This window comes from Daucus carota, chromosome 7 (assembly GCF_001625215.2).
Source record: "Daucus carota subsp. sativus chromosome 7, DH1 v3.0, whole genome shotgun sequence".
In the NCBI taxonomy this organism is placed as follows: domain Eukaryota; kingdom Viridiplantae; phylum Streptophyta; class Magnoliopsida; order Apiales; family Apiaceae; genus Daucus; species Daucus carota.
Window position 1 is genome coordinate 3,435,893 of NC_030387.2, and position 70,554 is coordinate 3,506,446.

Here is a 70,554-nt window from a genome sequence, read left to right on the forward strand (position 1 = left end):
ACGAATACATAAATGCATAAGCGAATTCATTTGCATATTTTCAGTAAATTATTGTCGAATGATATTCAGATAAATTTATTACGGGATCAAAAAATTTGACTTGTTATTTTTTGAAGTTTGTTTTTAAGTCATCAATAGTGCTTAGCGAATAAAATGAATGGTTACAAATTCGAAAACATATTGAAAATGTAATAGGAATAGGAAACTGATTTATAGATAATCAAAATACATGTAGATATAATAAAGAAGAGTGCCTTGTTATGATTCAAACTGACCGGATATGCAAAAATAAAATATTTAATGTATTATAAGATACTTATATCTATTGTTATTAACTAATTCTATTCTGATAACTTTTGTCGAATAGCAAAACTTTGATTAAACCATTTAAGCCAGTGGGATTTAAAGCATTGTCAAGAAAAGATATCATTAAAACATCACGTATATATGTCGTAAAACATAACTTAAACGTAACTCTGATTTTAACTCATTGAAATGGAATAGCTTATAATAGTCTGTAATGAGATTTATCTGAATCGAAGAATCTGGCATTAGAAATATTTTGAATTTAATTATGAATCAGAAGATAAAGATGATAAGAGCTTGATTTTGGAATTGATTTTTCTTGACTTGTTAAGCCGATCTGGATTAAAAAATCTAGATTTTAGTTGCATGAATAAAATATTCTAAAAAAGTCATATTGGAATACACACACTATTTAGAGTTAACAAATATTGTGCATATACTTTTTTTAATGAGTTTACTCTTGTTCATTTTCATGCATTTGATTTATAAAACCTTTATTAAATCCTCTATATCTTATAGTTACATGGACATTCAATTTAAGTTTTGGAATATTTAATAAAAATAAAATTTACTTTTAATATGTTTGTCAAGTTCTATCATGATTTTATGGATTGCAAATAATTCATTCCAATATTTTATAATATAAAACACGGTTGAAATTTCGATTTTTGTTTTATGGGAAGCATATCAACATTCAATTGAAACACAAACGTAAATTATAATTAATTAAAAAACATGTTGATAACATGACATAATGAGACAAAAATTGTATTCTATAACGACTGGATATGCCCCCGCACTAAGAATTAATTGTTAGTGCAAATGGGTGGTGTATATTTGGGATGATCAATGCATCCGCAAATATTTTTACGACAAATTTTGTGACCGAATTGACATTGAATCTTGCAATCACAGTCTGAAATACATTTTTCGGGTGTTAAAACTTTTGTCAATGGTGTTGCTGCTACTTTTGCAGTGGGCGAGAAGCAAACGCATTTCCCATCGAGGCAAGTTGGAAGACCGATCTCGCACTTACTTGCGCAATCAGTGTTAGTAGTGCATGCTTGTACAGAAATAGTAGAAATGACAATGAGAGACAAAATTGTAAATGTAACTGCAATCTGCTTCATGTTTAATTGACTATATGAGTGCAAAATTGTTCTAAATGACTACTTATTTCAGAATGAAGATGAACATAGGTGGTTCACCTATATATACACACACACATACACACGCTATATGAGCGTATTGAATTCAGATTTTAACTAATCAACAATAAATTATAGAATTTAATTTGTAGATTATTTCTTCGAAGAAAGATTTTTGTAGATTATGATTGATTTTGATTGACATTTAAACACAATCCTTTAAGATTTTTCAATTTGGAAAGATATAAAATCTAATAACGGTGAACAGATTGTTGTGGGCCACGGTACTCCAAACCACCTATATTTTATTTCATCAAACTAAACAAACAATATTTTCTAGTTCACATAGATTTATATACAATGTGTTACATCTTATGAATTTTGTCTTTAGCTAAATATCATTGTTTAATTAAATTTTTTCTCAATCTCCAGAAAAATTTATCTTTGGAATATCATATTAAATTTAATTTCTCGTTTTTTATTTAATAATCTAATTGATCAAATTTTATTATCATGATTATATTTATGTTAGAAATATTATATTTTCGGAAAAACATCCCAAATACTTATATTTATAAACTTATTTTAAAAATAATTAAACTTAATATTAATATTCAAAATTTTTGTTTTCTAAATTGTATTTCTTTAAATACGGTATACAACCTCTACAACCTAACATGCGACTTCGCTTCAAAATTTGAAAAAATAAATTTATATTATGTAATATATTTTTATTTACCACCAAAATCAACTTAAAATCATTTTTATTTAAAATATGATAAGAAAATATTCTTTTAAGCTGTAGAAGCTGTAACCCGAATTTTTGAAAATTAATATATATACATATACTGCTACTAGATCCCGTTAAACGGGAGGTTTGAACCCGTCCAAATCGTTGACGAGCACACTCAAAGCACGGCCCGGACTGTGCATGCTAAACCGTGCGCTTTTCAAAAAAATGTTTTATCATGTGTGTGACATTTTTTTTATCTGTGATATTTTTGACATTATCACTTCAAATTAGGATAAAAAGACCAAACGCTTTTTGTTAATCATTGAAAATAACATACCTCTTTTTCTTGGTTATAATAATAAACTATTAAATTTGAGAACTGTGAAGTAGATTAGTTGTGATTGTTTTCCATGTATAAAAACATATTTGTAATCAAGGATTTTGAATAATATATCGAAGCAGTAGTGCTAAAGTAAGATACTAAAACAATTTACAACATTTTTTATCACGCACTAAATTTGATACGAACATAAATTTGATTATAAAATTCAATCATTTAAGGCAACAACTAATGGCCAAGAGTGATTGGATTGAGCTCAATTCGACTGGTGACTTATTTTCGATTGATCAAATTTAGCTATTGTTTTTGTGACGTTAATTTTACCTATATTTTTTGTAATGTTAGTATCTTAAATGATAATGATATATACAAGATAATATTAGTTCCGTGAAAGTCATTCTCGATATATACAAGATAATGATATTTATAGTATATGGTAAAATTGTGTAGCAACCCCGCCTTTTCTTTATTAGGCTTTAAAATAAATAATTACGATGTATGAATGCATGTTATGAGATCTTAACTCTCTTGACAAGATTGGATATAGAATAAGTCTCATGATTATCTACAACACTGGAGCATGAGTTTAAAATAAATTCAGGCAATATGAATATCTAAATGCAAGTAAAAGTTGAGTACTTTTACGACACGAATACATAAATGCATAAGCGAATTCATTTGCATATTTTCAGTAAATTATTGTAGAATGATATTCAGATAAATTTATGATGGGATCAAAAAATTTGACTTGTTTTTTTTTTGAAGTTTGTTTTTAAGTCATCAATAGTGCTTAGCGAATAAATTGAATGGTTACAAATTCGAAAACATATTGAAAATGTAATAGGAATAGGAAACTGATTTATAGATAATCAAAATACATGTAGATATAATAAATAAGAGTGCCTTGTTATGATTCAAACTGACCGGATATGCAAAAATAAAATATTTAATGTATTATAAGATACTTATATCTATTGTTATTAACTAATTCTATTTTGATAACTTTTGTCGAAGAGCAAAACTTTGACTAAACCATTTAAGCGAGTGGGATTTAAAGCATTGTCAAGAAAAGATATCATTAAAACATCACGTATATATGTCGTAAAACATAACTTAAACGTAACTCTGATTTTAACTCATTGAAATGGAATAGCTTATAATAGTCTGTAATGAGATTTATCTGAATCGAAGAATCTGGCATTAGAAATATTTTGAATTTAATTATGAATCAGAAGATAAAGATGATAAGAGCTTGATTTTGGAATTGATTTTTCTTGACTTGTTAAGCCGATCTGGATTAAAAAATCTAGATTTTAGTTGCATGAATAAAATATTCTAAAAAAGTCATATTGGAATACACACACTATTTAGAGTTAACAAATATTGTGCATATACTTTTTTTAATGAGTTTACTCTTGTTCATTTTCATGCATTTGATTTATAAAACCTTTATTAAATCCTCTATATCTTATAGTTACATGGACATTCAATTTAAGTTTTGGAATATTTAATAAAAATAAAATTTACTTTTAATATGTTTGTCAAGTTCTATCATGATTTTATGGATTGCAAATAATTCATTCCAATATTTTATAATATAAAACACGGTTGAAATTTCGATTTTTGTTTTATGGGAAGCATATCAACATTCAATTGAAACACAAACGTAAATTATAATTAATTAAAATACATGTTGATAACATGACATAATGAGACAAAAATTGTATTCTATAACGACTGGATATGCCCCCGCACTAAGAATTAATTGTTAGTGCAAATGGGTGGTGTATATTTGGGATGATCAATGCATCCGCAAATATTTTTACGACAAATTTTGTGACCGAATTGACATTGAATCTTGCAATCACAGTCTGAAATACATTTTTCGGGTGTTAAAACTTTTGTCAATGGTGTTGCTGCTACTTTTGCAGTGGGCGAGAAGCAAACGCATTTCCCATCGAGGCAAGTTGGAAGACCGATCTCGCACTTACTTGCGCAATCAGTGTTAGTAGAGCATGCTTGTACAGAAATAATAGAAATGACAATGAGAGACAAAATTGTAAATGTAACTGCAATCTGCTTCATGTTTAATTGACTATATGAGTGCAAAATTGTTCTAAATGACTACTTATTTCAGAATGAAGATGAACATAGGTGGTTCACCTATATATACACACACACATACACACACTATATGAGCGTATTGAATTCAGATTTTAACTAATCAACAATAAATTATAGAATTTAATTTGTAGATTATTTCTTCGAAGAAAGATTTTTGTAGATTATGATTGATTTTGATTGACATTTAAACACAATCCTTTAAGATTTTTCAATTTGGAAAGATATAAAATCTAATAACGGTGAACAGATTGTTGTGGGCCACGGTACTCCAAACCACCAATATTTTATTTCATCAAACTAAACAAACAATATTTTCTAGTTCACATAGATTTATATACAATGTGTTACATCTTATGAATTTTGTCTTTAGCTAAATATCATTGTTTAATTAAATTTTTTCTCAATCTCCAGAAAAATTTATCTTTGGAATATCATATTAAATTTAATTTCTCGTTTTTTATTTAATAATCTAATTGATCAAATTTTATTATCATGATTATATTTATGTTAGAAATATTATATTTTCGGAAAAACATCCCAAATACTTATATTTATAAACTTATTTTAAAAATAATTAAACTTAATATTAATATTCAAAATTTTTGTTTTCTAAATTGTATTTCTTTAAATACGGTATACAACCTCTACAACCTAACATGCGACTTCGCTTCAAAATTTGAAAAAATAAATTTATATTATGTAATATATTTTTATTTACCACCAAAATCAACTTAAAATCATTTTTATTTAAAATATGATAAGAAAATATTCTTTTAAGCTGTAGAAGCTGTAACCCGAATTTTTGAAAATTAATATATATACATATACTGCTACTAGATCCCGTTAAACGGGAGGTTTGAACCCGTCCAAATCGTTGACGAGCACACTCAAAGCACGGCCCGGACTGTGCATGCTAAACCGTGCGCTTTTCAAAAAAATGTTTTATCATGTGTGTGACATTTTTTTTATCTGTGATATTTTTGACATTATCACTTCAAATTAGGATAAAAAGACCAAACGCTTTATGTTCATCATTGAAAATTACATACCTCTTTTTCTTGGTTATAATAATAAACTATTAAATTTGAGAACTGTGAAGTAGATTAGTTGTGATTGTTTTCCATGTATAAAAACATATTTGTAATCAAGGATTTTGAATAATATATCGAAGCAGTAGTGCTAAAGTAAGATACTAAAACAATTTACAACATTTTTTATCACGCACTAAATTTGATACGAACATAAATTTGATTATAAAATTCAATCATTTAAGGCAACAACTAATGGCCAAGAGTGATTGGATTGAGCTCAATTCGACTGGTGACTTATTTTCGATTGATCAAATTTAGCTATTGTTTTTGTGACGTTAATTTTACCTATATTTTTTGTAATGTTAGTATCTTAAATGATAATGATATATACAAGATAATATTAGTTCCGTGAAAGTCATTCTCGATATATACAAGATAATGATATTTATAGTATATGGTAAAATTGTGTAGCAACCCCGCCTTTTCTTTATTAGGCTTTAAAATAAATAATTACGATGTATGAATGCTCTTGACAAGATTGGATATAGAATAAGTCTCATGATTATCTACAACACTGGAGCATGAGTTTAAAATAAATTCAGGCAATATGAATATCTAAATGCAAGTAAAAGTTGAGTACTTTTACGACACGAATACATAAATGCATAAGCGAATTCATTTGCATATTTTCAGTAAATTATTGTAGAATGATATTCAGATAAATTTATGATGGGATCAAAAAATTTGACTTGTTTTTTTTTTGAAGTTTGTTTTTAAGTCATCAATAGTGCTTAGCGAATAAATTGAATGGTTACAAATTCGAAAACATATTGAAAATGTAATAGGAATAGGAAACTGATTTATAGATAATCAAAATACATGTAGATATAATAAATAAGAGTGCCTTGTTATGATTCAAACTGACCGGATATGCAAAAATAAAATATTTAATGTATTATAAGATACTTATATCTATTGTTATTAACTAATTCTATTCTGATAACTTTTGTCGAAGAGCAAAACTTTGACTAAACCATTTAAGCGAGTGGGATTTAAAGCATTGTCAAGAAAAGATATCATTAAAACATCACGTATATATGTCGTAAAACATAACTTAAACGTAACTCTGATTTTAACTCATTGGAATGGAATAGCTTATAATAGTCTGTAATGAGATTTATCTGAATCCAAGAATCTGGCATTAGAAATATTTTGAATTTAATTATGAATCAGAAGATAAAGATGATAAGAGCTTGATTTTGGAATTGATTTTTCTTGACTTGTTAAGCCGATCTGGATTAAAAAATCTAGATTTTAGTTGCATGAATAAAATATTCTAAAAAAGTCATATTGGAATACACACACTATTTAGAGTTAACAAATATTGTGCATATACTTTTTTTAATGAGTTTACTCTTGTTCATTTTCATGCATTTGATTTATAAAACCTTTATTAAATCCTCTATATCTTATATATATATATATATATATATATATATTAAAGCACATGTAAACCAAGAATACAGCGAACGTAGCCGCCTCCCTCCTCTCTTCCCTCTTCATTAGGGTTTGTTATTTTTCAAGTAAATCGAGGGGCTTCCACTGGTTTTCTCCGGTGGAAAGCCCCAACCCTTTCATTATCTATCTTTTACTCTCGTTAATTTCTTTTAATAAAACCCAATCTTTTGGGTGTTTGTGTGTCTCTCCTCTTGGAGTGCGTGGTTTGTCTCTCATTTTGGAGTGTTTTTTATATTTTTCTTTAGTCATGATTGGGTTTATTTCATGTTGGATCTGTTGAAAACGAGTTTCTTGATATTTTTGGTGATCTACAAAAACTGTATCGAATCTGAGACGGTGGTGATTATTGCAAGAGCTCAACTTTCACAATCAAAGATTGTTCATCATTCACGGGTTTACACTTTCGGCATGTCTATAGCTGGTATCCGGCATGTAGATAGCTGGGGTGCCTTCGGCAAGTCTATAGCTGGTATCCGGCATGTAGATAGTTGTGGTGCCACTTCTCCAATCTCGATTTATGCGATTGGTGTTTCTGAACATTGGGCTAACAATAGTTTTTATGTGATATGGTCAATTGCGATGTTACTGTTTCCAGAGATTTTGGTGCAATTTGGATCGCTTCATCTAATTGTTTTTAGCATGTTATTTGTTTTACCACCTGGTTGTATCGACAGTTGGGGGTTTGTCCCGACTGTATTATATTCAAGTTAATGAAATTTTCTTGCATTTGTTAAAAAAAAAAATCCTCTATATCTTATAGTTACATGGACATTCAATTTAAGTTTTGGAATATTTAATAAAAATAAAATTTACTTTTAATATGTTTGTCAAGTTCTATCATGATTTTATGGATTGCAAATAATTCATTCCAATATTTTATAATATAAAACACGGTTGAAATTTCGATTTTAGTTTTATGGGAAGCATATCAAACATTCAATTGAAACACAAACGTAAATTATAATTAATTAAAATACATGTTTTTTTTTTGAATAAAATTAAAATACATGTTGATAACATAACATAATGAGACAAAAATTGTATTCTATAACGACTGGATATGCCCCCGCACTAAGAATTAATTGTTAGTGCAAATGGGTGGTGTATATTTGGGATGATCAATGCATCCGCAAATATTATTACGACAAATTTTGTGACCGAATTGACATTGAATCTTGCAATCACAGTCTGAAATACATTTTTCGGGTGTTAAAACTTTTGTCAATGGTGTTGCTGCTACTTTTGCAGTGGGCGAGAAGCAAACGCATTTCCCATCGAGGCAAGTTGGAAGACCGATCTCGCACATACTTGCGCAATCAGTGTTAGTAGTGCATGTTTGTACAGAAATAGTAGAAATGAGAATGAGAGACAAAATTGTAAATGTAACTGCAATCTGCTTCATGTTTAATTGACTATATGAGTGCAAAATTGTTGTAAATGACTACTCATTTCAGAATGAAGATGAACATAGGTGGTTCACCTATACACACACACACGCTATATGAGCGTATTGAATTCAGATTTTTACTAATTAACAATAAATTTTAGAATTTAATTTGTAGATTATTTCTTCGAAGAAAGATTTTTGTAGATTATGATTGATTTTGATTGACATTTAAACACAATCCTTTAAGATTTTTAAATTTGGAAAGATATAAAATCTAATAACGGTGAACAGATTGTTGTGGGCCAGGGTACTCCAAACAACCTATATTTTATTTCATCAAACTAAACAAATAATATTTTCTAGTTCACATAGATTTATATACAATGTGTTACATCTTATGAATTTTGTCTTTAGCTAAATATCATTGTTTAATTAAATTTTTTCTCAATCTCCAGAAAAATTTATCTTTGGAATATTATATTAAATTTAATTCCTAGTTTAAAATTTAATAATCTGATTGATCAAATTTTATTATCATGATTATATTTATGTAGAAATATTATATTTTCGGAAAAACATCCCAAATACTTATATTTATAAACTTATTTTAAAAATAATTAAACTTAATATTAATTTTCAAAATTTTTGTTTTCTAAATTGTATTTCTTTAAATACGGTATACAACCTCTACAACCTAACATGCAACTTCGCTTCAAATTTTGAAAAAATAAATTTATGTTATGTAATATATTTTTATTTATCACCAAAATCAACTTAAAATCATTTTTCTTTAAAATATGATAAGAAAATATTCTTTTAAGTTGTAGAAGCTGTAACCCGAATTTTTGAAAATTAATATATATACATATATTGCTAGTAGATCCTGTTAAACGGGAGGTTTGAACCCGTCCAAATCGTTGACGAGCACACTCAAAGCACGGCCCGGACTGTGCATGCTAAATCGTGCGCTTTTCAAAAAAATGTTTTATCACGTGTGTGACAATTTTTTTTTATCTGTGATATTTTTGACATTATCACTTCAAATTAGGATAAAAAGACCAAACGCTTTATGTTCATCATTGAAAATTACATACCTCTTTTTCTTGGTTATAATAATAAACTATTAAATTTGAGAACTGTGAAGTAGATTAGTTGTGATTGTTTTTCATGTATAAAAATATATTTGTAATCAAGGATTTTGAATAATATACCGAAGCAGTAGTGCTAAAGTAAGATACTAAAACAATTTACAACATTTTTTATCACACACTAAATTTGATACGAACATAAATATGATTATAAAATTCAATCATTTAAGGCAACAGCTAATGGCCAAGAGTGATTGGATTGAGCTCAATTCGACTGGTGACTTATTTTCGATTGATCAAATTTAGCTATTATTTTTGTGACGTTAATTTTACCTATATTTTTTGTAATGTTAGTATCTTAAATGATAATGATATATACAAGATAATATTAGTTCCGTGAAAGTCATTCTCAATATATACAAGATAATGATATTTATAGTATATTGTAAAATTTTGTAGTAACCCCGCCTTTTCTTTATTAGTCTTTAAAATAAATAATCAACAAAATATTTACCATGTATGAATGCATGTTATGAGATCTTAACTCTCTTGACAAGATTGGATATAGAATAAGCCTCATGATTATCTACAACACTGGAGCATGAGTTTAAAATAAATACAGGCAATATGAATATCTAAATGCAAGTAAAAGTTGAGTACTTTTACGACACGAATACATAAATGCATAAGCGAATTCATTTGCATATTTTCAGTAAATTATTGTAGAATGATATTCAGATAAATTTATGACGGGATCAAAAAATTTGACTTGTTATTTTTTGAAGTTTGTTTTTAAGTCATCAATAGTGCTTAGCGAATAAATTGAATGGTTACAAATTCGAAAACATATTGAAAATGTAATAGGAATAGGAAACTGATTTATAGATAATCAAAATACATGTAGATATAATAAAAAAGAGTGCCTTGTTATGATTCAAACTGACCTGACATGCAAATATAAAATATTTAATGTATTATAAGATACTTATATCTATTGTTATTAACTAATTCTATTCTGATAACTTTTGTCGAAGAGCAAAACTTTGACTAAACCATTTAAGCGAGTGGGATTAAAAGCATTGTCAAGATAAGATATCATTAAAACATCACGTATATATGTGGTAAAACATTACTTAAACGTAACTCTGATTTTAACTCATTGAAATGGAATAGCTTATAATAGTCTGTAATGAGATTTATCTGAATCCAAGACTCTGGCATTAGAAATATTTTGAATTTAATTATGAATCAGAAGATAAAGATGATAGGAGCTTGATTTTGGAATTGATTTTTCTTGACTTGTGAAGCCGATCTGGATTAAAAAAACTAGATTTTAGTTGCATGAATAAAATATTCTAAAAAAGTCATATTGGAATACACACACTATTTAGAGTTAATAAATATGGTGCATATACTTTTTTTAATGAGTTTACTCTTGTTCATTTTCATGCATTTGATTTATAAAACCTTTATTAAATCCTCTATATCTTATAGTTACATGTACATTCAATTTAAGTTTTGGAATATTTAATAAAAATAAAATTTACTTTTAATATGTTTGTCAAGTTCTATCATTATTTTATGGATTACAAATAATTCATTCCAATATTTTATAATATAAAACACGGTTGAAATTTCGATTTTAGTTTTATGGGAAGCATATCAAACATTCAATTGAAACACAAACGTAAATTATAATTAATTAAAATACATGTTGATAACATGACATAATGAGACAAAAATTGTATTCTATAATGACTGGATATGCCCCCGCACTAAGAATTAACTGTTAGTGCAAATGGGTGGTGTATATTTGGGATGATCAATGCATCCGCAAATATTTTTATGACAAATTTTGTGACCGAATTGACATTGAATCTTGCAATCACAGTCTGAAATACATTCTTCGGGTGTCAAAACTTGTGTCAATGGTGTTGTTTCTACTTCTGCAGTGGGCGGGAAGCAAACACATTTCCCATTGAGGCATGCTGGAAGACCGATCTGGCACATACTTGCGCAATCAGTGTTATTAGTGCATGCTTGTACAGAAATAGTAGAAATGAGAACGAGGGACAAAATTGTAAATGTGAGTGTAATCTCCTTCATGTTTAACTGATATGAGTGCAAAATGGTTGTAAATGTGCTAACTGGTAAGGTTTTTTGCTTATTGCACAATGAAGATAAACATAGCTGGTTCACATATATATACACACACCCTATATGAGCGTATTGAATTCAGATTTTAACTAATCAACAATAAATTATAGATTTTTGTAGATTATTTCTTCAAAAAAAAGATTTTTGTAGATTATGATTGATCTTGGTTAACATTTAAACACGGTCCTTTAAGATTTTTAAATTTGGAAAGATATAAAATCTAATAATGATGAAGAGATTATTGTGGGTGAGGGTACTCCAAACCACCTATATTTTATTTAATCAAACTAAACAAATAATATTTAACTGGCTCGCATAAATTTATATGCAATGTGTTACATCTTTTCAATTTTGTACTTTAGCTAAATATCGTTGTCTAATTAATTTCTCAATCTCCAGAAAAATGTATCTTTTGAATATCATATTAAATTTAATTTCTTGTTTTGTTTTTAATAATTTAATTGATCAAATTATATTGTCATAATTATATTTATCTTATAAATATTATATTTTCGGCAACACAGCCTAAATACTTATATTTATAAACTTTTTTAAAAATAATTAAACTTAAAATTGATATTCAAAATTTTTGTTTTCTAAATTTTATTTTTTTTAAATATGGTAAACAACCTCTAAAACCTAGCATGCAACTTCACTTCAAATTTTGAAAAAGTTGATTTATGTCATATAATATAATTTTATTTGCAACCACAATCAACTTCAAATCATTTTTCTTTAAAATATGAAAACAAAATTTTCTTTTAAGTTGTAGAAGTTGGACCGTATTTTTAAAAATTAATCTATATACACATATTGCTACTAGAGCCCGTTAAAAGGAAGGTTTGAACCCCTCCAAATCGGTGACGAGCACAGTCAAAGCAATCGACACGAATTGTGAAGAATAAAGTGAGCTGGTTTAAAATCTAACTAATTAAGGTTCTATTTTCTATCATCTCATGTGCCGATTTGAATCCCGTATAAATCTAAGAAAAAAAATACCAGGAGCATTTATCTAACTAACATCGTCATCTCTTACGAACTAAGTTTCATCGAAAAATGTACAGTAACTTCTTTTTAGCTAATTAAATGTCAAGTAACTTGTGTAAGAACAAAAGAATCTCAAATATAAAGATAACATCAATTTTACTAACAGATCAACACATTAATTTTAATCTTGATTTTAGGAGTGACTAGCTATTATTGTATAGCATCTCCATAACAACATTCTAATTAAGAGGATGAACGATGTATCGACAAAAATGCTCGTAGCGAATATGGGCATTAAATCAACACCTAATGTGCTAATCACTAGTTCTATTGCATAGTTGAGGTGTCACATACCTTTTCGATGATATTGTTACTGATTCTTTTGGTTCAAGACGATTACAAACTCATTTGCCATCCATGCAAGAACCACGTCCTGACAAACAACTATGAACACAATCACTCTACGCAGGCATGATTGTGGTGCTATATAAGTAGACATTATGAGAATGAGGGACAAAACTGTAGTGGTGATTGTAAGCTGCTGCCAGCTTCTTCTACATATTTAGTACTCCCCCATCGCAATTTAATTGCTCTTTTAGAAAAGAGTTTGTCCCAAAATAATTGAATTTTTCTTCATATTTCCTCATTAATAACATTTGTTATTAATAATTTTTCATAAGAGGACAGTATTGTTATTAATGCAGAAAGTATTTGACATTGTATATCTAAGGTTGCTATCAAATGATTAAACTGTGCACCACCACATGTATTTGGTAAAACATATGAAGGAGTACCTTTTGTCTAAAACTCTTAAGTGCTTCTCTCAAACCCTAAACATAAGATTGTTTGACTGATAATTGCCTCCGGTCCTCAGTAAACTTTTTCAAACCAGTAACACTTCCATCCAAATTATCGATATAGATATGTCCTGGTGAAATCAGATGAATAGCATCAAATATAGAATTAGCAGAGAACTACATAACCCAACCATGAGTGGGATCAAGTATTAGAATATAGCTTAAATTTAGAATTACCATATTCCTAGTGGTTGAGGTAAATGGAACAAAGATAACCTCTTCATATGTAATATATTTAATGAAGTGCCTAGACATTTGAAATTCAGTATATTTTAAATCAGATATATTGCCTTCAAATTAATTTCATTACCACTGTAAATGAAGGAAAAGTATGAGCATCCCTCAAAGAAAAATTAGGGAAATGAAAGCTTTCAAAAAGTTTAAAGTAAACCTAGGGCAAAAATGAGCTGGCATATAATCTATAATCTTACCTGGCCAAGAACTGCCATTGTGATAACTCCGTCTTGTATTCTTTCGACCACATCCTGTCAAGAAAAGCTTTCAAAAAGTTTAAAGTAAACCCCGGGCAAGAAATGAGCTGGCATATAATCTGTAATCTTACCTGGCCAAGAATTGCCATTGTGATAACTCATGTCTTGTATTCTTTCGACCACACCATGTCAAGAGCTTCCACTCTTTTACTTCTTTAGCTGAATAACAGGCCTTTACAGTAAATTCTCCGATCAACTCTGCCCAACATGCTTCTATAAGGTCCATGATTGCATTCGACTTTTCCCGATCTGCTAAGGATGCTAAAATTTCCCAACCTGCATTCCCGATGAAGTGACCACCATAATATCGCATAAGATCAAAGATTCATTCTAGAAGAGAATCTGGAATGACATTGTACTTCTTGACAGCAGTATAAGAATATTCTTTTGTTTTATACCTATATATATCATTAAGATGCTTAAATCTAACCAGAAGTAATTTCTCATGTGATATTTCAATGCATCAAGATGCTTCCTTATTCTGTCTAGAAATTCCTTCCCCTTGGCATCTTGCTTCAGTAATTCTTGAGCATATCTCAATGCCATAGAGGGAAATGCCTGTATTTCAATTGGATACCCATACACACCCTGCAATACATGTATATACTTAGATGAAGTGAATAAAGAATATACTGAAAATGAACACTATAGATCCAAAAATTGTCCATGGATCTCAGATCAATTACTTTTCAGTTGTGTTTTGTGAAAGATCAAGGTCTTTTAGTACTTTATACAACATAGTGCATGCCCAAATTAATTGAAGACTGATTATCCTCAAGTCAAAAAATGTTGAAAGTAGGATTAAGCTAGTTCAGTAAATTTATTTACTCATATAGAGCAGACCTAAAGACAAATAATCTACAAATACCAAATAGCAAGTATATTCAAAAGTTATGAAATCATGGACCCATAATCTAAACCTAGGTGGTTGTTCAAGATACACTTCTTCTTCCAATTCTTCATTTAAGAATTCACTTTTAACATCCATTTGAAATACTTTCAATTTCTTATGTGCAACATAAGCTAAAAACATCCTGATTGCTTCCAATCTTGCTACTGGTGCAAATGTATCATCATAATCGATCCCTTCTTGTTGTGAATAGCCTTTTGCAACAAGTCTGGTCTTGTTTCTAATGATTGTACCATCAGATACAGTTTTGAACCTGAAAAATCATTTGGTACCTACATTTGATCTGTCTTTTGGTCTAGGCACCAGCCTCCATACTTCATTTCTTTCAAACTCATTAAGCTCCTCTTGCATAGCTATTACCCAGTCAGGATCCTTAAATGCATCTTCAACCTTCTTTAGCTCTTCTTTGGATAGAAAATTGTGAAAGAAACATTCATTTTGTGTAGCACTTCTTATTTGCACACCTGATTTAGGATTGCCAATTATAAGATTAGGAGTGTGATCTTTTGTCCATTTTCTGACATGAGGGAGATCACTTCTTGAACTAGATGCCCCCCACATTTGTGGCATCTTCTTGATTATTTTGCTGCACCTGAGCTCCCCCTGTGTTGTTTTTTCCTGATGACTCTTTAGTTGTGTCACGATAGTCAAAAAATTGAGGGAAATTCTGATTGATATCTTGGGTGTTTTTTAATTGATCATGTTGCTCCCCCTGTGTTTGCTGATTGATCATGATGCCCCCCCCATCCAGCTTCAATTAAGGTTCTGTTTTTTCTCTCTACAACCCATTTTGTTGAGGTTTTCCAGGTGTTGAGAATTGTTGAACTATGCCTTTGTATTTAAAAAATTCAGTGATTGCAGAATTTTTGAATTTTGTTCCATTGTCACTTCTTAGAATCTTCTTTCTTAGTTTTACCATCTTCTATCATGTTAACATGACTAAGAAGGATTCCTGAAGTTTCATCTTTCATGTGAAGAAAGTATACCCATGTAAATCTGGAATATTCATCAACAATGACTAGAGTGTACCTTTTCTTTCCAACAAATATGATGTTCACTGGGCCAAACAGACCAAGGTGTAACATATGATAGGGTTCATTGGTTGAAGATTTTGTCTTGCTCGTGAAAGAAGCGCTTTTTTGTTTTGCCATCTGACATGCATCACACGGACCTTCAGGGAGATACATTGCTTTGGGTAGTCCTCTTACTAGATCTTTCTTGTGCCAGTTTCAACTATCTTTAACTGATGCCTTGCTGATCAGACGGGTTGCAGGACCATCAGTATTTGTGTGAAGGGTGGCTTCATAGATGTTACCATGTCTAACAGTTAACATAAATCGATCGACAACATGTCACTGCTAGTAAAACACTACCAAGCTTCTCTACCAAACTCTCTCCACGTACACTCATCCATTTTGTTGCACTTCACTCCAAACACTCTCTCATGATCGCACTTCGTCTCTGATCATCTCATCAGTGTGTCGCTTTGCTTTCGATTGCCAATGTCACTTCAATGCCGCCTCTCCGGCATTCCAAGGCGGAAAGGTCACTTCAATGTCACCGCAACTCTCTCATGATCCTTAAAAAAAGTATTTATAACAAAATAAACGAAGAATAGAAATACTGAAGATGAAATGAAAGAATACTGGTTTGATAATGTATCCGATTACCGTATATTTTGGGCCAAGAGATTTCTCAAACACCATCGCTTGATACCAATATACTTTCACTTGCCAGATGTACCTACTTGTTCCACTCTAGTAAAAAATGTAAAAATGAGAGAGAAAAAATCCAATATATATTGGTACTCTTATTCTCTCAATCCAATTTCTTAATTTCCGTTTTTTCACATGTTAGGGGATTGGCTAGGCATTTGGCAACATTGAAAATTTAGAAAAAAAATATTAGTATTAGGTTAATAATGATAGTTCTTAATAAAATACCGATGCATATTGAAGAGGAGTAGCATGCTATTGGGGCAACATAATACAAATTTGAAAATAAATAAAATATATAATTTAGCCATTGTAAAACCTGGTTATTAGTTTTAATTTGAAAAAAAAAATATTTCAATTGACAAAATAAGTAAAATTAACTAGAGGCAACATAATACAAATTTTAAATTCATAGGTTTATAACTAAGACAAAAAAAAAAGTCACTGATTATCGTTTCTTCTTCTTGCATAATTGAATGGCAAACTCGAACATTTCAGAAACACAGCCTACCAGATAAAAAAATGAAGTATATTATATTTCACCTTCAAGTCTTCTCTACATCTGATGCTCCAAAAAATAACATCATTAAATTTTCAATATGAACTATCTTCTTCGCTGCCTTGAACTTTTGCTCAACATCAATGTTAGAGATCTTTGACAAAAAGTCCATTAGCTTTTCTTTTTTCTCCAATCTTTAAGTCGCAAACTTAGTTGAACTCGCAAACTCAGCTGCCATCACCTTAGTTGAATTTGCAAGCTCAGCCGCTATCATTCTAGAAGCATTATACATCACCTCAGCCATTTGTTCAACATCAAATTTTTTCCTCTTTGAACACCTTTTAGGCTTGCATAATCGAATCATCATTCCTTCTTGAGCAACTTATTCAAAATTAATATTTTCTTCCGTCTCCATTGCACTTTCAACATTATGAACAGTTCCTCTGTCTTTGCCAAAGATGATTGCAAGATCATCAAAAATATGGAAATGGTGTGCTTCTCCATTTCAAAGCCCCAACATGAGACTGCAACCATTAGTTAAAGATACTATATTAATAAAAAATGATGAACATCTGCAAAAATTCAAATTTCACAGGCAATGTACTAAAAACTAGCAATATGAACATGACTCTTGTAAGGATAGATCAATCAACATGCATAAAGAAAACACATAAAAAAAAAGTAGGGTCTCTTTAATTTATTATTCATCAATATTTCCAATTTGACTACTTACTAGCTTTGCAGTGTAATTAGTTCAAGCCTATAAATTAAAATCTAGCAAAAGTACCAAGAAGGCACAAGAGATAAAATCTCAAACAACAAAACACCTAAGTACCCTTTTATCATTACCCAGTCAAAGACAATTTTTAATGTAATCAATGTACATTAATCATCGTAAGAAAATATAATGATTTCAAGTCAAAGGACCATTACAACATTATCACTGTGAGATTACTTATAACACAACAAACATGAAAAATCTCACATTGAGTCTATCCAGCACCATATATATATATATATTTTATACATGTGCTTGTGTTCTTGACATTAGTATCACTATACCTCTGATCAATGAGATGTGATCATCAGTCATTAAAACCCACTAGTCTTAATGTATTATCATTATCTCATAATAATATTACTCGACTAGGGATATTTAGGAATATCAGTATTGTTCTTATAATCTCATTTCTAAGTCACGTACTTAGAGATATAAAATTCATTATATATTACAAGAACATTTATTAATCTAACATTTATATTACAGTAAATAAAGATATAATAAATTATAAGAAATAATCAATAGAACAATGTTATTAATAATCATATGTCTTTAAACAGAAAAACCTAATCTAGTGTTGTCTCTAGGGTACACACTAACAGAATGATCCCAAAAATATAACGATCTTGATCATAGCGATCCCAATATAGTGAGGACTTGGAGCCTTGATAATCTTCCAAGTAATGGAGGCCCATGTGGAATGGCCTAATAAAATGACGAGCCCAGACTTTTTAGTCCAATTCTGATATTGGATTTAGAGCCGATATCCTTTAGCGACTAAGGTGGATGAACCCACCTTGACAATCCATATCTGGATGTAATTCTGCTGAGGCCCATGCCGATTTTGGGCATAACAATATCGTTGATAAGATTATGAAAGAAATGTGTTCAACTATAGGTTCAAAATTGATTTTTGAATGAATAGAGTGATAGAATATTAGAGCAACTCCAATTATGAAAAACCGTAAGCTAAAAAATGAGTTGACATATCAATAAAAAAACATAGATAATCTCATGAAAAAATCACACTCCAACCATATTATCCCTCTAAAATTTTAGCGAAACTCCTACGGATGTTTATATTTGTCGAACCACTAGATCTGAAGCCAATGACACATCATCAATTACCATGTTAAAACAATATATTCTATTAAAAACAACTTAAAATAATAATAATATATTATATTTGAAATATAGCCAATCAATATAGTCAGTACCATCGAAACAAAATGTCTTACAGGTTCAAAAAATTCTACATAATATTTTATATGTCCAATTTAGCCAACCATTATAGCCTAGGAAGCATGGGTGCGGCACCCAGGTGCTGCACTGCGCACCGGGTGCGGCGGTTTGCACCGGGTGCTGCACTGCGCACCGGGTGCTGCGGTTCGCACCGGGTGCGGCTAGGTGTGCACCGGGTGCGCCGCGTGGCGTATCCCACTGCACTTGGGATACACGTGGTGCGGGAAGGGTAGAAACTGTAATTTTTCGGTCAATAAAAATGTTTGACTTTTAATAAAAACATACCTGTTACGTATTGTTCCCAAAATTTACATGGAGCCCTAATTAGAAGATTCCACCGCGATTGAACACAGCGACTGAGGGTATTGTATGCTGACTTTCTGGGAATTCGTTTATGTTTTTGTGGGTATGGTGTACATCATCATGTGTGTATTGTATGTATAAAGATGAGTTTCTGTTTTGACTTCTGAGATGTTGCTGGTCGCTAGCTTATTTGAATGGGTAGGCAAGACTGTGATTTGAGTAGTTGTGATTTAATTGTGTATTTGACTATTTGGTTGGATTTAAATGTTATTCCACTGTTTTGTTAATTAACTATATATCTAAATATATAATATATATTTTTAAAAAAAAAATTTGCCGTATCCCCCCACCCCGAATCCCCATTTATTTTTTTTTCAGAATTCCCGTATCCCCGCACCCGCACTCATGCTTGATAGATTATAGCTAATATTGAAAATGCTCTTAATAATATGTTTATGATAAGTTCTTCATTTATGAACTTGAGATTTCATGAGAACCAACAAATTAACAACATCCTCTGCTATATATTCTAGGTTATCTGTTTTTTTTTGTTATGATGTGGTTAAAGAAACAATGCATTTTTCTTTTATGCTAAATTCTCCCGAAACTATACATGGCTCAGTAGTCTATCATCTATATGCATATGCAGGTCTTCATTCCCCAAACAGCATTGCCCCCTTAATGGCATCAAAGAGACATATTTAAAAACATCCTACTGGACTTGCACTGATATAGGCATGATCGCAAATCACATTACACGGATAAACAGATATAATGATGTGATTTCACTAAACTAATGGACCATACATGTTTTCTGGTCCTAAATGATTATGATGAGCAAATAATGATGATTAGTGTTACAATAACTAACTATCTATAATTATTAATGCGGAGACTAAAAGTAATCCCTTATCCCTCTTTGTGATGTGTCACGGAGATGCTAAAATGTACGCAGATCTTATCTTTACGCTTTTAACCGAATAGTAAATGTGGTGTGCGTGGACAGCATTTGGAGGCAGCTTAAATCTAAGAGTTTCAAGTTTGGTGGAGAAAGCCTTTTTTTCCTGACCTCCTTAGTTGATATTAACTACTTGCAGGTTGCAGAATCTCCTCTGTACATAAGATCTCTATATCTCAATATGTACAATAGCTTATTTGATACAGGCCACACCTTATTCAACATTCGATGCTGCAAGAATATCCTTTATCGAACAAAGTTGCATTGTGTAATTTATTTAGAGTAATTATCTGAAGAGTGGAGTTTTTAAGTGAGCACCACTTCATAAAATATGTAATGGCGGATCCATTGATCTTTGTCGTGGGGTTTAAAGTGCTAATTATTATAATTGATGAATGCGTGGAAAACATAAGCTCCCCACACGCCACTCATTATAACTAATGTGGACTTCACTGTAACCATTAATTTGTTAATCATAGTATTAGTGCGTTAACCATCCATATTAGGAGTTGCTACTTTGCTGGCCAATTGCATGTTCTCTTTTCTGTTAGTAATTTATTAAGCTCCTCAACTATTTTCTTGTTCCTCAGCTGGTACCAAGTGTGCTTTAACTTATTAATTTCCATTTATGTAACTCGACTGATTTTTCACCAACATTCTTTGGCCTTCGATTATAGTACTATAAGCTATAAACCTATATTCGATCTTCTTGAATTAATTTATAATATTTGTACGGAGGTGGTTTTCGTATCAAATAAAAGATTATCTTCACCGTAAGCAAACAAAAAAATCTATCAACTTATCTTTGTTAAACTCGAATATGTACCGGTTAGAAAATGAAAATTTTGAGACATATTATTAATAGGTTTATGATGTAACTTTCAGAAACTAATGATTGAAAATTGTTTCTTACTACCAGAACTTAAACTTCCAGATTTGGATTTAAGATATTTTCTTATTGTAATCTATAAATAAAATGAGTTGAAAAGGCTAGCTTGAAGTGGGTATGTGTGGTTGCTTGAAATATAGTAACTTGAATCCCAAATTAATTTGAAAAGGGAAAGTTGGTGACTCTATATTATCTCACATGCAAGTGTAGTGCATAACTATTAAAGTGTGTGAGTGTGTGATAATATATGATAATATATGATCATGTGCCTCATGCGTTGTCTCGCCATGTCATGATACGACTCGGCCAAGTCGGTTCGAAGGACGACTTGAGCGAATGTCCCTTACATTAGTAGCCTTCTCTTTTCGCTCTCAGCTCTCATACACATGTACTACTATTCTCCGACGACTTGAGATTTCTTCGTCGACTTGAGGTTCCATGATTATCAATTTTAGTTCTATACTATTGTCGTTATTAAATTTAATTATATGTTATTGTCCGGCGACTTGAGGTTCCATGATTATCAATTTTAATTTTATACTATTGTCGTTGTTAAATTTAATTATATATTATTGTCCGGCGACTTGAGGTTCCATGGTTATCAATTTTAGTTCTATACTATTGTCGTTATTAAATTTAGTTCTATATTATTGTGTAAAGCGACAGTAATATGTGCGCTCTTGTTTTTCATCTCTATCATTATGATATCGGATTTTCCATCTCTATCATTAAGATATCGGATTATTTTATATATGACCTTCGTGTTAGTTTCGTTTGATTAGTTTCGTTGATCTATTCTTATATAATACAACAACTCTATACATTGTTGTGATATTCATTGGTTTTTTCAATAACCAGTAATCATGAATAAAAATATAAAAAAATATCATTATACTGTGTCATTTTACTACTAAAATAACATAATGCTTTACTTTATTATAAAATAAATTAATTGCAATACGCATCATCTAAGTTTCGTCAAAAATGATATTGCCATTATTATGAAAAAAATTAAAAATATAAAATCACTAACATTTTTCATAAATTTATCAAATTTTGAATACCGTCCAATTCTAAATGAATTGGTATAATTTCAATTGAATATGATTAAGGCTGTAAAATGATCCGGGTTATCCCGGGTACCCCTCTGCTCAAGTATCGGATCATATTATTTTTAGCTTGTCCAGATTTGGGTCCGGGATCGTTTTATTCGGATATAAACCAATCCCGGGTATTTGAGATTCGGATCTGAACCGAATATGATCCAGTATCGTATTTTTTATTTTTTAACCCGGTAGTTTATGATCCATCGAATATGAGCCGGACATGATCCACTAACATTAAGTATCATTATTATTTCAGTTATTCAAATAATTATCATTTAGTTTAAGTAAACATAATATTATAGAATATAATAATTTTAAATTAAAACTTATAGTTTATATGTTGGTATATATCATTTATTAAATATATATGAAGATAATAAGCATGATCACATTAAATAAATCATATTTTATGAAGATATAAACTTAAATAAGATATTAGAATTTTATAAAATGATGACTATTTACTTGCAAATACGATGGATTTAAAATATAATATGTATATGAGTTTGGATCGAATATGAACTGTGGTTCATATTCGGGTATTCGGGTAGGATCGTATTATGAAAAATTATATGAGCCCAAATCTGAACGGGTATAAATGTGCTCGTATCCGGGATCATATATTATACGAGCTTAATTTTTCCGCCAGATCTTGATCGTTTCAAAACGGATATGAGATATGTATCATATTTTCGAGCCGGATATGAGCCAAGACACCGGATTATCCGTATCAATTTACAGCCCTAATGATGCAGTAGTAAACATAATTTAGAGTATACCACCATAGAGAGAAATAATACTATGGACGTTCCCCAAAATTTCTGACCTTTTGCTCGAATTAATTCGGAACAATAATCCAATTAGTTCACTTCTCTAGTCAAAAATCAAAGAACTATGACCTAAAAACGATTTGTCTAGTGTGTGCCCATGGGCACATGCTAAGCGCGGAAATTTTTGTATTTGAGAGATTTTAATTGGTGTGGTTGGTGTATTTGCAAAGAGGTCCACTATTATCAAGAGAGAGGAGCCAATTAAAATGATTTAAGCACAAAATTTTCCGCGCTTAGCATGTGCCCATGGGCACACCATAGAAAAACCGACCTAAAAAATCTTTAATCTTATCGTTTCCTCACTTTCGGAGTTGTGGAATCTTACTCACCAACCAAATAAATTCCACACTACACTCCCTTTCCAAATTTCAAACACTTCTCGCGTGCCATGCAAATGCGCCATTGAAACGTCCTCTCACCCGCGTCACGCATTCTCCTCCCACGCGCCATCCATATCCACGTGGCACCTCTTTCCACGTGGCTTATCTATAAACACCTCCCTCTCTGTCCATTCATATCTCTAACCGTTTCGCAACAAACTCTGTTTCTACTTGTACATACGGATTTTTGTATCTATGTATCACATGGCGACGCCGTCGTCGGCGGTGATGGCCGGACCGGCGAGTCAACTAGAGTCGTCGCCGATTCGGATATTTTTGTTGTTTCATAAAGCTATTAGGTCGGAGCTTCATGCGCTTCATCAAGCTGCGTTAGCGTTTGCGACAAACCCTAGCAGCGATTTGACGCCGTTGCTGGATCGATATCATTTCCTTCGTTCGGTTTATAAGCATCACTGCAATGCTGAGGATGAGGTGTGTGCAAATTATATAATTCATACATTTACATTTTGATCGTAGAATCAGAATTCCGAAATAGTCAAATTTATTGCAAAAATGAAATTTGGTAGTCATTTTTGACTAACAGGTCGGGAAATACATAATTTCATTGATTATTGAAGATCAATCGGGTTTAATTAGTTTAATAGACTAGTTTAGTCCCACTGGTTTTACTTTTACCACAGTTTATAGTAGAAACATATTGTTCGGTTAGCTTGGTGGATTTTATTAATTTAATTCGATTAAATTGCTTTTTGACCAATAGTAGTTCTTTATATAATCGGTTCTGCACTGCTTACATTTTATATGCTTAATCTTTTTATAGATAGAATGCCATATGTATACTGTATTGTGTTTTATGGAACTATGTGAGTGATAGTGTTCACAAATATGTTTCGTTGTAAAGTAGAGTGTGATTATTTTTCTAGAGTCTAGGCTTGCCTTCGCTGCTAAATATTCGGTTGTAGCATTCTGTGGAAGTTTTGCATGTTTAAGGAAAATCGAGAACGGATTGGATACCAAATTACTGAGTTGTTAGTTGGACTAATGGGGGCTGGTAGAGGATTTAAATGTAGCATAGCTGTTGTATCCTTCATTATGACTTCGATATATGATACGAGGCATTTTACCTGAAGTTCTATTATGGTGGTCACAGAATCTGGGCATTGTCCTCACATGTCCTCATTGTGCTAATTGCTGATTCTTTTTCGACTTTGGGATGCTTTTGTATGTCTGTGCTTGCAATTCTTTGGCCACTTCCACATTTATTTTGTCCAATATATTGAACTGCACCGCTTGGGAAAAACCATACATTTTCTTAAATATGTAATTAACTGGTCAGTTTTGTTATAATGGTAAATTCTTGCTTCTGTAAAAAAAAATCTTGGTAGATGGGAGGGGTAGCTAGTTGGCAACAACTGAATCTTGTGAGGTTAGATCATGAAACCTTCAAGGGTATCTCAAGCTACCAAGCACTTGAGCTAGGAAGTGATGAATGTTTATTATTTTGCTTGACCTAAACGAAATTTTTGTTGACCTAAGCGGACTATCTCATGTCAGTCAAACACCATAAAATACAAAAAATAATCTGTGCTTTGCTTTTGGGATGTCAGGTCATATTGCCAGTACTTGATATTCGTGTGAAAAATGTGGCGAGGACTTACTCCCTTGAGCATGAGGGAGAAAGTGATCTTTTTGATCAGCTTTTTACTCTGCTTAATTCAGATATGCCAAATCTTGAAAGTTGCAGGAGAGAGTTAGCCTCTTGTACTGGAGCTCTACAAACATCAATTAGCAAGCACATGTCCAAGGAGGAGGAGCAGGTACAGTTTATTCAGTGCTTCGTTAACGTGATAATAGCATTGCTAATTTTAGGCCTGTGTCTGAAAGTTTTATAAATATTCCAGATACTATGTATGAAGAATATCATCCCAGGTACAAGGATCGGTAAAATATTCATAGGTTTGGAAATATTATTATAGTGCAGTTATAAATATATTTAAGTAGAGCATGGGTTCTTCAGTTGTCTAAACTACTCATGTCTGTAACTGGATTTTGGAGCAGGGTATGGTGCTAAGTGCTTTTTCTTAGCCTAGGAAGTATTTAAATTTGAAATTACCAGCATCAGACTCTTCACGTGCACATGTATCAAGTTGTGGACATCATTCAATTTGCTGTAGCTTCATCATTTTAAAGCATGCATTGTAAGAGTAAATTTTGGTGTATCTCTACTAATACCATGTTGCTATAAGTCAAATGATTGATCTCATTGTTCAATTACAATAGATATGCTCATATATGTCTTTTTTGTGAAAATTTTTCAAGTGCAGAATGTAAAGAATAGTTATCTGCATAAACTTCTGTAACCTGAGACCTTAATCTATGAACTAAACAAGAAGATCTTATCTAAGATGCATAAAGTTTAAGAGGATTATGTATTAGTCACTATAAAATTTTCGCAACCATGTACTTGCATTTAGATATGCATACTCATATACAATTACTTTCATAGAATGTAAATTGTCTCCAGCAATCTTCTCAAGAATCACGTATCTTAGGAAAGTGGCTATCTAAATTTTTCAGGTATTCCCCTTGCTTATTGAGAAGTTCTCATTTGAAGAGCAGGCTTCACTAGTTTGGCAGTTTTTATGCAGTATTCCTGTGAATATGATGGCAGAGTTTCTTCCTTGGCTTTCATCCTCTATATCCTCTGATGAGTACAGAGACATGTGTGATTGGTTCTGGACAGTAATTCCGAAAGAGGAGCTACTTCAACAGGTGAGGTCATTTCGACGTGAAAGGGATGCAATATAGTTTTATGTCTCATAGCTTGTTACTGACTTCTTTTAAATAATTAAGATCATATTCAGCTGGATGGATAGGAAAAAGATCAACAAGAAGCGCAAAAATCTTGAAGATCATTCTGAGGATCAGAGGTGTCCATATTCTAGGGGTGGCGCATCATTTTGTCCATCTGAAGAAGGGCGCAGTGCTTGTAAATCCTCAAGAACCGGTAAAATGGATTTTTTGGAGTCAGATTTTTGTCAGACAGAGTCCTTTCCAAATCGTCCAGTAGATGAAATATTGCATTGGCACAAGGCAATAAATAGGGAATTGAATGATATAGCTGATGCAGCTAAAAGGATTCAGCTATCTAGAGATTTTTCTGGTCTGTCTAAATTTAATAAGAGGCTGCAGTTCATTGCTGAAGTTTGTATCTTCCACAGGTAGTGTAGCATTTTAGATACACTTCAAAAAAAATTCAATGGTGTTTCATCTGTTAATGCCTTGCTGTAGCTATTGGTAGTTGCTATATTGACCATCCTGTTTCTGAAAATGATTTATATTGGAGAGTGATGCACAATTTTACACTTCTGGATGTAGGAACTTTTACATGTGCATATATTTCATTACGTGAATTTTAGATTTGTACTCAAGTCTTGATGAATTTGCTTTCTGTCCCAAAGTTTCAATCTCTTGTTTTATTAAAAAGAATAGCCAAGAGCAAACTCATCATGAATATTTAAAGTGCAGGAATTTTCTGTAATCTACATTTTGCACTTTAATGCATATCAAACGACTTCAGATATACTTGTCTTCAGCATATACTTGCCGTAATCTCGGTCATAGTTATAGTCACTCACCCCTGAGACTAGAGAAAACACTTGTTCCTGTCGCCAGATATGATCTGTTCTATTGCCAAAACTTGTGAATGCCTCATGTTTTGTGTTTCTGCCTGTTTCTTGTTGTGCTACATATATACGGTATTAATAGCTATTTCTGTCACTAATGCAGCATTGCTGAGGACAAAGTTATATTCCCTGCTCTAGATGCAGAACTTTCTTTTGCAGAGGAGCACGCAGAAGAAGAGAGCGAGTTTGACAAGTTTAGAAGCTTGATTGAAAGCGTAGAAAGAGCTGGAGCCAACTCATCTTCTGCTGAATTTTATTCAAAATTGTGTTCACAGGCTGATCATATCGTAGGCAGTATACAGAAGCATTTTCAGAATGAGGAAGTTAAGGTGATTGTAATGCAACTGCAATCAATTTTGTAGGTTTCTTGGACTTGCACCTTCAGTTTTATTCTCAAATTGCATAATTATGAATATCATGAAGAAACTTAGCATGCACACAAAATGGAACCTAGGCTATGGTTTCTCTAATCTGTTAAATTATTATTATATAACCTCAGACATTATCTTTGTTTTTAAAGTCATCAAAACAAATTTGATTTTGATCCAACGTAGGTCCTTCCACTTGCACGGAAGCATTTTAGTCCTACAAAACAGCGAGAACTTCTTTATCAGAGCTTGTGCGTGATGCCTCTGAGATTACTCGAGTCCGTCTTACCATGGTTGGTAGGATCACTTAGTGAAGAGGAAGCCAGATCTTTTCTATACAATATGCACATGGCAGGTTTGATATCATTCTCCTTATTTTTTTCTAAATTGGTTGTTCTTGTGGTATGTGCTATTCTTCTAAATACAACTGCTCTTCTAATAAAATGTGGTCGCTAATGCAGCTCCAGTTTCGGACATTGCACTGGTTACCCTATTTTCTGGTTGGGCGCGCAAAGGTCGCCCAAATGTTGTTTTTTCATCTGCGAACAAAACTAGTTCTTGTCCAGCTACTATGGCGACTGCAAGTGATAAAGGGTCTGAAAATGTTTGTCCTTGCAAACCATGTACTCCTCTTGAAAGTGTATTTTCGACCTGTATCAGGCAAGTGAAACAAGAGGAAAATAATGGCGTTGATACCTCAGGGGACATAGCTATATCTTTCAGTAATGATCCATGCTGTGTTCCAGGGTTAGGAGTTGATAGGAAGAATCTACTTGTGACAGCAAAATCTCTGCGTTCACCTTCCTTTGGTCCTGCTGCTCCTTCCCTAAATTCTAGCCTTTTTAACTGGGAGACAGATATAAGCTTGACGAATAATGGGCATGTGACACGGCCTATTGATAACATATTTAAATTTCACAAAGCCATCCGCAAAGATTTGGAGTTTCTGGATGTTGAATCAGGAAAGCTTAATGATTGTAATGAGACAATGTTAAGGGAGTTTAATGGTAGGTTCCGTTTATTATGGGGTTTGTACAGAGCTCATAGTAATGCAGAAGATGATGTAATATTCCCTGCACTAGAATCAAGGGAAACCCTTCATAATGTAAGTCACTCTTACACATTGGACCACAAGCATGAGGAAAAACTATTTGAGGACATTTCCTCTAGTCTTTCTGAGCTTTCAGGACTTCATCAAAAGAAAATGACTCCAAATTCTAGTTCTTCTCGTCATAGTGATAATGTGATAAAGTATGGTGAGCTTGTGACAAGAGTTCAGAGCATGTGCAAGTCGATAAAAGTAACTCTAGATCAGCACATTTTACGCGAAGAGCTTGAGCTCTGGCCGCTGTTTGACCAGCATGTTTCTTTGGAGGAGCAGGAAAAACTTGTAGGTAGAATAATTGGCACTACTGGTGCAGAGGTGCTTCAATCAATGTTACCATGGGTAACTTCTGCTCTTACCCAGGTTGAGCAAGATAAAATGATGGATACCTGGAAGCAAGCAACCAAGAATACAATGTTCAGTGAATGGCTTAATGAATGGTGGGAAGGAACTTCAAATTCATCTTCACAGCCATCAACATCTGATGATAGTGTTTTAGAAGGTTCTTTCATATACTGTAGATTTAGTTTCCTTCACTGCTTACACGTGGCTGCTTTTGCATCTTGATTGGTGTAATGCTACTCAATTATTTATTCGCATCATAAGAACATATCTAAATCTTATTATTATTTTTAGATAGTTATTCCCATGAAGCTTTGGACCAAAGTGGTGAGAACTTCAAGCCTGGATGGAGAGAGATATTTCGAATGAATCAAAATGAGCTCGAATCGGAAATTAGAAAGGTCTCTCGGGATCCAACTCTTGATCCAAGGGGAAAGGATTATCTTATTCAAAACCTTATGACAAGGTATGTCTGTCATAAGCTATAGCACCATTAAGTACTTTGTTTATGTCTGTAAGCATAATCATTTTTTTTCTGATATCAGTCGCTGGATAGCAGCTCAACAAAACTTACCTCATGCAAGAAATGTTAAAGACTCGGTAGGTGAATTTCTGCGCGGATGTGCACCGTCATATCGTGATACAGCAAAACAAGTTTTCGGGTGTGAGCATTACAAAAGAAATTGCAAGCTTCGAGCTGCTTGCTGTGGCAAGTTATTTACATGCAGGTTCTGCCATGATAAAGTCAGTGACCACTCTATGGATAGGTGATTTCTTGGATATTATTATTATTATTATATATTTATTGAATCTAGAGAGGTCAATTATGTAATAAATCTTTTTTTTATAAGAAATCTTGTTTGATCATATAGGAAAGCTACATCTGAGATGATGTGCATGAACTGCAAGACAGTTCAGCCAGTTGGACCAATTTGTGTAGCACCATCTTGCAATGGACTATCTATGGCAAAATATTATTGCAGCTACTGCAAATTTTTTGATGATGAAAGGTGATATATTTGTGATTCCACGGCCTTTTATTGTGCTAGAAACAAAAGTATCTAAATCAGTTTACCACTTCAAATTTGTTTAGTAAAATAGAAGATGATTTTCTTTATGCGACTATATTCATAACCTAGTTGATTTCTTGTTTTTGTAGAGTCTTAAGGCTTTATATTGATTTCATTAATATTCTAAGGAAATCTTCTCTGGAAACATAACTTATTCTTTGATATTCTGGTTGATGTATGTATTTAAAATTTTATTAATAACTATTAGTAAACCATGAATATGAATTTGATTCTCCCTCACCCTTCCTCTCTTCAGGACAGTTTATCATTGCCCTTCTTGCAACTTATGTCGGCTTGGTAAGGGACTTGGCATTGACTTCTTTCATTGCATGACCTGCAATTGCTGTCTAGGGATACAATTGTTGGACCACAAATGCAGAGAGAAAGGTCTAGAAACAAACTGCCCTATATGCTGTGAGTTTATGTTCACATCAAGTGAAACTGTCAGAGATCTCCCTTGTGGCCATTATATGCATTCGGCTTGCTTTCAGGTTTACCCTTTGTGTCCTATACTGGACTCTTTTGTTATTTGTTGAAAAATCTCTATATATTTGTATACTGTCAGATAACCCTTTTGTTTCCTTCTCCCCTTCTGCAGGCATATGCTCACACCAACTACATATGTCCAATATGCAGCAAATCGATGGGAGATATGTCGGTATGGATACAGTTCTCATACTTGAACTATACCATTATATATGCTGTCATCCATATGCTATTTTATGTGGAATCAATTTTCATCTGTCTTTATTAATACAAGGTAAATTGAATATATACTGAACAAAGTGAACAATATATTAGAATGTATATATCATAATCCTTAGAAAGCTAATTATGATACGAGAATGTATCCTGTGGCTACTTGTTTAAACTACAGAGTACACACCTGAGATCTTTCTTTATTTATATCGATCATTGTCATTTTCTTCTGTGTGAAGCTTTATAGTTTTCCGCAGATTAACATACAACATGAAATTGTCATATCAGGTTCAAATTTGTGGGCATGTCTAGCAATTTCTAAGTATAGATATCTGGTATTAGCATGTGAGAAGCATTTTAAAAAAAAAAAAATCGTAAATATTTAATAAAATATAAACTACTAAACTAAGACAAGTGAGATTGGTTTAGTAATGTGAAGATTAAGATGTATATTTAGTTCCAGAACAGGTAAAAACAAAATGGAAAGGTAGGTGAGATGGATGCAAAACTTGCTTCTTGTTTAAAAGAGGCTGTTTCCGCGAGGACCCCTGGCTCGAATACAAAATAATAGTAGTTAATTAGTACTAGTAAGTAGTATCAAAGGTAAGAGCATCTCCAACCCTACAAAGCCCTTAGCTAAAAGTCTATGTGGACATGCCAAAAATAAAATTTGTAGATAATATGTATAAATTTCACCACTCCAATGGTACAAAACCATTGTCTATAATTGTAGCCAACCTCTTGATGTTGGCTATATTTGCCGAACCTCTAGGGATCTGTAATTATAATGCCACATCATCTGTTACCATATTAAAATAATATATTCTATTAATAACAACTTGAAATAATAACATACTATTTTTAAGATATAGCCAACCAATATAACCAGTCCCATCGGAGCACAATCTCTTACAGATTCAACAAATTGTACATAATCTTTTACAGGTCCAATGCCAAACATTTTTAGCGAACACCAATAGAGATGTTCTAGGAGCATAAAGAAGAGCATGCAAATATAAACATAAACGAACAATGTAAACAAAAAAAATCAAACAAATAGGAATGCAATATAAAATCACGATGTCTTATCACGAGGAGGTAAGGTAGGCAGGTAGCACCAGTTAACTACTACTCTTTTACTAAAGTTGTGTAGTTCAATAGTGTAGGAAAGCAATTTTCCTGAGTGAGAAGTTTGTTGAGCTCAATAAGGTTGCTAACATGATGCCTCACTTAGTAAGATCAAAGTTGTAGCTGACGGACGTCTAGGATATTAACTGTTCTTTTCAAGTATAATACCTTCCACAAAGTGCGGTTCAAAATGACCATGCGGGTTTGGTCCAAAGCAGACAATATCATATTATTATATTATTGTGGAGTCGATGCCTCACTTAGTAAGATCAAAGTTGTAGCTGAAGGACGTCTAGGATATTATTAACTGTGGCTTTTCAAGTATAATACCTTCTTCCAAGAAGTTGAATCTGAGCGGTTAGTTTTGAGAATAAATGTATAATTAGGGGCACTTTGAAACTGAAACTATAGCAAGTAGAATGAGTTTAAAAGACCTTGTTGCAAGTTATACAAGGTAGAGAATATGTACTACTACTACATTTGTTAAATTCCCTATGTATTAATGACAGGTATACTCCTATGTATTAATGACAGGTATACTCCTATGTATTAATGACAGGTATACTTTGGGATGCTTGATGCTTTACTCGGTTCTGAGGAGCTGCCAGAGGATTTTCGTAATCGCCACCAGGTACTACGATATTTTCCTTTTGTGTCTACATAATACATTTGGATACATTATTTATTGACAATGTTGATTCTTACTTGTCCTATACCCAGGACATCCTGTGCAATGACTGTGAGAGGAAAGGCACTGCACCCTTTCATTGGCTTTATCATAAGTGTGCAAGCTGTGGATCCTACAATACCAAAGTAATTAAACTGGCGACAATGGAAATGTCTTAAATCATGTTTTACAAGTGGCAAGTAGAATCTGTAAATATAGCTTTATTGATGCCTGATGGTATGATGCTCTTCTGGATTTTAGATTTCATAGAATTTCGTAATTTGTAGATAGTAGATACAAGCATACAACCTAATTGCCTATAAATACACAGGATAATATTTTCTGTTCGACTCATAGATGAATATATTCTCATTTGATTTTTGTTTTTCATTTTGGAACACGGCAGTTACAAGGGATACCTGTCTGGATTGTAGCAGACAGGAATTGTGGAAGATGAAAAAGAAGTAATTCGGACTATATTGGATTTTTTAATTCAAAAAAGGTTAAAGTATTATTTCTATATGGATTTTCAAATTATGAAAATAGTCAAAGATAGGTATAAATCTTAAATAATGTTTTATTTGATGATATTTTCATCTCGCGTTTCTTTGATATTTTGCACGTAAAAGAATTTTCTTCAATATTTTAGTAAATAAAATTTAATAATTTGTGTTATTCTGAAGAAAATTAAAAATAATAACTGGAAATATATTGTCATGAATTTCAAATTGTGTAAATCTATTATATAAGTTATTTAAATTTAGTTTTATTTAATACAACTTGGATAAATATTTATTATTTAAAAGAGTTTTATATAATTAATATCGATAATTTGTACATAATGATGTTTCAAAATATAAAAAAGAAAATTTGTCGAAGTATACTATTTTTTGGATTTTATTTGTAATTATATTACCTTCTTTAAAGTGTTATATATATATATATAGAAGAAAGTTCTATGGAGACTGGATTATTTGGAGACTGTAGAGACCTAATCCTGGCCATCCAATCATTAAACATCCAACGGCTGCATATATTTTGTCATGCACGTTTGTTTTCTCTCCCTTATCATGTCCTGCACTTCTAAATCGATGAACAACAAATAGTACTTCTAAATCTTGCATAACATAAAATAATAATTCCATAATATTGGTGTTCAATCACCGAAATCCTAACAAATAAAAATAATAATTGCATACAAAACAAAGATGTGGTTGGACACTGTTATGATTGGCACTGAACTCATTGTCATTGTCCAGCAACGAATTGAATTTGTTGCAGGACAAAATAACACTTAGATATATCACAAATATGCGGGACAAATTATTAATATTACATTACTAAAAATGCAGGACAAGAATAGTGTAAATTACAAACATAGTTTTGAATTAAAATTAAAAACAAGAAATGCAGGACAAGAATATTAATAATACATTACTAAAAATGCAGGACAAGAATAGTGTAAATTATTAATATTACAAAATTAGAAATGCAGGACAAGAAATGTAGGACAATGAATATTTAATCATGTCCATTAATTGCCATATTATTTAACGGTAGATCCTGTAGTCTCTAATGACTCCAAAATTTTTGGTCTCCATTGAGCCCAACTCATATATATATATATATATATATATATATATATATATATATATATATATATATATATATATATATATATATATATATGGGGGAGGTTCAAAAGAGACCGAGGCATACTGAGAGACTCGAGAGACCACATATCCATCGTTAGATCAGTTTTAATCATGTGGTCAGAATTAATGTACATTAAAACTGTATAAACTCTCTTTAGATCGTATAAGGGCAGTAGAGGAAAGTTTTAAACTACAAATACACATATACGGATGTTATTTTTAGAGCAATCACATATTGTTTCCCTTAATAAGTTGATTTCGAGTATAATTTTTTCCCCTTATCTTAAAAGATTGTGTCAAAGATTGTTTTACATGTTTCACGCTCTGATATTTTAGTTTCCATACATGAGCAGTATCCATATAAAGATTATTAATTACATTGTTAAGATAACACATGTAACGGCTTTCCTTTATGATTTCAACAGTCATCACATATTCTATTGTGACAGAATATCGAGAACACAATAGATAATTTATTGTAAAATTATAAGTATCAATTTTAAACTGAATACCGAACACACACCAGAACACATATGAGTATCTAAAATATTTTATTGTGTTTTACTAATATTAGTTTATTACTCTTTAGTAAAGAATATTTTATTAGGATTCTCTTAACTGTTTCATTAATCTAATTTAATTTCTTTCGATTGTCGTTATATAGAAAGTTTAATGCATTATAGAATCTTCATTAATGTATAACTAAATAATTTAAATTAAATTGTACTTTATTTGAAAAAGTAACATAACAAATTAATATATTATATATGACCACCTAACAAACACCTAATAAAATCTTTAGTAGAATCTTAATGTATTTATTAGGGATAAGAAAACACCTAATAACTTTTTTCACAAGATTCTCTAAGGTGTTCATTAGGAACCCGATAAGAATTTCACATAGAGAATTGAAAAAGTTGATATTAATGATTTAATGTTTTAATTTATATTGAGATTCCATAAGGTGTTCATGATGGTGATAAGAATAAATAAATTTTAATATTAAAAAAATTACAATGATAACAATGAGTTCTTGTAATATCTGCAAAATCTTTTGTATTTTATTACTATATTTTCACTTACTAATTTATACTTTTTTATATTAAATTATTAACTTAATTTCACAAGATTGTTTAAGGTGTTTTATTTCTCCTTAGCGTTCTTGTGACGGTCCAGGAATCCGGGGGTCTGGATTCTGACGTCACCACATAAAAACCCATTTTTAAACACTTTTGAAATCCTGTATTTTTTTTTCAAAAGATAATAAAATCAGAGAATTTAAAACTTGAAAACATTTAATAAAAGATTTGAATGAGAACATAAATCGAATGATTTCAAAACCTGAATTTGTAACTTGACAGCCATAATAGGAGAATTTCAAGAGAATATTTACACTTTAATAAATGATTCGAAAGAGACATTTCAACCCCCTAAAAACAACAGGATCGCATCCAGGTTACAGTATTGAAATTAGAATCCACCACTAATATTACACAACATTTCTTACCGAGTCAGATCATCTTCGATAAGAAGAATCACTGTCAACTATTCCAGCTATGACTTACACTTGAATCCCTATAGCACAGCTCTAGCTTGCACCACCCTCATCAACTTTCCTGAACATTCCTCGGCCACTGGATCCTCAACTCTGTCTCCTCGTCTAGCATTAGCCTTATTCACAATCTCAATCAATCATCTCATCTTTAAGCCTTTCTGAAATGGTTAGAAAGGAATAGCAAGGGTGAGCAACAATGCTCAGCAAGTAATAATAACAATGAAAGTTCTGAAGTGATATAACAGAAATTCTTGAGTTCAAGATATAAAAAGATTCAACTTGAGTTCACAAATTCAGGTATTGTATAAAAGAATCACAATACCTTGCAGCAATAGAAACCTGAGGAATTCAATCCTTCACAAGAGAATTATTGAATTGGACTATCACATTTTAATTAAAAACCAAGGTTAGGATGCTGATCAGTCATACCTAACCCCGAGCAGGCCCCGCCATGCTCTATCACTGGATCCAAGGCACTCATTGGCCTAACATGACCACGAATCTGGTCCACAGGTTTATATAAAAACAATAATCCAATTCTCTAATTCAATTCAAGAAGCCAATGTAAATTAACAGAACATCATCATAAATATCATCAACAACAGAATAATTCCAATTCAACTTTGATAACAATCTATTCATAAATCATGATCCATCATTTCATAAATCACAGTTCAGGAAATCCTCAACTATTCAGTATCCTCCATTATCGGCTAAGCAACTGAATTTAGCCTGCTAAACCAGCATGACAATGGCGGGTTGAATAATCAAGAAGATCCCAATTCATTCAAAGCTCTAACTATCACTGAGCAACACATGCTTCAATGACAATCTGAACTTCGAATTAATTTGTAAAACGGAAATTCTTTAGAAACTTGAAGATTAGAAAGAATGGGTCAGAATACTCGCATTTTCGAACATTGAAAAGAAAGGTATGAATACTTGAAACATATACCAAAGGAATGGATCAGATTATTTGCAATATATCCAAGAGAAAGGGTTTAGGATACTTGCAGCACATATAGAAAAGAATGGATCAGAATATGCAATATATCCAAAAGCAGGGTGTAGGATACTTGCCTTAAATCTGACTCCAGTTTCATAGCTCAACCTCATCTTTCAACTTTCACAATCTATGCATATCATAGTCTCAACCATCTCTGGCTATACCCTATTCGCCACACCACTTCGCTTACTCGACTCATTCCTTATTCGCTTTGCAATACCATTCCGACTTTCTGACGTCTTCGAGCGTACACGTCTCGTCCAAATCCTTTACGAGAATAAGATAATGCTATAGTCACTAAACAATATATCGCATATACATATCACGTATATCGATATCCACTTATATACCCCTTTAAACATATCACATACCACGTAACACATAAGCATGCTTTGACTCTAACATATAATCAATCATATTCCACATAACATATCACCAATCAATTATCATATCAATCCTTATCGAAAATCCGACATCGTTTCGTCTATGTATAAGACTATCCACCTGTTATCCTATCTCAATCAACACCCAATCAACCAATTCCAATTCCTATAATCCATATGTCCTTATCCAATACTAATCAAATCATGACACTATGTCATATAAATCATTCATCACATATCACTTAACACGTAATCATCAATTTATAGCAATTAGATCACATATACTCACATTCTACATTTTAAACAACACATGGTCACATTCTCGACTCAATCCAATTATTATGTCACATCAAACTAGACTTTATAAGCTTTCATCTCTCTTTCGTTTCACTTGATTCCGACTTACGGATCAAAAGTTATGACCAAAACCGTTTTCTGACTCCGCTCTCAACATATAATACCTTACACCGATAGCAGACAACACATTACACATTAAGTCTCCCATCCCAATTGATGTCAAGTCAAGTCTTGGGTTAAAAATGATTTTTCGGGAATTTTCTGGAATTTTTAAACATTTTTCGGAATTAAAATCGATAAAAGAATCACTTTTCGAATAAATAATCAAGTCCCAAATACTTGAAATTGGACTTGAAATCATTCATAAACAATTATCGAGCCTTGAAAATAACTTGGAAAAATATTTCAAAGCTCGAAACTATTTTTCGGAAATTTTTAAATCAAAAAGGATAATTAAATCCAAATAATTAATCAATTAAAATCAATTAATAATTAATTAAAATAATTAATCAATTAATATTTAAATTAATTGACCAATTAAAATAATTAATTACTAATTAAAATTAATTAATAAACTAATTTAGATTTATTTTTTTGAATAAATAAATAATTAAAAACTATTTTTGGAATTTAAAATAATTAAATAAAACAATTTTAGAAAATTAAATCAAAAGGTTTATTTTGTAAACTTTTGAAAGTTTTGTCTAGGGTTTAAAGTGCAACTTTTCAAAGTTACAGGGGGTATTTCATAAGTTTCAAAACCTGAGTACACAAACTTCATCATCTTCAAAACTTCGGTGACCAAACAGCAATAAGCCGCCGGCCACCACACTAACTCGCCGGAAATTCGTTTCCAGGCGTCCTCCACTCACCATCTACTCCAGATAAGTAGTACACACACCCATAAATCAATCCCCCATCTTTAATTAGGCAGAAGTCGCGCGAATTCGCCGGAAAATCCGGCCGAAGTCGGCGACTTCCCGCCGCCGATGGCGGCGATTCGAGCCACCTCCGCTCAAACCAAGCACACCAGCATACTCCCCTTTCTCTCCTCTTTCTATTCATATATTCCACTACTTCCCAGACTTAACGGATCAAAATTCCGGCGAAGAGCTTGAGTTTTCCGGCGAGGAACCTCAAGAACACCAAGAACACTCAACTCAAGAATTAAACCACTGTTTCTATATGATTCCGAACCCCAAATTCAACATATAATATACCAAAACGACGAGAAAAGCACGTACTACAACATGGTATCATCAAAATCATCAAACAATCACGTTTGCAAAAATTCATATTTCAAATCAATATAACTCGAATTTTCAACAATTAATAGTAATTTACCTGTTGAATCTGCACACAAACGAATGATTAAACTATAATCTACACGTCGATAGCTTCGTTTTGACTATTCATACACCTCCATCGGATTCCAATAACGCCTTCAAATCTTCGTTTGATTATGAAGAACACGAAGAACATACTTCGGTTTCTCTCGGTATTCGTGCAGAGAAACTGGTGAAAATGATTTACGGTTGAAAATAAGGTGTAGAAAGGGCTATTTATATTTACAAATAATTGGTACCCCTTTGGATCGTTTATGACATGAAAATACGATATTTACTGGCTTTATATAATAAAGCGGGGTCCAATCGGTACTGGTTTTCAAGATAATCATCAAAACGGGGCTTTTAAAAGCAATGATTAGTCTGCGGGTCCCATTTGCACGTATTTCGATAAAAAGTAATATAATAATCAAAATATCTAGCTTTCACGTATTTCGAGGCAAACTAGATAATTATCAACAATTCAAATACCCGCAAAACTCCGCCGGACCGACTCCGGGAAAAACCGTACTCCGGATCGAAAAAGTCAAAACACGAAAAGTGTCCGGAATATTCAAATTAGGCTAAAGGTCAGTTTTGTTGAAACTTCCGGAAAGAAAATTTGCTACCTCGTTACGAGTGGACGGTTTTACGGAAGTCAAATAATTAATAAATAAATATAAATATACGCAATTAAATCCGTAAATCGATTATAAAATCATCTAACATTCCATAAATCGATATGAAAATATCCAAATAAACTATATTTTCTCCTGAGCATATAGAAATTGAAATCTCTCAAATACGAACACATATGAGCAGTTAACGCAATAAACCAGATAATATAAAATTCACAAAAATTCATATATTAATCATATAATACTCATAATTAACCATAATTAATTAACCAACAAATCCACCAATACCACTTACTCACCTCACACATATATTCACATAATAATCATCTAGAATTTTCGAAACAATATATGAAAATCAGTTTTAAAAATATAATCATTTATCAATAACACAATAACCCGGGGTTTAGTATAAAATTTTGAAAACTCCTTAAACTGATAATCATTTATCAATAACACAATAACCCGGGGTTTAGTATAAAATTTTGAAAACTCCTTAAACTGGAATAAAATATTAAATCTTATTCCCTTCTTTTTAAGAAAATCATTTATAATATTAATAAAAATATTTTTAAAATCCGGGTTATTACAGTTCTTATAGAGATTCTATATTTGTCGAACACCAAACATATCAATATTTTAATTACATAATTTATACTTCTATTATAAATTTGAGAACACCTTAATGAATCTCTATATTAATCAAAATAATAAATTATTATTAGTAAATTTTGAAAAAACACAACCATATGTATTTATTATATGGCTACGTAACATGTTAAAGAATCTCTACAAAATAACATATTGAGTTAAATATCTGAAAATTTTAAATTAGTATGTAAAATAATTTATAAAGATATCGCACACTTGGCACGCGTGAGACTTAATGATTTTTTTTATTTTTTTTTAAATTTACCATCTAAAATTAAATAAAACACAAATGTGCATATATATATTGTATGCGTAAGTAACATCTTAAAGAAATAAAATCAGTAACGAGTAATAAATTTGAAAATATAAATTATTCAATAAGATATTTTACATTGGTCGAGAACTCATGGATTAATATAAATCTTATTGAAATAATTTAAAATATTTATACCTTTTCATCTAAATTTTAATAAAACAAGATAGTTGATCGTGAAATTATTATCATGTATCTAAGAAACACCTTAAAAAATTTTGTAAAAATAAGTTAGTAATTTTAAATTAAAAAGATATGAATTAGTAGGTCAAATATACTATAACGGTAATGAAAAAAATGAGATTTTCCTCTTTAAATTATAATAATAATAAATACAAGAGATTTTGCGGATTTTCCAAGTAAAATTTTATTGATATTTTTGTAATTTTTTTATTTTCATATTAAAATATAATTATTTTTATCACTTTCACAAACACGTTATGGAATCTCCATATAAAATAAAACGTTACATCTTTAATACAAAATTTTCAAATCTCTATTCAACTTCCCTAAAAGTCCAGATAAATTTTTCACATTTTTAATAATAATAAAGATTAATTTGAATACCTATTGAAACATTTTAAAAAAAATATTACTAGCACCAATATCTTAAATATTAAAAAAATATATTATCTACTTTCAACAGATGTTAAAGGGACATTATTGATTTTTATTATGTATTTGAAAATTATTAAAGTAGGAATTCAATTTAAATCAAACAAAAATGTTTAATTCTTAACCCACCCGAAGGAATCTTCTAATCATATCTTGCCATCTTCAACCACCTTAATAAAACAAGATATTTGAATATAAAATATTTATGGTTCCCTTAAAGAATCTTGTGAAAATAAGTTAGTGGAACACCTTAAAGAATCTTGTGGAAATAAGTTAGTAATGTAATATAAAAAAGATATAAATTAGTTAGTAAAATATTATAAAAAAAGATATAAATTAGTCAGTAAAATATACTATAACGTTAACAAACGAATGGGATTTTCTACTTTAAATGATATTAGTAATAAATACAGAAGATTTGGGGATACTACAAATAGAACTTTATTGATATTACAAGAATTTTTTTTTTGTTTCTAGTGAACACTAAATAGAATCCCATTAGTAACAACAATAGGATTTCTGTGCAGTACTTCTTGGCAAGACGCTCAACAACAGGGGGCATGGTAGCACTAAACATATATGTTGTGCGCGTAGATCTTTTTCTCATCTAGTTCCTCATCATCATTCCTTGGCTTAAAATTAGTTGAGGGCATTGCATCCAAAACTCTTACAAATTGATGTTCAAAACCCATGCCAATCATTCGATCAGCCCCATCAAGAACAACATAGTTGCACTAGTTTAAAACAATATACCGCCTCTCCAAACAATCAATAAGACGCCCTAGAGTACCAATCACAACCTCACACCCTTGCCTAATCTTGAACGCTTGCTCTTCAATGGACTGGCCACCTACAACAGAAACAACTCTAATACTCAAAAAGTGAGCAAATTTCATACAGTCTCTTCTTCAATCTGCTGAGCAAGTTCTCGATTAGGTGCCATCACAACATCATATGGACCCTCGGCCTCATTCTTTTCACTAATTGGAAGTAGTCTATCTATATAAGCCAACATGGGAATCACAAAAACAGCCGTCTTCCCAGAACCTGTCTCAGCAACACCAATTACATCACCCTGCTGCAATCCGAGGGGAATAGCTGCCATCTGAATTGGAGAAGAGGTCTTGTACCCAACTCTTTTTACAGCCTGCAACAACTCATAACTCAACTTACTCTCATCCAACTCCTATTGGTTGAGTAAGTCTAGGAACCACCCTTACAAGAAATATTAAAATCTTCACAAAAGATCCTCTAGTCTCTATCAATCATCTCTCCTCGCCTCTTATCCGACCAATGTCCGTCCACTCTCATGTCAAATTCATCATAAAAAGAATCAAAATCACCTTTCCTCTTAAGCTGATGTCCTAATCGCGTTCCTCATCACCTTCTTTGCATTTTCTTTCTGCTCTCGATGATCAATCCCAGCACAAAAACTACGACCATATAAAGGCCTTTCCTCATGGCGATTCTGGTACCAAGGATCTCGGTCTCCAGAAGTTTGAGCGTTTTGCCTTTTTCCTTCATCTCTGATTGTTAGGACATTTCTCTGTAGTGTTGTTCTTGGTGCTCCATATAACTGTCCTGTGAATGAGGATATAAAACAATATATCATATGATTTAGTTAATAAAAACTTTCCAAATTAAAAAGATTCTTGATTGATGAGAGATTGCAGCATGTAAAAGAAGTATCCATAAATATAAAAATACAGCCCGTATAAAAATTCTGTATACAAATCTTTGTCATCATCACCCCGCCTATTTACTAATTTGTCCTTGTAGATTGTATTTTAGAATTAATTAATTAGCAATTAATCAACGGTCTATAATTGGTCTTCTCGGTCTCTTGAGATGTGAGTTCTCTCTGGAACTCGACCCTATATATATATATATATATATATATATATATATATATATATATATATATATATATATATATATATATATATCTTTTAATTTTTATTTGCAAATACACTTCCTAATCTAATTAACATTTTCATTTCTTTATACCTTCGAAGCCAAGTTATATGATTTCCAACTAAAGTGCGTGCTTCTAGACCTAGAAAATGGTGTAGCACAACTTTGCCACAAAGATATCCCTCCGTCCCACTCATTTGCATATAGTTTTCTTTTTTGGATGTCCCGTCATTTGTATACATTCTCAAAATAGTAATTTTTTATAATATAAAACAATATAAAACACTATTACACCCCCTACTTTTTTCCACTATTTTCATTCTATAATAATAAAAATACTATTACACCCACTACTTTCGCCCACTATCTCAATTTTATTATTAAAAATAAATAAGTTCCACCACTTTACCTATTTTCCATCTAATTTTACTCATTTTTGATTGGGACGGAGGGAGTAGTCACTTTCCACCTACATCTCACATCTATTCTCAAAAACCCTAGATTCTTATCTCTCTGTCTCTAACCACCTCTTTATAGCCTCCTCATCTTCTTCAGCTCTCAAGGGTTGCTCACTCTTTCCAAAATAGAAGAGTGATCTTGGATGATATTTTATAGCCTCCTCATCTTCTTCAGCTCTCAAGGGTTGCTCACTCTTTCCAAAATAGAAGAGTGATCTTGGATGATATGCCGGTGGACTGAGATTGCCGCTATACGGAGCCTTTAAGTCATCTGATGGCTGAGAACGTTTGTGCGCGGCACCATCATCGTGGACTCCACCACCACCGCTGGTTCAAATTGGGGCAGGATGTGACAGTGTGTGGGTGATTCAATTAGCGAATTGACTCAATAAATAAGGCATCTATTTGTCAGTGTTTGCGCAAGTGTTTTATGTACAATATAAATGAGAAAGAGGATTATAAAAGTTGCTTTTGAGTTTGATTTCTAGTTTGTTGTTTTTGTTGCTTTATATGTTGCAATGTTGATATTGAAATCGTTTCCGTAGGAATGTTTTTCTACCTTTGTTTGCAATTTATTGTATAAATAAATGTAATTTGCAATTTATTTTCCTAAAATTTCATTTCTGGTTGCATAAGGTTGCTAGTGATTGCAGAAGTAACCACCGTATTTTTGAAATATTTTCAGGATTATAGTATTTTTGCAATTCTTTTAAAAAGTTACAGTTTTTTTTAAAATTTGATTATTTATAAAAAAAACCTATAAGAAATGCTTTGTACCGCAGCAATATCTTTTTAAACAAATATGTGAAAAAAAAAATTGGCACAGTTCAATATTTTTAACGTACCAACTCTAAATAAAATTCCAAATTTAAATTTAAATTTTACTCAACACTGCAAAATAAACAAATACATAAAATAATAGTATATATTCTCTATTTCTGTTAATAGAATATGTGAAACGGAGGCCAAGTTGTGCGCTCAAGTACACATAGATTTCCTTTTGTCCACTCTGAAAAGTTTGAATACATCTTCAAGCTCTCTGATACAACTCAAATTCATTTATTTTTTCAAATAAAATTAATTAGATTAGGCTTCTTATACTATAAATTCTTTTGTTGAATAGCTCAACCTTCGTGAAATTAATCCCCTGATCCCTGAATATACACACAGAGAAGCAAGAGATTCATGGGAAGCACAAAGACTGTGGGGCCCTCAGGGCCGGTGCCGCGGCGTGACCCGTACGAGGTTTTGAACTTGTCCAAACAAGCTTCTGATCAAGACATCAAAACTGCTTATAGAAAGCTTGCTTTGAAGTAATCTTTTTTCTTTTCTTTATTTTTTTTTAATTTTTAAACTCAACTATCATCTGTTATATTTGTAAAGTTTTGGGCTTTATTTTTTGTTGTATCTTTGTGTGGAATTTTAAGATTTTGTGTTGGTGATTAGTTGAGTATGTGGACTTCATTTTATAAAGAATTTTCATTTATTGATTATACTGGCATGTGCAATGGGTTGATTTGATTAAAGATTATTTTTCGAGAAGTTATTGTTGTGTTTGCTAGAATTGAATGAATCAAAGGATTTCAATTCGATAATAACTATTAATTTATTGGTTGTGCAGGTGAATCTTGGTCATATCAGATTATATTATGAGAATAACTGTAGGATTTTGTGCTGCTAGAATAGAAAGAAGTGAAGAACTTTAATTCGATGACAATTGTTGCTTTATTGGTTTTGTGTATAAAATGGGTAGATTAAAATCGCGGGCATTGATTGCTGGTCTGAAAATTAACCGCGGATATTAAAATTTGGAAGCGATTTTGGCGGACTTAATATCCACATAGTTTAAATGTTGTTTCATTGCTAGTAATAATAATCCTTTAGTGAATTTGGCCATTGCTCCGAAATTTTCCTATGAAATTTGTAGCAACTGTTGAAGATATTGAAATTTTTTTAAGAAAATCTGATAACGCCTAGGACATGCTAGTAATGAGGTTTCTTTTTTGTTGTTGTTGTATAGGTATCATCCTGACAAGAATGTCAATAATCCTGAAGCTTCTGAACTTTTTAAGGAGGTTGCCTATTCTTATAGTATTTTATCTGATCCTGAAAAAAGAAGGCAATATGACAATGCTGGATTTGAGGTAGTTCTCTTTAAAGAGTAACCCCGTTTGCAAATTAATTCGAGCTTAGAAGAACTTGGTCCTACTAATTCTATTTTTTTTCCTATGCATTATCAATGTTTTTCATTATATGCTCATCCATGATTTAACTTTAACCTACCACAACAAGTTTGTGGCAGAAGAATATGATGGATTGTTGTAATAAGACAACATATAGACTGTCATGGGAGGTGAAAAAGTTTTTTTTAGGTTGTAGATTAGTAAAATGATTTCTAGAGTTAAGTTGTTATAGGCAGTTTTCTTACTAGTGGGAGGTGAAAAAGGTTTTTTTAGGTTGTAGATTAGTAAAATGATTTCTAGAGTTAAGTTGTTATAGGCAGTTTTCTTACTAGAAACGTGATATTTTCGCAAGAGGATGACAATCACATGGCGTACAAGATAAATGAAGATCACAAGAGCATATATAAGACTATAACATGCTCTATATATGAGACCAAATGTAAATGCTTAATATGTACCTACAAGTAAACTATACAGAGCAGCTTATAACGGTATACACAAGTAATTTAAGTTTCTATTTTCTTTCATTTGTGCATGATATCCTTAATTCCCCTTAATACCAAATTAGTGGTTGTTTTATATATGACTCATAACCAGAACTGTTGATTGATGCTTGGTGATTCAGAATAGATTAAATATGTTTTGCTTGTTTTGAGTTTGACCAATTAAAAATCATATAAAGCACATTTAACATTTGGTATATAATCAAAGATTTCAAATCTGTAATTGAAAAAGAAATCTGATTCATTTTAAGAAAGTACACCAAAAGGAGACGTCTGAGTTTGCCAAATGTTTAGGAGTTCCTTTACCACATCTTTACTGGAACCATATCCTCTAGTTGAATTCTTAACGATCACATTTAAGAGTCCATCCCTTTTTATAAGAGCAGTATTACTATTTATAAGGTTGCAATAATTGTAATTTTCTCAACACAACAGTCTCGAGGTGAGTCGGTGTATATTGGAGTCCTTGACTAGTTCTCCTCTAGTCGCATAACAAATATGCTTTTACATGTATGATTACAGTATATATAAAATATAATGAGTAATACTTAAACATGGGACGACGCAACAAATTTGTACTTCAAGTTAACATGTTGAATCCAACACTACATAATCAATCATTAATTCTAAACTCAGTGCTATGCAAAACAAATGACACGAATAAAATGGAATGAAATGTTGTCATCGAGACTCAGTTGCCTCACAATCACTACTCGTAAGCTCCAAATCTTCATTTTCTTTTGACTAAATAAAGAAAAAAGATGTTGGAGGTCTATAGAGGTATAAACTCGGGATAGCTTTAGGATGCCAAATTAGAACCAAAAGCAGATCATTTTTATCTATTTTCTTGGTGGGTCATCATATGAATGGCAGTTGCATACTTCTAAGCACTTTGTTTTCTTACTCTTACTCTCACTCTCACTCTCATTCTATATTCATATTTATCTTCAGTGTCATATAAATAAGATATTTTTACTTCTTTAACCACATCTGTCTAGGTTTTGGTTGCTTTAGACGCTTAAGTAGGAACACAAATGCCTTTGCGTGTCTTCATATTTCTATATCATTATAGGAATTTCCTCACGTTATCACGTGGTTATGTGAAGTGCTTATTCAATATACTTTTATACCTGTTGTCTGCTTTACGAAAGTTTAATGTTTCTAATGGGATAAAGAGTTACACTGGAAGTGGTGTTCTTGTTCTATTTAGACTAATATTATTCACGGTTCTTGCTTGTACCTTTGGTCTGTTATATGTATTTCGGAAATAGGTGTGAACTGGAAATTATACTGCATCTTTTTTAGCAACAATATTTAGAAAGATCTTCCTATCATACATTACTAATAGACGAGCATTGTGTTCTAATATTAATTGATCTTCCTGTATTGCATTGTATATATGTTAATTGTTGAAGTATATATGATCCTGTTAGGCCTCCCTTTAAAATTAATTGATATCCCTGTATTGCATTGTTTAAGGTTTTAGATGAGTTGATTACTTAACATGGTATTTTGATTTTTGATTGAGGGGAAGTATTGAATAATATATTATCCTGGTATGGCCTCCCTCTTAAGACCTTAAACTTTGAATGATTTGGTTACTTAACAATATATAACTTTCTCATGGCACAAAATAATTTTTTTTCATATATAAAAATTCTGTGTCTTAGGACTTGCCAACATATAACTTTCTCATGGCACAAAATGATTTGTTCATGTATAGATAATTCTGTGTTTAGGTATTTAAGGTTCCTCCTTCTGTATAATGGTGGTGTGTTAATATTCTATTGTGGTTTCTAAATTACATTGTACCAACAATGTTATTATTTTACTCATCTATGACTTCTCAATTTTTTAAAAAAGGCTATCGATGCTGAAGGCGTGGATATGGAAATTGATTTATCTAATCTGGGAACTGTCAATACTATGTTTGCTGCATTATTCAGGTATCTTACTTTGCAGTGTTTATTATTATCTCAAAAGGGAATACCTTACCCAGTCACTGCATATATATACAGCAAGCTGGGTGTTCCTATTAAAACCACCATTTCTGCTAATGTTCTTGAAGAAGCATTAAATGGAACTGTTACAATCAGACCCCTTCCGCTGGGATCATCAGTTAGTGGAAAGGTATACATTTGCTTTAGCCTGTATAGATTGCTCTTCAGATTTCTTTTCTACTGAAAATTGTAAGTTGTGGGCCAGGTAGAAAAGCAATGTGCCCACTTTTTTGGTGTTACTATAAATGAGGAACAAGCTGAGGCAGGAATTGTAGTCAGGGTCACTTCTGCTGCACAAAGCAAATTTAAGGTATAATGACATTCATAATGATTTTATCATTCTTCGAAAAGATTACTTAAGCCCCTCCCCCACTCGATGCATCTGAAGAAAATACAGTGATCATGGCGTGTTATAAATGTATGTGTGTGGTGCTAACTGACTGATTGGCATGTGAACATTTATATGAGTGTGCTTTTGCAGCTTCTTTACTTTGAACAAGATGCCACTGGAGGTTACGGGTTGGCTCTGCAGGTATGTAATAAACAGTTGCTATTTTGCCAAATAATGTTATTATGTGATAATTTCTAGTCCGCCTTTAACATACCTCGAGGTTCGAGTGTTCTTGAAATTTTTTTTTTAAAGAAATGCTTGCGACATTTTTGCTGATATTCTGAGTTTGTTGATCATCATATCGAGGCTTATTGTTTGGCTACTTGTATGTACAGCAGTGTTTGTGCGTATTTTGTATTGTTGTGCTGATTTGCAAACTTTAGCATAATTATTTATAGATTGAGTGCTTCTAGTATCTCTTCTGGATAATGTCTGTTCAATTTGGCTTATCGACTTAAAAAAAAAGTTTACCAAAAAACACAAGACATATATATTATTATGAATTGATATATTTAATAAATTTGAGGACTGATTTGTGACTTTAACTATTCTCTGAAGAGATAGGTTTTCTACCCCCTGTTCAAACCCTAAAATTTAATTTTTTCTACGTTATACGTACCTTACTAAGTCCCATCAAAATTATGTTTGATTATGGGTGGGAGCCAGGAGCTACCATGGGTGTTGGCCCTGGGTGCCACTAATTTGAAGAAAATGGCCCAAAATACCATTGCCGGAGAAGATGATCCCGACCTACCACTTTGCAATCCAAAACGCTAGATCGTGTGACGTTTATCCTCTTTTCCTTCTTAACGCTACACGATTAGCATTTTGAGACCCTAAACACTATTTCATGCAGCGTTTTACTTCTAAAACGCCAGATAGTGTTACGTTTTGTAGTGATTTTAAGCCATAAACGCAACACGATCTAGCGTTTTCTTCCAAAAATCGAAATGCTGGATTGTCTGGCGTTAATAAATGGTATTTTGGGTCATTTCCCCCAACTCTGCTATTTTGGGCATTACTTGTGTGTTTTGTGGCATATGGGGCCTCTTCTCAGCTACCATGGGGGCCAAAAGTATATTTGAGTGCCTATATACTTTTTGGTTGCAGAACATAGTAGAGACATTATGAGGACATGACAATGTGCTTTATTGAAGCTAGAGATTGTACCAAACTGTTTTAGTACAGTTAGATTAAGTTATATAGTATGTATGGGTCAATGTATAATAAAAAAGGAGATTATTATTTATCAAACAGACCACAACCTACAAACGGTTATTACTCAAAAAACAAACATTTTTTGAAAGAAGAAATATTCCATTTAGCCCACGCATAGCGGGCAAAAATACTAGTGTGAATAATGCAGACTAGGTAGATATGTTAAAATTGTTGTATGGGCAATGACAGGAAAAGAAACATACTTTGTGGAGGAACAAACAATCCTGACGATGTATCATAACATGCTGTTCTGCTGGCTTAAGTATGGAGTAACCAAATGGTTGCAGGCCTTCAGTGTAAAAAAGGTACCAATCTAGGAAGCATGAGTGCGGGTGCGTGATACGGAGATACGGGAATTCGGCAAAATCAAAAATATGGGAATACGGGTGTGGGGGGATACGGCAAATATCAAAAATATTATGTGTGTGTGTGTGTGTGTGTGTGTGTGTGTGTGTGTCTACAAGTATACCTGAGTGCAGAGATCTACAACTTATATAAATACACGAGCAGATATATATACCACTCATACACACACACAGATATATTATATTGTTTATGTCGACTAATTAACCTTTTTTAATTGTGTAAATTAAAGTTTTTTTTTAAAAAAAGTTGCTGGAAATTACGAAAATTGTCATTCTGACTTATCCCCGCACCCCCATTTACGTATCCCCGTCTCTGACGTCACCGATACGCCATGTGGCGTATTCCGTATGCATTCGGCCGCACCCCGCCACACCCCCGCACTGCGAAGTATACCATACGCAGTTCTTCACTCAGGTGAAGTATCTGTGCTTTCTAGGTACCAATGTTTTGGATCTCAGATAGAGCTTGTTGAAGTTGCAATATTTTGTCTTCTTTCTATGAGTAACTCGATGTTGAATGCTGACATTAAACTTTAGCCAGACAACTTTGAATTTGGTGCTACAAGATCAGTGTGACTGGTGCTTGAAACTTAAACTGTGGATCAATGTCAATGTAATTTGTAGAAAAGTTTTATTAATTTTGGGAACACAGATCCTTAATAACACTTGCCAACATTTTAACTGTGTCACACTCACATTATTTATTTACTTGTGCTCTGGTAATGTGATGTTAGGATGCTAAAGTATATTAGTAAGTATTAAACTATTAATACTTAGTTGTACTGATGATTGTATATAACTATATATAGTATCTACTTCTCAAAAAGATTAAATATATCACATCAATCTAATATTTGTAAATTTTATCACTAGTAAATTTTGAGATAATAGTGTTAATATATATAGATTTTTTTTTGGTCACAAATATTTATAGTTGTTTAAATATTTGTAAATTTGGTAGAATCCAAGAGTCTTCTAACAAATTATTTTTGGTCACATTGAGTATGTCCCTTTTCCTTGGTTTATAGTTTATACTCCCATCCACAGTATTTTCTATTCTACGTCCATACAGGAAGATAGTGAAAAGGCCGGCAAAGTGACATCTGTGGGGATGTACTTCTTACATTTTCAAGTATACAGGATGGATTCAACTGTTAATGCGGTATATTAATTACAGTGCCATTTTCCATTTTAATCTCTGAAAGACCTGAATCATACAACTTATCATCTTTATGGCTTCATATATGGTGGTGCAGTTGGCAATGGCCAAGGACCCTGAAGCTGCCTTTTTTAAAAGGTTGGAAGGGCTACAACCTTGTGAGGTCTCAGAACTAAAAGCTGGGACCCACGTGTTTGCAGTATATGGTTTGGAATTCAGCCTTCTTGTTTTATGGTTCTATCTTCTAAGAAGCCTGCCTACAGTGATAGATTAAATTAACTATGCAACATATATATGCAGGAGATAACTTCTTTAAAACTGCTTCCTACACAATTGAAGCTCTATGCGCAAAATCATATGAGGATACTACTGATAAGCTCAAAGATATTGAAGCTCAGATCTTAAGGAAGAGGACTGAGCTTCGCCAGTTTGAGACCGAGTACAGAAAGGTAACAACCTATAGTTTTTCCCTGCTAGTGGTTTATGTTCTGCGACATAAGCTTGTTGATGATCCATCCCTGATTTACATATTGTAGGCATTAGCACATTTCCAAGAAGTGACCAACAGATATAGCCAGGAGAAGCAAACTGTAAGTCTCTGTCCATAGTTGCTGTAATCTTTTTTGGCCCTTATACTTGAACAAGAATAAAGATGCAACAGGATAATTGCAAATAAGAGCATCTCCAACCACGTAAAACCCTTAGCTAAAGATTATTAGTACATACTATAAATAAAAAATATAGAGATTATGTGAAAAAAACTCAACTCCAATGGTACATTCCCCCTTCATAAATATAGGCCCTGGTTGGAAGTTAGAGGTTTTGGACAAAATTAGAGGTTTGAGTCTTGAGGTGTTTTAGAGGGTTTGACCACTAGAACCGGTAATATTAATGTTTGGTGGTTAGCGGATTGAAATAGAGGTTTGGATCCAAAAAGCTAATTTTGAAAAAGCTATTTTGAGGAGCTTTTTGGGTTAGAGGTTTTGGTTTGTGTCAGATTAAGCTGATCAATCAGCTATTTACCAAACAGTTTTACGAGAAACTATTAATTAATCCGCTAGTCAAAACATCTACTTCAATCAGCTAGTCAAACATCTAATTCAATCTGCTAACAGCTAACCGCAAATTCTCAAACAGGGCCAAAGTCACCCTTGATGTTGGCTATATTTGTCAAACCTCTACAGGCCTATAAGAAGTCTGTAAGAAGATTCCACTTCATTTAGAACCGTATTGAAGTGATATATTGTATTTATAACGAATTTAAATTTTAGTAACATACTATGTTTAAAATATAGCCAACTATTGTAGCCAATACCATCGAAGCACAATATCTTACAGGTTCAACAAATTTTACATAATGTTCTAGAGGTTCAATTTAGCCAACCTTGTTGGAGATGCTCCAAGTAGTTCATATAAAGATAGCTGTTGCTTCTTACTATCTTGAAAATATCTTTGTTGTAGCAAAGTTGTGCTGTCTACTATATATAGAATTGACTTCCACTTTTGCTTTGTTCTGTTAACGGATTATAGTTGTTGGCCTGTCTGTTATGCTTTGCTCATATATAAGGTTATTTAATTGCGAAGTTGCCTTAATGTCTTGTTCTGTCATAAGCATCTGTATATGTGAGCGTGTCCTAAAGTTTTCCTTTAATTATGCCAGACTTGGGTAGCCCGAGTTTACAAGTAATATTTCTCCAAAATGGATATGATTATTGGTTCATTTGCAATACAGGTTGACGAGCTGTTAAAACAACGAGACAGCGTACATTCTTCATTCACAGTAAGTAAGCTGACCATCCAAACTAGCGGGGATACGTCCAGTGTTAGCAATGGAAATAGTAGCAAAATACCTTCTGAAGATGGTAAAGCGGACAGCCCTGGGGAAGATGGTAGCTCCGATGGGAAAGATAAGTCTGCTAAGAAGAGGTGGCTAAATTTTAACTTGAAAGGTTCAGCAGATAAAAGAAGTGCTTGAAATGATCTGGTTGTTAATAGTCGGTGTATCAATTATTTAGAAGGATGAAACTCCATTCAGTTTTTCTGCTCATATTCTCGGGTTTTTGGTTTTTGCTGCCAGCAAACGCTCAGCTTGTGTTCAGTATTATTTGTTTACCCTTTTGGGGTTGCCCCAGGCTTGCCTTCCTCCTTTCCCTTTCCTTTCCCTTTCTTAGAGCAAGTTCAATGGTGAGCTAAAAATAAGTGTAGCTATTGCTATAATATAGCACCAAAAAGTGGTTTTTGGTGCTAAAATAATATCACATTTCCAATGGTTGGTGCTATATCTTGTGCCAAATGAATATATGTGCATTCATGTACTTGAATATGTTGAGATATAAATCTATTTTTTATTCATTTCCCTTCACTTTTTTACTTTTTGATGAGGTGGCAATTATAGCTATTGCTATAGTTTGTGCTAAATATAGCACCAACTATAGCAATATGCTATTTTAGCACCAAGTTTAACACATCATTGGAGTTGAAATTTTTTGATTTTGAGCTATAATATAGATATAGCACAAGATATAGCTCACCATTGGATTTGCTCTTAGATGTGAAGCTCATCATTTCTCACAGGTTTTTTCTTCCTGTGGATCTTGTCCTTGTTTCCAAGATTTATACGATAGATAGAATACAATTGATTAATGTTAATATCTATATATCTGAATATATTTTTTTTGGCAGATGTAAGAGAAAATTCCCTCTTCCTTGATATCAAGGAATTTTCGTTTGCTATTTTGCTGATCGTTTTATATCTGAATATAATTCTGGAGCTCATTTTTAACTAAGCAAATTAATAAAATAGTACTTTTATCAGTTTATTTCCACCCAAGCTAGCTTTAAATTCTGTTTAATCAAGGGCTCGTATATATTTATCCGTTCTGCTAACGTGTATTATATATTTCATTCTCTTTCAGTAGATTATTATAGTTTGATTGTTAATTCTCTTTGAGCATTTTATTTAATTGCCACTGTCCAGGTGTTGAATCTCCTCTACGGCTTTGAAACAAAGAGGCACACAAAAGAAGAGCTGCTTTAGTTAATTTTTTAGCCTACCATATAAAGCTCTAATAAAAGAATAGGCTACTAATTCTGACAAACAAAGATTGTGAAAATCTTTCTATTTTATAAAAGATTTTTCTGGTCGGAGAGTAATGTCAATTGCTTCCTGATAAAGTCGTCGGTTGAAAAGGAAATGCTTGAGAAAACCAACATGCTTGATAAGAGAATGAGATTATTATATCCTTTTGTGGTTAACTATTTTAAAAAACTTAGCAGAGAAACTATTTTTAGAAAATATACATAATATAAATTCCAATCATGTCATATAAACTAATTCGCGATGTTGGGATGTTTTGCAAATCATGATTCCGATGTTTCGTAAATTATCCTCCGAAACTAGTTGTGATGGGATGTTTTGTAAATTCGACACGCAAGCGAATTCGGAACCCGTAACAATAAAAAATAATTAAATGTGTGTTTTATCGCATACTATAATGAATTTAATAAATTATTACGTCTTCATTTAAATGCTTCCAGTAACTTTTTAGATGAAAATAAAGAATTAAAACAAGTTAAATAATTTTTGTTAAAGAACATTGTAAGATGTGTGAATTGAAGTATTAAATCTCAGTGTCACTTGGAATACATGTAGGGACTTGGTGAGTCACACCCACCATGTTTGAAGTTAATCTTAAAATGCCTAAAATGAACATATATATTTTTAAAAAGCAGATCACAACTAATTCCTCTGAGTTTAGGAACTAGTTTTCACCTTAAAATATTATTTCTTTTTAAGTGATGTTTATGGAAAGAAGAAAGGTGATTAGAAAGTTAATGGAGCTAGCTTGCATTATGTTCGCTAATTAAGCATTGGTGGTTTGATTTACTTGTTTGATAAGCACAAAGCTGGTGGGTCTTGGTTGCGGATTCGGGAGATCTTAAAATGATAATGTGGCCGGGCATCACCTCAATCAAATAATTAACAAACTAATTACATGATTAAGTTCTCCTGAAAAGTGAGTCAAATTGGTTTTATATTGGGTGGTGGAAGTTGAAAACAATTACTAACACTCAAAACCCCACTTAATTGCTGATTAATTTATGATTATCTTTCAATCAAATCTTCGGCTTTGTCTCGTCCAATATATTCTGCTTGCAACATATTTTCAGGTCAAATTTTGGAATTATTGCCTTTTGCTCTACAGACGTGCATATTTAAACAATTGACTAATAAATAATTCTGATAAGAAAGGTTCGCTTGAGTTCGTTACGATAAGAGATCCGATTGAAGTTCGAGTTCTAATTATTGAGAGATTCTTTTCTCACATAAATCGTGTATTTAATATAAATTTGTTTAAACCTCTAACTTATTTCTTCTCACATAAAATGATTATTTAATATAAAATATAAAAACTCTCCCCAATCTCGGCCTGAAAAGATAGCCATATAGATATCGTTTGAGCAAACTTAAAAATATGACTTTTTTTAAAAAAAATAAAAAATAAAGTAGATTAGAAGTTAGAAGTAAATAAGTTAATAAAATGTTTGGAAAAAAAATAAAAAATTTTTAAGAAAAGTTTCTCAATTTCTTCTTAAAAATCATTTTACTTATTTATAAAAACAGGTCGTAAAAAGCAGAAACTAGATGGGCGCATAATATTTCTTGTGTTCATATTTATTTTGCCATGGAATGTTCAAGTAACACAGACAAATTAGATTAAGAAAACTTTGATTGTACGTTAACGTATGTAGCGTGTATCAAACTTTCTCATCTATGGGAAGTAAATTTAAGCAGATTAATTATTAGTTAGATCTTATAGTGGGGCCTTAATTAACACAAATCTAGGGCATGGGACCTGAACAATGATCATGAAATATATCAATGTCGTCGTCTGAAACAGTGGGAGACTTGCTGGATGCACATTCACGTGTTCACTTCCTTTCAACAATGAATTGATTTTGCGAGTCTATCTGTTAAAATGTTTCTGCTGTGCCCGAATTACATTCATTAATCGATCTGTTCGGCGGGGGAGATCGAGGTCGTCAGTGAAACCAGAATTCCGAACTAGTCGGAACGTTATTAAGACCGAAATAATCTTGATCTATTTTTTTCAGTTGTTATTGAAATCTGTCTGAGTAGTCTAGAAAAGATTTTCATGCATTTTTTCTTGTTTTTGACAAAATGTAAAGTATTTACATGTGTAGTAAATAAAATTATATTTTTTTTATTTTTTGACAAAATTCGAATTCTCGACCTGGAATCAGTGAAGCAAAGGTGCAGGGGTGGGGTAACATCATCCACTAAATATGGAACTCATGAATATGTTATACATGTCCAGAGTCCACTGTCCACAAAAGAACGCATACATGACAATACATGCACAAACACTTTCTAGTCTGCAGAGAACATAACAATTAACACAGAGATATTATCTCTTATATTGGTGATATACTTGGCATGCACTCTGCAATATAACCTAAACTGGAGAACCTAGACTGGAGGTCTCACTAGATATACTAAATGCATGCATGCATGCACTAAGTTGGGCAATGTATTTTAGATTTTTAGTAATATATTATGAATTCAGATTCTGCACGCATAAATAAAGCCGGAAGCTAGTAGGACTTAAATTTTCAATTGGACACTTTATACAAGCTTCTCAACAAGACAACAACAACTCTGTACGAAGTTTTAGCAACTAACACTGCACTAATTAACTTAAGTAGGTCACTTGGTTTACTTTTCCTCAATGGGGTCTAGGCCATCAACCATCTATTATTTATTATTTATGAGTGTTTGATAATTTACTACGGATTTTGGCTTAAAATTTCACTGTAAAAGGGCCTGATTGTTGTAGTGACAATATCATGTTATAAGTATTTTAATTCACCGATCAACTATATAAAAATACTGATAGTTGGCTGAAAAATATTCACTTGATATGGGATGATTGGCCTTTTTCTGAGTCGGACCAGCTAAGCCATAGTGGGTAAAGTTGTCGTAACACTAGCAACGTTCTAGACTTCTGGACCTGACAATAGAATAAAAGTGCGAGAGATGGAAAAAAGGAGAGGAAAACCCACATAATAAAGTGAAAAGGGCGGTGTTTTATGAGTTGTTGGTGCTTGTAATCCATGACTTGTGTCTGGAACTATAATTTCAGGCCCCTCAGCAGCCATGTTACATGTGGATTCAACATCCGCCATTACTGTATCCTTCTTTACTTTAAACATGTAGTCACTTTTTTTAAGCGTGCTCAGACGGTCTACGTAAAGTAGATCTGTCAATTTTCATGCATCCCACTAGCTAATTATAGATAATGCAGTAGACAGTATCAATTTAGGTTACCCAACGGTCATATGTAAAGATTTCACCCAAACACAGGGAGATGAAGTTCCAATTTGTTAGATATATGGTGAAGTTGACTTGGTGGGAATAGAGAAGTGGCTAAGAAAAGAAGGCACAAGAAAGATGAGACAAGAGGGGCCATTTTTTGAGTTGCAGTGTAGACTTCTTATAACTTCTCATTTGATGCATTTAGCCATTAACTTCTGCTGTCATCATAGCATATACAAATTCTTTACTTGTTTGTCCTCACTGCAGGATATCATCAGTTCCTCTTTTTAGTTGAAGTTGGAGTGGTTAGGATCGAGGATTCGCAAGATCTCCTAGTTAACCCTGGGTGGTCACTCCTATTGATAGATCCTGATTAAACGTCAATCACGCAAACATCCCAAACAATAATTTACCATCAAACACGTAATGCCGAATATACATTCATATGAGCTACTACTAGTCATGTAAACAGGTTAGTTCACCCTACATTTGCGTGAAATTTTCGTGCTTAAAAGGGTAGACGGGAAGGATAGATTATAAGTTTGTTTAGTAGTCTCCTCTACTATGATTTGTTACGCAGATCTAATGTTTATTATACAACTATTTTGTCAAGCAAAAAGGTTAAGCATTTTGTATAAAAGCAACATAATCAAAGTTATATAAAGCATTCTGTCAAAAAAAAGTTATATAAATAAAGCATGGATTTTTCTTTCTTTTTTTATTGAGGAATCCTGAGTTCTCATGTTTACTTCACTTTAAAAATTAAGAATGGTGTATCCGATTCAAATTTTAATTGACGAAAAATAATTTACGGTGTTGTAATTTATCTTGATTTTGTGTAGAGTTGAGGTAATCTTGTGAATTATAGAAAAAAAGTTTGAGAAATATAAAATATACAATCTTCACTATAACAGCTGGACTATTTACGACGGAATTTTAAGCTTAAATTTGTCATACCAATTCATGATAAAAAAATTCCGTCATTTTTGCTTAAATTGTAAGTTCAGAAAAACGTTACAATTTTAAAAATAGTCGCGAGTAAGAAAAGCGTAGTAAGTTCCTATACTTGGTTTACGACGGAATTTTCGATCTTAATGTAATTTTCGACGGATTCTGTCATGAACAACAGTCACGAGTTTCGGAAAATACTTAAAACTTATGACATATATTTTCGATATAAGTTTCTATTATAAAAAACTGTTGCATTTTCTGTATTCCATCATTTTATGAATGCAATCCTTGTTCAATATTTTTTACTATTATAATAATAACAATAATTTTAACTAATAGAAACCAGTCTTACAAATAAATCAATCCACAATATCAAAATTAATCAATCTGCAATACCATTCTCATTAAATAAAAGCCTAACAAATTTTGCTCACATAAACAAAAAGTTAAAATTATACAAATATCCATAGACATCCACACGAAGTCAAATTACATTCACAAAATTAAACATTAATCTCTAATAAGTGGAACTCCTCCGAGACAACAACATAAGAATGACTTATGTCACAGTTTTTGGAGTCCGTGCTCTCATAACCATTTCCGTCTTTATAACATCACCCCATCCCTGGTGTCCGTAGTTTTGCCCTGTAATATGTATACATACAAAAAAAATTCATTAAAACATTGATAGAAACGCATCAGTATATCCTGTGCATGATAGAAACCGTCTATAGAATTTTATAACAGTTGACTTGATTCGTTACGTAGAAAATTACATAAAATAAGTAGACAAATTTTTATTTATTCAAGATTTGTGAATATTTTTGACTTTTGATAATTGTGAATATTTCACAAATTCACGATAGGTCGCCAAATAGTTATGTTGTTTTCTTCATTGGATAATTATATTTGTTTATAAGTTGAAATAAATCTCTATGATTTGTTTATTCATTTGATAATTATATTTGTTTATAAGCTGAATTAAATCTCTAGATGTGAAACTCTGGTTACGGTATTGTTGAAGAAATTATGAAGCTCGGAAACCTGATATATAAATGACGAAACATACTAAGTTACAATTTTCAGGTTAGATGCATGAGATCAAAGTCTTGACTTTAAAATGGGTTGCTATGGAAAAGCAAATTATTTTTAGTGGGTTGTGTCGGCTCCTGAGATCATGCCATTTGCCCAGCCAGCTGCCAGCTCTTCTTGAAATGCGGTACATTATTCACCTTACGTGTTTGCATAATTCTACTGAGTGTTTTCCAGTTTTCGTAATTTACAAATTTCCTGCCGAATATAGTCACAAGTTTTGAAACATAGTACCTGTTTGGCGAGTCGGACTTGCGATTTGTTTTATAAGAAGTCGGACTTATTTTTTTACTCATTTGTGTAAAAAACATAAAATATTTATAAAAAACTGAAAATATTATTTGTTTGATCTACTTCTGTTCTAAATAGTGTAATCATTTATAAATCTTAAGAGTGTTTGGTCAGGACTTTTAAACCCGACTTATGGTGTTATAAGTTAAAAGTACTTTTTTGTACCAGTTCTTTAAAAATTCAAGAAATATTTATAAAAACTAATACAAAGCTTTTTGTTTCATGGGTTTTACTTCTTTACCAAACATTTTAATCACTTATAAGTTTTAATTTACTTCTAACTTCTAATTCACTTCTTTCACTTTAAGCAAAAAACACTTATTTCAAGTTAATCCAAACAGCCCCTTAATTTATTTATCACTTCTACTCCACTTTTCTATTTTAAGTAAGAACACTTTTTTAAAGAGTAGCGCTAGGTGTATAAAATTGTGTACAAAAAATTTGGACATAATGACATGACAATTGATGTGATGGGTGTAATTGGGGGTTTTGATGTAAATACAGAAAGTCCATTTCAATTAAAACCCACCACATATCATTTTATACTAAATTTTATACATAATTATGTAAATTAAACATTTTTTTTTTAAACTAACCCAAAAAACATTGTGATCTTCTTTTAAATTCAAAAATACAGATACTCATGTGCATGACCTTACGATAGAGTAACGCTGGGACCTTTTGAAAACCGCTGCCCTTTGGTGCAGACCAGTGACCAAAACCGATCGCATGACACAAAGATAAGGGCCAAGGCCCAAGGGGCATCGCCGCATGATTTACGTACGAAATTAGAGATAGTCTAGTTTCTCAAGTGTACCGTAGTTACGCATGTAAGTACACACCGAATGCAACATATGACAACGACGATGATGGTATATAAGGACAAAGTGAAGTGCAGTTTCACGAGTGTTCTAGTTTGTGTCTCTCATTCAAACTTGCCTCTCTCATCCTACTTAAACACGTCCGTCTCTTTCTCCATCTATTTTTAGTTTTTATGTGCAAACACATTTATTTAAAACCCTTTTAGCACCCGTATAAATACCCCACCTCATGCAACTTACCTCTTTGCTTATCACATTTCCCACTCTCTTCTCTCTCGTTCACACCTGACACCACCCTTCCTTCTCTCTCTCTCTCTCTCTCTTAAACACAAACTATACGTCCTTCTCTCCCTTTCTCTCCGACTCTCTCCCCAATCTCTCTCGTTCTCTCTCACTCTCTCTCAATCTCTCTCGGTCTCCCTGACTCTCTCCCCTTTAAACACAAACTATACGTCCTTATCTCCCAGTCTCTCTCACTCTCTCCCAAATCTCTCTCGTTCTCTCACACTCTCTCCCAAATCTCTCACGGTCTCCCTCACTCTCTCCCCAATCTCTCTCGGTCTCCCTCACTCTCTAAGTCTCTATCCAATTTCTCTCGGTCTCCCTCACTCTCTCCCTAATCTCTCTCTTTCTCTAGTGATGGAAGAAGTACAGTTCGAACAAAGTGAACAAAACAACACAAACAGACACTTGAAACTCTTCGGCTTCAACGTGACCGAACTAGAAGAAGACGACGAAGCCGACTCCTCCACCAAAACACCCTCGGCCTCCTCCGAGTCCGGTGGTTTCCCAACCACCGACGGCCGAAAATACGAGTGCCAGTACTGCTGCCGTGAGTTCGCCAACTCACAAGCCCTAGGCGGTCATCAAAACGCTCACAAAAAAGAGCGACAACAACTAAAACGAGCTCAAATGCAAGCCACACGAAACGCCGCCGTTTCCTACATGCGCAACCCTATCATCTCCGCCTTCTCTCCGCCGCACCATCTACTGAGCCAGGCCGGACCCATGATGCTTCCGTCGTCTCCGTCGTGGGTTTATGTGCCACGCGCCGCTGCTCCGTTCGAGGTGTCGCATGGCTGTGTGTTTCCGAGTTCGAGAGGGGCAGGGGCTTTACAGTATGCTAGCGGAGCAGGTGATCAGTCGAGTAGTGTTGGGCCACAACAAGTGCGGGCTTGTCATGATGGGCCTTCACTTAGTAGGTTCTCGAGAGCGGACGGTGGGCCCAGTTTTGATGATGCATTTGGTTTAGATTTGCACCTCAGCCTTGCACCATCCTCGAGTCTTGATTAAGCAGTGGCTCAGTGACTTTTTTTCCGGTAGTGAAGATTATTATATATTATATATAAGTTAATTTCTTATTAGGCTGATCTTGTATATTTTTCAGATTTAATTTATTAATTTTATGGATTCTGGGGTGTCTTAATTCTTAGTCGGAGTGACTGCAAAATGATAATTGACGAAAGTAAAGTAGATCATACTTTATCAGATTTTACGGTGAATTCTCGCTCAATCTGTAAATCGTTAGAAAATGAATAATACTATGTAAGTTACACATTTATTAAAAACCCAATAAATTTTTATATTATATTTATTTGGAAAGATTATAATATTGGGATAGTTAATTTTTTTTTTAAATTTAAGAGATTAAACATGACATTATGCTGCTATTATTTTTTTATTCATTTTGCAAGATTATGATTACTTTTTTTGAAACAAAATTATGATTACTTCTTACGGAAAATATTATAATTTTATAAAAATGCACCAAAATAAAGATTAGGATTTGAATTAATAGGATTATGATAATCCCGAATTATAAATTATCTGACTTTAAGGTTTTACAACTTCAATTTTTCAGTCGGAGTTAGGCAATCAGAAGATAATATCGCCTAACACTGTCATTGATACTATTCATTCATAAGACCTTAGGCGAGAGGCGAGAGCCTTCCTCGGTGCAATGGAAGTCTCTACCCCGTCCAGGTAAGTAACACCTGATTTAGATATAAAAAATCGCATCTAATTCTCAGAAGGGAGCTGATTTATGCACACCCTTAATTTATTTATGCACACCCTTTCATCTATTTTATACTAAATTACTCTTTTGCATCAATAAGATAAGATATTTGGTTGAAATACAAGGATAATTTAGTATAAAATAAAATGTAGAGTGTGCATAAATAAATTTACAGAAAACAATGCATAACAGTTGACAATAACGAATAAGGGGAATTTTTACCAACGGAAGTCAAGGAATATCGTAACGCAACAGTTTAAATTATAATAGCTCTTGTTAGGATATTGATTTTTCATGTTACCAAACTAGTAATAAAGAACGGTTCCGGGTGAAAGTAGTTACTGAGAGCAGCTGTTTGATAAGATTCATGATCCGACGTGCACTTATTCGGTTTAAATTACAAAATCACCGCCTTTAATCAATTTTATTTCAACGTATCTTACATAGTTACATTCACATACATTATCACTCTATATAATTATTATCATTAGTGGGTCCTAACTATAAACAAAACTTAACAACTACACGTAAACTAGTGATTAAGAATGGTGACTAATGAGGGAGATGGAGATAAATATACCGACAATATCTACTTATAAGTTTCTCCAACACCAGGACATCTCTTAAGCCTTGAGTTTATGTGAGGTAGCTAGTTAGCTCCCTCATTGTGAGGCAATTGGGTTCAAAAGACTCCAAATTTTTAGGTACATATGCTTTTCTTCAAACCTACCTGCACAATTATTGATTAAGTTTTCTGTCTCTTGTTAGCATTTTGAGGAACTCATAATCTAGTCCTAACACAATGTCTGCAGCTTCTATCTCTGATTCGAAACCTAACCACGTGAGATTTTGACTCAGCTTAGCTTCCGTTTCTTCGTGTTGCAGCCAGCCATTCACCCACCCTATGGAGACAGATTAGTTTCAATGACACCCTGCATGAAGAACGGTCATTGTCAGTTGAGATTGATATTGATACGAGTACCTGAAAACGTTCATTCTTATGATGATTCATGACCATAGCTATTAGGGAACCAGATCGTACTGTTTCCCTGGTCTATCGTGTGATTTATCATGATTAAGTCTATCTCCACCAAAATCATGTTCTTCATTAAACTGTCTTCAGCTGATATGGCATTTCAGTAAACATAACTTTCAGTCACAATTTGGATTAGCATTTATAACTAATGACTCATTATCAGTTCTGATGAAACGTCGTCTAATACTGTCAAGTTCCATCCACACTACGCTGAATGCTGGACAACATAGACATGCCTTAAAGATAGCCAGAATTTAGCAACGACAAATGAACCGAGACAACTGACATTAAATTAGGTAGAGGTCAACTAGAAAAGATGAGGGCAGTCCCCCAGACTCTGTGACAAGATTAATGGATTTAAATGAATACTTTGGATAGAGACAAATAATTGATAGTAATGATTTGGCTTCGTATATTGGTAGTTGCTGTCAGCCACAGCAAAATAAGAAACTCAAATTGTTTCCAGAGTAATTACTTAGGTATACCTAGATAGATAATTAATGACACTAATATAGTTGACATGAAAATCCATATATTCACAATGTAGCAAAGAGGTTGAGAGATTAGACACAGCAAACAAACATAATGGAATGCAATACAAACACGAATTGTTATGATACTCAAACACAAAGTCATACTGCACGGTTGGATAGCTCAAGTGGTTAAGAGTTTATCCTCTGTCGTTCAAAAAAACACAGAGTCTATGTTATGGCCGTCTACATGTTTATTTCTGATTGTTCTGTCACCAGGACCAACGGCCCATTATGGATCATATCAAGGAACCTCGACTACACATGTTTGGCTTTGGTACGGATTGTTGTCTAGTTGAACCGGCATACAGGGCCTCCAAATTGTTTCACTGCCCACATCCATTTGGGCAATGCCTTTGGCAGCTAATTCACTCCTTATCTTATCTCCTCTGGAAAACTTTATGTTCTTGAGCCAATGCTCTCTCCTTAATTTGATCAGCTACGTAATCATCTCCAAAACCTGACCTCCTCGAGGCTTGATTTTAAGTTGTCGGGGAACTTGTCAGCAATAATTAAACAGAGTTAGCAATAAGATTCAGCAACCATATTATTTCATTTAAACTACAAATTATGCCAAAGTGTAATCATCTAACATCTTCCTAACATCAATTTGCAGGTTAGGAATGCTTTCTTGGGCAGCCTCTATATAACAGTTAATCATGTCATTAAATATTGCAATTATGTATAATATCTTATAATCGTGTAATGTAGAACTATATGAGGTTGAGCTACAAGCAGTTATACTGCAGTTTTAATTTTAAAATGATTTCAAGAAAAAAGCTTCACCACTTTTTCAATTTAATTTGATCACATGAAATATATGTAAAAATTCAGTTAGACTGATAATTCAAAAAATGAGCTCAAAATGTTAAAGTTAGAGGTGACATGAGTGCACATGTATTTTGAGTACCCAACGCAGTTACTCAGAGTGACACCATGGTTCTTACTTCTTACATGGATTAACTCCATTACCACCGTTGAAATCCTTTGACACGTCTGTGATCCTACTGGTACCATTACTGCCAAGAAAACTTGGGATGCAATCCACAAGCTTTACGTCGATCAAGCTGCTGCTCGTCAAATACGGCTAAAGTTTTACCTTACCTCTTAAAGAAAAAAAAAGAGAAAGATACTAAATAAATGCATGAGCATCTCACCACAATAAAAACTCTTCAGGATTGTCTTTCAACTAGAGGAGCTGGCCAGAAACAAGGGTGTTATCCCTAGTCACCTTTATAGTTGTTATGCGGTCTTAGTTGTTCTATAGCTGTATAGTGAAGCAAGGAATTTAGCCAAAGGCAACAGAGAAGGGGGGAATTTGAGTCAACAAAGAAGCTCACTTCTGGCTTTGCTTTCTAAGGCCAGCGGTAGCAAAGTGGTCTCCTGTATTCATCTAGAAAGTCGTATTAGTTCATTAGCCGCCCTACGTTATTAAGTCAGTTCGAAGCAAGGATTTCCGCTAGTAGCAGAAGGAATTCTCAGGTGAGAAGCATTCATCTAGCTAGGAGTGGAGTGCTTTAGGTGGTTGTATGACACATGTGTGGAAAGGAAATAGACCATCCTGAAAAAAGGGGTTATCGGCGAGTTTCACTTTCCTAATCTTTTTTTACTCTAACCTTAGCCTTTACTTATCGACGGGTCTTGCATTATATACAAAATTCTTTTCTTTTACTCATGCCTTGGAGAAGAGCGTTCTTTGTTTGAGTTTGAGGTCGTTACCTTGCGGGAGCAACCTGGGCGAGACCTTCTCTCCTTTCATATTTCAATATGGTATGCTTGATTACCCGTGAAGTCGGCTTCACTTCACCGTGTCTGCTTCAACTTTACCCTAGCCTCGTGTCATGTAGTGTAGCAAGACTAACAAGTGGTCGAGTGGATTTATGAACGAGCAACTATTATAAGCAATACCTTTCTATTTTTGGATTCTTTCTCCACGGGCAAATATATTTCTTGGCTAGTGTAGTAAACTATATTCTAGGTCATTCGGAAGGGTCCTGTAGAGTTTTATTTTATGTCATAATGTTGTGGTTGTTCCCTCGACTGACCAAGGAAAAAAAAGTGAAAGAGGCATCTTCCATTAATATCGATTTGGGTTTTTCTGCACCATATTTTGATCTGCCACTTCTTCGATCCGGAATTCCGAGCAAATCCTTGACTCCTCGAATATAATGGGTTTTCACACCCGGTGAATATTTCACTCTACCTCCTATTATTAAGACCATAAAATGTTCCTGCAAATTATGACATTCACCTGGAAAGTGAGCAAATATATCACGTCGATTGCTCAATCGTACTTTAGCTATCTTACGTGGAGCTAAATTAGGTTTTTTTGTGTTCTCGTTGGTACACGCAGGCGTACTCCTTGCTTCTCGGGACATTGATCCAGAGCTCGAGTACGGTCTGTGCGCCATTTTTCTTCTCTACCACGACGAATCAATTAATTTAATGTAGGCACCGCTCTTTCCTTTGTACTTCCCCTATTTTTGCCCTATCACTCGTGGTGACTCCCGATCCGAAGCACCCCTTTTCCATTCATAAAGAGATCCAATCGTCAAAATCAATAAGAAGGTCGTCATCATGGACCTAGATCCAAATGGATTAAACCCACGAAAAAAAGATAAGATAGAGTAGGTGAAAGCCACAACACAATCAAACAAGCGGTTTAACAACACAATACCAAAAAAAAATATCATAGGTGGTAGCTTAGGGACCAATTACTAAAGCCGTGGGAGTTGGTCAGAAAAAAAATAAGAGTTATTGTAGACTATATTGAGGAGTAAGGAAAGGGCTTCCATGACAATGAGGTCATTCTCGCATGAACTTGGGCTTAATTTGATGATAGTTCATGTGGGCTTGAGCCTTTCATTCGGGCCATAGCCCTATAGGGGGCACGTTGTGGGCCAATGAGTATAAGTTTGAGTTTTTTTAACGTGGCTCATTTGACGATTCTGTACATGGATGTCAGGAGTCTATTGGCATCGAATATTTGGCGTCGAATATGGAATCTTTTCCGTGCAAGCTGGTTGTACAAAGTTTGTTTGTTTGTACAAGCAGTGTGATCTGGGGAGATTTTGTTTAGTAACCAGAGCTTGACAGTTTTTCATTAAAAAGACAAGATAGTCTTCAACTGCAAAAAATTAGTACGGAGAACTAGTAAGAATTGTGCACTTCATGGTGTAGATGATCTGCCGCATCAATTGCAGAATCGATTAGGTGAAACGGTTCTGCAAAGTTTGTTTGTTCATAAAGGCTGCATACAGCCATGAAATTCGTACGGCATAGCGATATTACTCTACCACTCTATAAATAGGGGCTCGATAAGTGTCTTCACTTCATCACAAAAAATTGAGTACTTGCATATGAATATTATAGATACCGTTGCATAAATACACGTTTTTAATTAATAGCAAAGAAGTTGATAAAATAAATTATAATGGGATTTAAATCATTTTTTTCCTTCCCCGTTCTTGAAAAAATCATTTGTACCCATAACTCAAGTTGGATAATTCTCAAATAGCTTAAAAGAAAAAAAAAAAATCTTTAGGCAATTTATTTCATTTTTTTGAATGGTCTTTAACCCCCCACCCCCTATTTGTCTCAATTAATCTTTATCTCTATTATTATTATAATTATGGATTATACAGTTATTGAGACAATTTTAAAACGGTGTTTTCTTATTCTGAGATCTTTTTTCTTTGTTTTAAATCTTTTAAATCAGTGAGTTTAGACATTAATTCGGTGCTTCTTAATCCTTAGAAAATGATAGCAACATACCCCTTTTGTGATTTCTTTCTATCAAAGAATCATATAAACTCTCGATTCCCGCGCGATACACTTGAATCGAAAGACTTTTCTTAATTCCAACAAATTTTACTTTTAAATTAAAAACTTAACTGAATCGGGTCCTTTCGATTTATATATTGATATACTTACGAAGTTGTTCCAATTTATTGATTGGTATTATTTTTATATTCTTGCCCCTGAAAAATAAATCCATAGTTTCTACCGAGCTCCATCATGTACTCTATTTTTCATTACAACCTAACAAAAATAAGGATTCGAGTTAAAACAGAATAGATGCCGAGTCAAGAGCATCTTCATTCATAGAAAAGATGACGGATGTAAGAATAAAAATCCACACCGAATCATGTCCTTCAAGTCGCACGTTACTTTTAGCACAACGTTTCAAACGAAGTTTTACTATAACAAAACAATCCTCTAATTTGGAAATCATATGAAATTGATTCAGTTATGGAATCGTAAATAGTCACGGGTTCCGTCGATATATAAATATTTTAATCTATACCTTTTTTTCCGCTATACAAATATTTGTATGCTACTGTATGAATGCAACATTTACATTTTGTTTAAAAAAACTAAAGAAAATATAGCAAAGAATATGAATATGAATAAATGAATTCTTTTGGACTCTGCATCTTAAGGTGACTCAATATGGCCCATTTCCTACTTTTTTGAATACCAAAAATTCAACTCAAAAGTAAGAGAAGGAAAAGAGGCGGAAGAGAGAGAAAGAAGAGGAGGAAAAGAAGCGAGAGAGAGGAGAGAGAATGGACGCTCTGCGATTGCGATTGACCTCGTCCTCGGGGATTGTGCACCGTCAACTGCATTTCAACCCACTTAAAGGAGAAAAAGGGAAAATAGAAGAATCTCATGGATGCTGAACGGACGAGTATACAATTAAATCATGATATCATATCAGCGGAAGAGACAAACACCAACTTGCTTATGTCTGCGGCTCTGCGCCATTTCGTAAATCTTCAAAGGGCCAGATTTGATTGTATCAAAATACCGAAGCTGGAATATTTTTAGACTTCATGAGTAAGTGAAGTGCGAGACAAAATCTCTCTCTCTCCCTCTCCTCTCCCAATCACATCTTTCCCATCCCCACTCTCTCACACACTTCATCAGCTCTGTGTTTTCTTCATCTAAAGATGTTGGATCTGATTCAAATGAACTCTAATCCCTTGTGAATTGTGATGATTCTCTGCCCTCGAGTTGGTGATGGAATATACAAACCAGAAATAGAGTGATTGAGATTTCAATTACAGGGAAGTGTCCTTTTCCTTTTGTTTTCTTTTGTTTTCTTTTCTTCTCAACCCCCGTCCCCAATACTCTTTCTTTACTCCATTAATAATACTGATGTACTATACAGTCTTTGTGTATTTGTCATGTTCCATTTGTTTTATCCATAGATCTTCCCTCCTATGAGCATAGCAGAGCAGCGGTAACAGGAGCATAGGGGCGTTGCAGTTTGTAGGGAAGACTCAGGGAGGAAGACAACAACAGTCCGATAACGTATCATATTTTCAAGATAAGCTTCACAGGCCCCTGTTCAATTTATTACAGTAGCTTTTGTACCAGGATTTATATGTTATATTATGTTCTCTCGCTTAGATTTCATTGCCCCTCCCCGTTTTGACTTTGTTGTTTAGATTCTTTTCCGTTGAATTATCGCCATACCCTACTTTTGCAGCAAAAGCAAGATAGCGTAATGGTGTTACCGAGAGCGGTGACGGCGACGGCGGTTCCGAGATCAGAATGGGGTCCGGTTTCAGAAAGGAAGTCATTAATTGTGCCTTAATTGGCTTTAATTGTGTCTCTTAATTAAGAGCGTAAATTGTGCCTTGTAATTGAGGGTGTTAATTGTGCCTTAATTGAGGGCTTTAATTGTGTCTTAATTAAGGCATTAATATTTTATTAATTGTGCCTTAATTGAGAGCTTAATTGTCTCAATTATGAATTATCATGATTGTGGGAATATTTTGATCAGCACTTGCAATATACACGTGTTTTTAATAATAATTATTTATTGGATATATATAATCTGTTACATATATCGACTTATATTATTCTCGTTTACTTTGTTTTATTTTCAGGATTCTCGGAAGAAGACCGGTTTTCTTTTCGGACATTAAAGTTTTATTGTCTAAATTTCCCCGGTCATCTTGCATGTCCGACGGTTAGATAATAAGCTTTCTTAAATGAAAGAATTATCACGGTGAATTGCTGATTCATATTCGTTGAGA

The 70,554-nt window shown here is 32.9% G+C and overlaps 3 protein-coding genes, 1 long non-coding RNA gene and 3 pseudogenes across 4 annotated transcripts; 3 read left to right on the forward strand and 4 right to left on the reverse strand.

Moving 5' to 3' along the window:
* Nucleotides 1-13,948: 13,948 nt before the first annotated feature.
* LOC135147794 (probable alkaline/neutral invertase D) lies at nucleotides 13,949-15,638 on the reverse strand (annotated as a pseudogene).
* An 8,151-nt stretch (nucleotides 15,639-23,789) lies between these two features.
* Nucleotides 23,790-33,196, forward strand: LOC108196563 (zinc finger protein BRUTUS). Its single transcript, XM_017363897.2, has 14 exons — nucleotides 23,790-24,212; nucleotides 25,349-25,558; nucleotides 26,319-26,513; nucleotides 26,595-26,962; nucleotides 27,531-27,756; nucleotides 27,982-28,150; nucleotides 28,257-29,402; nucleotides 29,537-29,708; nucleotides 29,788-30,009; nucleotides 30,115-30,252; nucleotides 30,569-30,803; nucleotides 30,911-30,970; nucleotides 32,699-32,770; nucleotides 32,860-33,196. The coding sequence occupies exons 1-14, from the start codon at nucleotides 23,976-23,978 to the stop codon at nucleotides 32,983-32,985; spliced, it is 3,576 nt and encodes a 1,191-aa protein (XP_017219386.1). The 5' UTR covers nucleotides 23,790-23,975; the 3' UTR covers nucleotides 32,986-33,196.
* Nucleotides 33,197-35,807: 2,611 nt separating this feature from the next.
* LOC135147639 (uncharacterized) lies at nucleotides 35,808-39,983 on the reverse strand. Its single transcript, XR_010285297.1, has 3 exons — nucleotides 39,047-39,983; nucleotides 37,097-37,289; nucleotides 35,808-36,174 (listed from the first exon to the last, which is right to left on the reverse strand). It is a non-coding gene; the product is annotated as an uncharacterized LOC135147639 (long non-coding RNA).
* Nucleotides 39,984-41,718: 1,735 nt separating this feature from the next.
* On the reverse strand, nucleotides 41,719-42,602 carry LOC135147730 (DEAD-box ATP-dependent RNA helicase 21-like; annotated as a pseudogene).
* Nucleotides 42,603-44,569: 1,967 nt separating this feature from the next.
* LOC108196803 (chaperone protein dnaJ 15) lies at nucleotides 44,570-53,784 on the forward strand. The gene is made up of 11 exons (XM_017364240.2): nucleotides 44,570-44,926; nucleotides 45,634-45,757; nucleotides 48,163-48,245; nucleotides 48,318-48,429; nucleotides 48,505-48,609; nucleotides 48,781-48,831; nucleotides 51,346-51,435; nucleotides 51,530-51,638; nucleotides 51,733-51,881; nucleotides 51,969-52,022; nucleotides 53,165-53,784. The coding sequence occupies exons 1-11, from the start codon at nucleotides 44,799-44,801 to the stop codon at nucleotides 53,405-53,407; spliced, it is 1,248 nt and encodes a 415-aa protein (XP_017219729.1). The 5' UTR covers nucleotides 44,570-44,798; the 3' UTR covers nucleotides 53,408-53,784.
* A 7,259-nt stretch (nucleotides 53,785-61,043) lies between these two features.
* Nucleotides 61,044-62,334, forward strand: LOC108194326 (zinc finger protein GIS3). Its single transcript, XM_017361277.2, has one exon. The coding sequence runs from the start codon at nucleotides 61,564-61,566 to the stop codon at nucleotides 62,215-62,217; it is 654 nt and encodes a 217-aa protein (XP_017216766.1). The 5' UTR covers nucleotides 61,044-61,563; the 3' UTR covers nucleotides 62,218-62,334.
* Nucleotides 62,335-66,455: 4,121 nt separating this feature from the next.
* LOC135147795 (small ribosomal subunit protein uS12m-like) lies at nucleotides 66,456-70,095 on the reverse strand (annotated as a pseudogene).
* Nucleotides 70,096-70,554: the final 459 nt, after the last annotated feature.

What these genes read in the sequence shown, in the direction of transcription:
- LOC108196803 (XM_017364240.2), top strand. Translation starts at nt 44,799, where the DNA reads ATGGGAAGCACAAAGACTGTGGGGCCCTCAGGGCCGGTGCCGCGGCGT. An exon ending in ATGACAATGCTGGATTTGAG is followed by an intron (nt 45,758 to 48,162) that starts GTAGTTCTCTTT and finishes TTTTTAAAAAAG; the next exon opens with GCTATCGATGCTGAAGGCGT. An exon ending in CTGCACAAAGCAAATTTAAG is followed by an intron (nt 48,610 to 48,780) that starts GTATAATGACAT and finishes GTGCTTTTGCAG; the next exon opens with CTTCTTTACTTTGAACAAGA.
- LOC108196563 (XM_017363897.2), top strand. Translation starts at nt 23,976, where the DNA reads ATGTATCACATGGCGACGCCGTCGTCGGCGGTGATGGCCGGACCGGCG. An exon ending in ACTGCAATGCTGAGGATGAG is followed by an intron (nt 24,213 to 25,348) that starts GTGTGTGCAAAT and finishes TTGGGATGTCAG; the next exon opens with GTCATATTGCCAGTACTTGA. An exon ending in AAATTTTTTGATGATGAAAG is followed by an intron (nt 30,253 to 30,568) that starts GTGATATATTTG and finishes TCCTCTCTTCAG; the next exon opens with GACAGTTTATCATTGCCCTT.
- LOC108194326 (XM_017361277.2), top strand. Translation starts at nt 61,564, where the DNA reads ATGGAAGAAGTACAGTTCGAACAAAGTGAACAAAACAACACAAACAGA.